This window comes from Gorilla gorilla, chromosome X (genome assembly GCF_029281585.2).
Source record: "Gorilla gorilla gorilla isolate KB3781 chromosome X, NHGRI_mGorGor1-v2.1_pri, whole genome shotgun sequence".
NCBI classification, from domain to species: domain Eukaryota; kingdom Metazoa; phylum Chordata; class Mammalia; order Primates; family Hominidae; genus Gorilla; species Gorilla gorilla.
Window position 1 is genome coordinate 63,901,223 of NC_073247.2, and position 72,089 is coordinate 63,973,311.

Below are 72,089 nucleotides of genomic sequence, written 5' to 3' on the forward strand. Positions count from 1 at the left end.
AGTGGAAGGCAAAATACAATGGGTTAAGAGGTGACAGACGAAAAAAGGATTAAAAAGAGAACAAGAGGTGAGGAATTAAGGACAATAGTGCAAACAACATTCTTTTTATTTTAATTTTTTTTTTTTATACAGAGTTTTGCTTTTGTTGCCCAGGCTGGAGTGCAGTGGTGCGATCTTGGCTCACTGCAACCTCTGCCTCCAGGTTCAAGTGATTCTCTTGCCTCAGCCTCCCAAGTTGCTGGGATTACAGGTATGCACCACCATGCCTGGCTAATTTTTTTGCATTTAGTAGAGAGGGGGTTTCACCATGTTGGTCAGGCTGGTCTTGAACTCCTTACCTCAGGTGATCCACCCACCTTGGCATCCCAAAGTGCTGGGATTACAGGTGTGAGCCACCACACCCAGCTGCAAACAATATTCTTAAGCTACAGACAGTTCCTGGCTTACCATGGTTTGACTTATGATTTTTTGACTAAGATGTGCAAAAGTGATATGCATTCAATAGAAGCTACACTTTGAATTTTATTTTTTCCTGGGCTAGTGATAGGTGGTACGATACTCCTATGTGAGATGTTTAACGCTTTACTATAAAATAGGCTTTGTGTTGGATGATTTTGCCTGACTGTATGCTAATATAAGTGTTCTGAACACATTTAAGGTATGCTAGGCTAAACTATGATGTTTGGTAGGTTTGATGCATTAAATGCATTTTTGACTTATGATATTTTCAACTTACAAATGGGTTTATTGGACGTGACTCCATCAAAGTCAAGGAACATCTGTATTTGCCCATGACAGGGAGGAGATAAATAGGGCAGAAGCTAAAGAATGATGAGGAATTGAGTCAGTGTTTTTATTTTTAAATATATTTATTGAGGTATAATTGCAATGCATAAAATTCACCTATTTTAAGTATACAATTAAATTAATTTTAGCAGGCTTACAAAGTCGTACGATCATCACTACAATCCACTTTTGGAACATCTCTACCACCCCCAAAACATCCCTTGTAGTCCCTCTCTATCACACCAGACAGCCATTAAACTACTTTCTGTCTATGGATTTGCCTTTTAGATAGGAGAATTTAATATAAATGACATCATACAATATGTGTTCTCTTATGATTTGTTTCTTTCACCAAGCATAATGTTTTTGAGTTTGAGGTTTATTTATGGTGTATCATATATCAGTACTTTATTGTTTTTAATTGCTGAATGGTATTTTATTTAATAAATATACCATATTTTGCTTAACTGCACTCACTGGTTGAATGACATTTGGGTTGTTTCCACCTTTTGGATATCATAAATAATGTTGTTATAACCACCCAAGTACAAGTCTTTGTGTGGACATGTATTTCCATTTCTCTTGCCGGGTCACGTGGTAAATTTAATTTTGACTTTTTAAGAAACAATAGCGAAGGATTTTTTTTTAAGTTTCAAGAGACTTAGGCTGGGTGCGGTGGCTCACTCCTGTAATCCCAGCACTTTGGGAGGCTGAGGTGGGTGGATCACGAGGTCAGGAATTCAAGACCAACCTGGCCAAGATGGTGAAACCCCATCTCTACTAAAAATACAAAAAAATTAGCCAGGCGTGGTGGTGGGCACCTGTAATCTCAGCTACTAGGGAGGCTGAGACAGAGAACTGCTTGAACCTGGGAGGCGGAGGTTGCAGTGAGCTGAGATCCCTCCACTGCACTCCAGCCTGGGCGACAGAGTGAGACTCCATCTACAAAAAAAAAAGATTCAAGAGACTTGAACATGTTTGAAGGCCACGTCAGAGAAAGGAAAAGGCTGAAAATACAGAAGGGAGGGAGAGAGGGAACTCAGAGATCAAGTTTCCTGAGAAAGTAGAAGGGAATGGGGCACAGAATTCAGGTGGAAGGATTAGTCAACAAGAAAAGGGGCACCTCTTCCCCTGGAATAGGAGGGAAAGAGCAAAGAGTAGTCAGATTGGGATGCTCAGGAGTTTGCATGTACTCCATGTCAAGGAGTAGAAGACATCGTTGTCGGAAGTCTTCTCTTTTCAATTCGGTAGGGGATGAGGTCATCTGCCGAGGGCAAAGGTAAAGTAGAATTGTGAAAACGCTGAGGAGGATGGGAGTTTGGCAGAGCGACCATGAAGATTTGGAGAACTGATCGGGAAACAAGATTGCCAGAGAGCATAGAGGGCCGGGTAGAAGTTGGGGAATGTGAGTTTTTAGTGGCTCCCGACAGAGCAATTTATGGCCCCAGGATTGACCTAGAGAAGATGGAAGGTATTTTCATCTGCAGTTGGGGCTGTGTTGGAAATCTTAGCTGTGTTATGTCATGTCATCCTTGGTTCCTGACCCTGCCTGGTTCTCCAGGCCTCTCATGGATCCCCTGGATTACCTGACACCCCTTTCTCTTAGTCAGGGTAGGTTGGCTTATGCTTTGAATAATAATATTTTATTTTATTTTACTTTTTTGAGACAGAGTGTCATGCTGTCTCCTAGGCTGGAGTGCAGTGGTGTGATCATGACTCACAGTAGCCTTGATCTCCCCAGGTTCAGGTGATGCTTCCACTTCAGCCTCCCAAGTAAGTAGCTGGGACCACAGGTGCACAACAACACACCCAGCTAATTTTTGTATTTTTTGTAGAGACAGGGTTTTGCCATGTTGCCCAGGCCAGTCTTGAGCTCCTGGGCCATCTGCCCATCTTGGCCTCCCAAAGTGCTGGGATTACAAACATAAGCCACTGTGTCTGGCCAATAACAGTTTAAAAGCCCAAATCTCAATGACTTGACACACACAAGTTTATTTCTTGCTTACGCAAAATGTACTGCAGGTCAGAACAGCTCCCTTCCAAGAGGTAACTAAGGTATCCAGGCTGATGGAAGCTCCATCATCTTGTGGCTATCTCATCTAGTACCCGAGGCCTTTATGGATGTCATAGCAGAGGAAGAGAGTGCAGGAGGGTTGAGCACCAGTTCTCTGGCTCATTGGTCAGAGCTAGTGACATGGCCTCCTCTTCCTCTAAGAGGACTGGGAAATTCAGCAAACAGTAATTGACTCTACCACATCTTTTAAGAATAGTGTTTTCTGCTACATTTAACCAGAGTTACTGCCATTGCTTTCATTCAAGAACTCTGACTAGTAAAGGATATGGGGGTGAGAATATTTAAAGATATATATCTTCAATTTTTTCTGCTTACAAAAGTGATACATACATGTTATAAAAATTTGAACGTGGCTGGGTGCAGTGGCTCATGCCTGTAATCCCAGCACTTTGGGAGGCCGGGGCGGGTGAAACACGAGGTCAGGAGTTCGAGACCAGCCTGGCCTACATAGCAAAACCCCGTATCTACTAAAAATACAAAAATTAGCCAGGCGTGGTGGTGAGCACCTGTAATGCCAGCTACTCGGGAGGCTGAGGCAGGAAAATCGCTTGAACCCATAAGGCAAAATTTGCAGTGAGCCAAGATCACACCACTGCATTCCAGCCTGGGCAACAGTGTGAGACTCTGTCTCAAAAAAAAAAAAAAAAAAAAAAAATTGAACGTTACATAAATATTCAGTGTAGAAAGTGAAAAATCCCTCATAATCCCACACTCCCAAGATAACTATATATTTGATATATATCTGGTATATATTTTTATATATAACTATATACTTACATAGTTATATGCATTACATATACTGTATATATAACTATATATTTGGTATATATTTTTCTTTATATCCTACTAATAGGAAATAGATTTTTATCAAAAATAGGATCACACTACAGCTATTGTTTTGCAATTTCCTTTTTAACTTAATACTATACTTTGCTATCTTTCAAAGATATGTAGATGTGTAATTTTCTTTTCTTTCTTTCTTTCTTTTTTTTTTTTTTTTGAGACGGAGTCTCGACTTGTTGCCCAGGCTGGAGTGCAATGGCACGATATTGGCTCACTGCAACCTCTGCCTCCCGGGTTCAAACGATTCTCCTGCCTCAGCCTCCCGAGTAGCTGGGATTACAGGCTCCTGCCACCACGCCCAGCTAATTTTTGCATTTTTAGTAGAGACAGGGTTTCACCATGTTGGCCAGTCTGGTCTCAAACTCCTGATCTCATGATCCGCCCACCTCACCCTCCCAAAGTGCTGAGATTACAGGCGTGAGCCACCGTGCTCGGCCTGTAGATGTGTAATTTTCTTATTCCTTTATCCTTATTTTTATTTTTAAATAATTTTTAATTATGCAAGTAATATAGAACTAGCCTCTCCTTAAATTCTTTTTTTTTTTTGAGATGGAGTCTTGCTCTGTCACCCAGGCTGGAGTGCAGTGGCGCAATCTCAGCTCACTGCAACCTCTGCCTCCCAGGTTCAAGCTATTCTCCTGCCTCAGCCTCCCAAGTAGCTGGAACTACAGGCGCATGCCACGCCCAGCTAATTTTTTGTATTTTTAGTAGAGATGAGATTTCGCTACATTGGCCAGGATGGTCTAGATCTCTCGACCTTGTGATCCTCCTGCCTTGGCCTCCCAAAGTGCTGGGATTACAGGCATGAGTCACCACACCTGGCCTTAATTTTTTTTTTTTTTGAGACGGAGTCTTGCTCTGTCGCCCAGGCTGGAGTGCAGTGGCGCGATCTTGGCTCATTGCAAGCTCTGCCTCCTGGGTTCCCACCATTCTCCTGCCTCAGCCTCCCGAGTAGCTGGGACTACAGGTGCCCGCCACCACACCTGGCTAATTTTTTGTATTTTTAGTAGAGATGGGGTTTCACTGTGTTAGCCAGGATGGTCTTGATCTCCTGACCTCGTGATCCGCCTGCCTTGGCCTCCCAAAGTGCTGGGATTACAGGCGTCAGCCACCACGCCGGGCTCCTTAAAATTTTTTAAAGCTTTAAGGTTAGGCTAAGGTTCTTTTTGACCATAACCCAATTCAAATTTTTTTGTCTGCCTTTAGCATGCATTTGAATGATTGCATAGTATTCCTCCATTATATGGATACAATCTACTTTATTTGCAGAATTCTCTATTTTTTAACATTTGTGAAAGTTTTAATAGTGACAACACAGGTTACAAAAATCATAATTTATATTTGTAAAATATATCTATAACTATATACAAAGATGATGTAATCATACAAAGATGCACATGGTGATTTCTTCTGGTGATATTTTTGGTACTTTATCTTCATTTTCTTCTATGTGCTTTTCTTTTTCTTTCCTCTTTCTATTTTTAATTTTTGTGGGATATAGTAGGTGTGTATATTTATGTATATGGTGTTTTGTTACAGGCATGCAATGAGAAATTAGCACATTATGGAGAATGGGGTATCCATCCCCTCAGGCATTCGTCCTTTGAGTCACAAACAATCCAGTTACACTCTTTTAGTTATTTTAAAATGTACAATTATTATTGACTATAGTCACCCTGTTGTGCTATCAAATAAGTAGGTCTTATTCATTCTTTCTATTTTTTTTGTACCCATTAATCTTCCCTGCATTTCCTCCCTTGTCACTACCCTTCCCAGCCTCTGGTAACCATCCTTCTACTCTCTATGCCCATGAGTTCAATTGTTTTGATTTTTAGATCCCACAAATAAGTGAGAACGTGCAATGTTTGTTTGTCTTTCTGTGCCTGGCTTATTTCACTTACCAATGATCTCTAGTTCCATCCATGTTGTTCAAATGATAGGATCTCTTTTTTTTTTTTTTAAGATTTTTTTTAAGACGGGATCTTGCTCTGTCACCAGGCTGGTGTGTGCAGTGGTGCCATCTTGGCTCACTGCAACCTCTGCCGCCCAGGTTCAAGCGATTCTCCTGCCTCAGCCTCCCAAGTAGCTGGAACTACAGGCACATGCCACCACACCTGGCTAATTTTTGTATTTTTAGTAGAGACGGGGTTTCACCATGTTGGCCAGGATGGTCTCGCACTCCTGACCTCGTGATCTGCCTGCCTCGGCCTCCCAAAGTGCTGGGATTACAGGTGTGAGCCACCACGCCCGGCCAATCTCATTCTTTTTTATGGCTGAATATTATTCCATTGTGTACATGTACCACATTGTCTTTATCCCCTCATCTGTTGATGGACATTTAGGTCACTTCCAAATCTTAGCTATTTTAAACAGCACTGCAACAAACACAGGAGTGCAGATATCTCTTTGATATGACGATTTCTTTTCTTTTGGATATATACCCACAGTAGGATTGCTGGATCATATGATAGCTCAATTTTTAGTTTTTTAAGGAACCTCTAAATTGTTCTTCATAGTGATTGTACTAATTTACATTCCTAATAACTGTGTATGAGGGTTCCCTTTTCTCCACATCCTCACTAGCATTTGTTGCTGCCTGTTTTTTGCCTGCCTTTTTAACTGGGGTGAAATGATATCTTATTGTAGTTTTGATTTGCATTTCTCTGATGATCACCTTTTCATATACCTGTTTGCCATTGGTATATCTTCTTTTGAGAAATGTCTATGCAAATCTTTTGCCCATTTTTTGAGCTCCTTATATATTCTGGTTTTTATTTTTTTTGAGACAGAGTTTCGCTCTTGTCACCTAGGCTGGAGTACAATGGTGCAATCTCAGCTCACCGCAACCTCCACCTCCCAGGTTCGAGCGATTCTTCTGAGTAGCTGGGATTACAAGCATGCACCACAACGCCCGGCTAATTTTGTATTTTTAGTAGAGACGGGGGTCTCACCATGTTGGCCAGGCTGGTCCTGAACTCCTGACCTCATGTGATCCACCTGCCTCAGCCTCCCAAAGTGCTGGGATTACAAGTGTGAGCCATCATGCCCAGCTGTATTCTGGCTATTAATCCCTTGTCAGACGGGTAGTTTGCAAATATTTTCTCTCATTCTGTGGATTGCCTCTTCACTTTGCTGATTGTATCCTTTGCTGTGCAGAAGCTTTTTATCTTGATGTGATCCTATTTGCCCATTTTTGCTTTAGTTGCCTGTGCTTGTGGGTTGTTGTGCTCAAGAATTTTTTGCCCAGCTCAGTGTCCTGGAGATCTTCCCCCAATGTTTTCTTGTAGTAGTTTCATAGTTTGAGGTCTTAGTTTTAAGTCTTTAATCCATTTTGATTTGATTTTTTATATGGCAAGAGATAGGGGTCTACTTTCATTATTTTGCATATGGATATCCAGTTTTCCCAGAACCATTTATCGAAGAGGCTGTCTTTTCCCCAGTATATGTTCTCAGCGCCTTTGTCAAAAGTGAGTTCACTGTAGATGTGTGGATTTGTTTCTGGGCTCTCTATTCTGTTCCACTGGTTTATGTGTCTGTTGCTATGCCAGTGTCATGCTGTTTTGGTTACTATAACTCTGTAGTATAAATTGAAGTCAGGTAATGTGATTCCTCCAGTTTTGTTATTTTTGCTTAGGATAGCTTTGGCTGTTCTGGGTCTTTTGTGGTCTGGGTCTTTTTTCTTTATATCTTTCTCTTATCTGATGGCTCTAGCTAGGACTTCCAGTACTATTAAATAACACTGGTGAAAGTGGGCATCTTTTTCATTTTCCAGATCTTGGGGGAAGAGCTTTCAGTTTTTCCCCATTCAGTATGATACTAGCTGTGGGTCTGTCATATATGGCTTTTATAATGTTGAGTTATATTCCTTCTATACCCAGTCTTTGAGGGTTTTTTTTTTATCATGAACGGATGTTGAATTTTATCAAATACTTTTTCAGCATCAATTTAAATGATCATATGGTTTTGATCCTTCATTCTGTTGACATTATGTATCACATTAATTGATTTGCATATGTTGAACCATCCTTGCATCCCAGGGATAAATCCCACTTGGTCATGATGAATGATGTTTCTAATGTATTGTTGAATTCAGTTTGCTAGTATTTTGTTGAGGATTTTTGCATCAATATTCATCAGAGATATTGGCCTGTAGTTTTCTTTTTTTGATGTGTCTTTGTCTGGTTTTGGTATCTGGGTAATACTGACCTTGTAGAATGAATTTGAAAGTATTCTTTCCTCGTCTTTTTTTTTTTTTTTTGAGTCAGAGTTTCACTCTTGTTGTGCAGGCTGGAGTGCAATGGTGCGCTCTCGGCTCACCGCAACCTCCGCCTCCCAGGTTCAAGTGATTCTCCTGCCTCATCCTCCCTAGTAGCTGGGATTACAGGCATGCACCACCACGCCCAGCTAATTTTTGTATTTTTAGTAAAGATGGGGTTTCTCCGTGTTGGTCAGGCTTGAACTTCCGACCTCAGGTGATCCACCCGCCTTGGCCTCCCAAAGTGCTGGGATTACAGGTGTGAGCCACCGCACCCAGCCTTTCCTCTTCTAATTTTTGGAATAGTTTGAGTAGGACTCGTATTACTTCTTCCTTAAATGTTTGCTAGAGTTCAGCAGGGAAGCCATCAGGTCCTTAGCTTGTCTTTACTGGGAGACTTTTTGTTATGGTTTCAATCTTGTTATTTGCTTTCGGTCTGTTCAGATTTTGGGTTTTTTCCTGGTTCAATCTTGACACGTTGTGTGTATCTAGGAATTTGTCCATATCGTCTAGATTTTCCAATTTATTGGCATAGAGTTGCTCATAGTAGTCACTGATGATCCTTTGAATTTCTGCAGTATCAGTTGAAATGTCTCCTTTTCATTTCTGATTTTATTAATTTGTATCTTCTCTCTTTTTTTTTAGTCTGGCTAAAGGTTTGGCAAGTGTGTTTAACTTTTCAAGAAATCAACATTTTTTCACTGATCTTTTGCATTGTTTTTTTCATTTCAATTTCATTTATTTCTCCTCTGATCTTTATTGTTTATTTTCTTCTACTAATTTGGGGTTTGATTTGCTCTTGCTTTTCTAGTTCTTTAAGATGCATCATTAGATTATTTGAAGTTTTTCCCTCTTTTTTTGATGTAGGCATTTATAGCTATAAACTTTCTTCTTAGTACTACTTTTGCTGTATCCCATAGGCTTTGGTGGTTTTTTGTATTTCCATTATCATTTGTTTCAATAATTTTTTTTCATTTCCTTCTTAATTTCTTCATTGACCCACTGGTCATTCAGGAGCATATAGTTTAATTTCTATATATTTTTATAGTTCCAAAATTCCTCTTGCTATTAATTTCTAGTTTTATTCCATTGTGGTCAGAGAAGATGCTTGATATTATTTCAATTTTTTTGAACATTTTAAGACTTGTTTTGTGACCTAACATATGATCTATCTTTGAGAATGATCCATGTGCTGAGGAAAAGAATGTGTATTCTGTAGCCATTGGATGAAATATTCTGTAAATATCTATTAGATTCATTTAGCCTATAGTAGATATTAAGTCTGATGTTTCTTTGTTGATTTTCTGTTTGGAAAATCTGTCCAATGCTGAAAATGGGGTGTTGATGTCTCCAGCTGTTATATCAGGGCCTATCTCTCTCTTAGGTCTAATAATCTTTGTTTTATATATCTGTGTGCTCCAGTTCTGGGTGCATATATACTTAAAATTGTCATATTCTCTCGCTGAATTGACCCCTTTATCATTATATAGTGACTTTTTTGTCTCTTCTTACAGTTTTTGCCTTGAAATCTATTTTGTCTAAGATAAGTATAGCTACTCCTGCTCTTTTTTAAAAATTCTATTCTCTACCAAAAAGAATCAGGACTCTTTGGAAAACTGGCTGATTCCAGGGATGTGGTAGTTAAAATACAAGATGGACCTAGATTTCTTGTGGTACCAGAAATCAAGGAGGTGCTCAAAGTAAGATGGAGACATGCCAAAGGACACAGGAGTTTGGAGGGCTTCCTACTGGTCAAATATAGAGTATTTGAACATCAGAATAAAGAACGATATTTATTAATGAGTTATAACCAATTGAGTAAAATAGACAACTGCTGTGGTTTGGATATGGTTTGTTTGTCCCCACCAAAACTCATGTTGAATTTTGATCCCCAGTGTGGCAGTGTTGGGAGTTGAGGCTTAGTGGGAGGTGTTTGTCAGTGGGAGCAGATTCCTCATGAATCGCTTCATGCTGTTTTGAAGGTAGCGAGTGAGTTCTCACTCTGGCAAGACTGGGTTAGTTCTCACAGGAATCGATTAATTACCCCAAGAGTGGGTTGTTATAAAGCCAGGGCACCCCTTCCGATTTTGTCTCTTTGCATATGTTCACCTCCTCTTCGACCTTCTCTGCCACATTATGACACAGCACAAAAGCCCTCATCAGAAGCCAGGGCTATGCCATGGAACTTCCAGCCTGCAGAATCAGGAGCTAAGTAAACCTCCTTTCTTTATAAATTACCCAGCCTCAGGGATTCTGTTATAGCAACACAAAATGAACTAAGTCAACAACCATGAGCTCGTGAGGATATAAATAAATAAATGTAGAAAGGAAAGTGCTCCCTTAGACTGGAAAGTTAACTAATACATGTCAAAAGAATGCATTTGAGGGAGCCAAGATGGCCGAATAGGAACAGCTGCAGTCTACAGCTCCCAGCGTGAGTGATGCAGAAGACGGGTGATTTCTGCATTTCCAACTGAGGTACTGGGTTCATCTCACTGGGGAGTGTCGGACAGTGAGTGCAGGACAGTGGGTGCAGTGCAACAAGCATGAGCCAAAGCAGGGCGAGGCATCGCCTCACCCGAGAAGCACAAGGGGTCAGGGAATTCCCTTTCCTAGTCAAAGAAAGGGGTGACAGCACCTGGAAAACGGGTCATTCCCACCCTAATACTGCACTTTTCCAATGGTCTTAGCAAACGGCACACCAGGAGATTATATCCTGCCCCTGGCTTAGAGGGTCCTACACCCACGGAGCCTCGCTCATTGCTAGCACAGCAGTCTGAGATCAAACTGCAAGGCGGCAGCGAGGCTGGGGGAGGGGTGCCCACCATTGCTGAGGCTTGAGTAGGTAAACAAAGTGGCCAGGAAGCTCGAACTGGGTGGAGCCCACCGCAGCTCAAGGAGGCCTGCCTGCATCTGTAGACTCCACCTCTGGGGGCACGGCATAGCCAAACAAAAGGCAGCAGAATCCTCTGCAGACTTAAATGTCCCTATCTGACAGCTTTGAAGAGAGTAGTGGTTCTCCCAGCATGCAGCTGGAGATCTGAGAACGGACAGACTGCCTCCTCAAGTGGGTCCCTGACCCCCGAGTAGCCTAACTGGGAGGCACCCCCCAGTAGGGGCAGTCTGACACCTCACACGGCCGGGTACTCCTCTGAGACAAAACTTCCAGAGGAACGATCAGGCAGCAACATTTGCTGTTCACCAATATCTGCTGTTCTGCAGCCTCCGCTGCTGATACCCAGGCAAACAGGGTCTGGAGTGGACCTCCAGCAAACTCCAACAGACCAGCAGCTGAGGGTCCTGATTGTTAGACGGAAAACTAACGAACAGAAAGGACATCCACACCAAAACCCCATCTGTATGTTACCATCATCAAAGACCAAAGGTAGATAAAACCACAAAGATGGGGAAAAAACAGAGCAGAAAAACTGGAAACTCTAAAAATCAGAGTGCCACTCCTCCTCCAAAGGAACGCAGCTCCTCACCAGCAACAGAACAAAGCTGGACAGAGAATGACTTTGATGAGTTGAGAGAAGAAGGCTTCAGATGATCAAACTACTCCGAGCTAAAGGAGGAATTTCGAATCAATGGCAAAGAAGTTAAAAACCTTGAAAAAAATTAGACAAACGGCTAACTAGAATAACTAATGCAGAGAAGTCCTTAAAGGACCTGATGGAGCTGAAAACCAAGGCACGAGAACTATGTGACGAATGCACAAGCCTCAGTAGCCGATTCGATCAACTGGAAGAAAGGGTATCAGTGATGGAAGATCAAATGAATGAAATGAAGTGAGAAGAGAAGTTTAGAGAAAAAAGAATAGAAAGAAACGAGCAAAGCCTCCATGAAATACGGGACTATGTGAAAAGACCAAATCTACGTCTCATAGGTGTACCTGAAAGTGACAGGGAGAATGGAACCAAGTTGGAAAACACTCTGCAGGATATTATCCAGGAGAATTTCCCCAATCTAGCAAGGCAGGCCAACATTCAAATTCAGGAAATACAGACAACACCACAAAGATACTCCTCGAGAAGAGCAACTCCAAGACACATAATTGTCAGATTCACCAAAGTTGAAATGAAGGAAAAAATATTAAGGGCAGCCAGAGAGAAAGGTCGGGTTACCCTCAAAGGGAAGCCCATCAGACTAACAGCTGATCTCTCGGCAGAAACTCTACAAGCCAGAAGAGAGTGGGGGCCAATATTCAACATTCTTAAAGAAAAGAATTTTCAACCCAGAATTTCATATCCAGCCAAACTAAGCTTCCTAAGTGAAGGAGAAATAAAATCCTCTGCAGACAAGCAAATGCTGAGAAATTTTGTTACCACCAGGCCTGCCCTAAAAGAGCTCCTGAAGGAAGCACTAAACATGGAAAGGAACAACCAGTACCAGCCACTGCAAAAACATGCCAAATTGTAAACACCATTGAGGCTAGGAAGAAACTGCATCAACTAACGAGCAAAATAACCAGCTAACATCATAATGACAGGCTCAAATTCACACATAACAATATTAACCTTAAATGTAAACGGGCTAAATGTTCCAATTAAAAGACACAGACTGGCAAATTGGATAGAGTCAAGACCCATCAGTGTGCTGTATTCAGGAAACCCATCTCACCTGCAGAGACACACATAGGCTCAAAATAAAGGGATGGAGGAAGATCTACCAAGCAAATGGAAAACAAAAAAGGCAGGGGTTGCAATCCTAGTCTCTGATAAAACAGACTTTAAACCAACAAAGATCAAAAGAGACAAAGAAGGCCGTTACATAATGGTAAAAGGATCAATTCAACAAGAAGAGCTAACTATCCTAAATATATATGCACCCAATACAGGAGCAGCCAGATTCATAAAGCAAGTCCTTAGAGACCTACAAAGAGACTTGGACTCCCACACAATAATAATGGGAGACTTTAACACCCCACTGTCAACATTAGACAGATCAACGAGACAGAAAGTTAACAAGGATATCCAGGAACTGAACTCACCTCTGCACCAAGTGGACTTAATAGATATCTACAGAACTCTGCACCCAAAATCAACAGAATATACATTCTTTTCAGCACCACACCACACCTATTCCAAAATTGACCACATACTTGGAAGTAAAGCACTCCTCAGCAAATGTAAAAGAACAGAAATTATAACAAACTGTCTCTCAGACCACAGTGCAATCAAACTAGAACTCAGGATTAAGAAACTCACTCAAAACCGCTCAACTACATGGAAACTGAACAACCGGCTCCTGAAAGACTACTGGGTACATAACGAAATGAAGGCAGAAATAAAGACGTTCTTTGAAACCAACAAGAACAAAGACACAACATACCAGAATCTGTGGGACACATTCAAAGCAGTGTGTAGAGGGAAATTGATAGCACTAAATGCCCACAAGAGAAAGCAGGAAAGATCTAAAATTGACACCCTAACATCACAATGAAAAGAACCAGAGAAGCAAGAGCAAACACATTCAAAAGCTAGCAGAAGGCAAGAAATAACTAAAATCAGAGCAGAACTGAAGGACATAGAGATACAAAAAAACCCTTCAAAAAATCAATGAATCCAGGAGCTGGTTTTTTGAAAAGATCAACAAAATTGATAGACCGCTACCAAGACTAATAAAGAAGAAAAGAGAGAAGAATCAAACAGATGCAATAAAAAATGACAAAGGGGATATCACCACCGAGCCCACAGAAATACAAACTACCATCAGAGAATACTACAAACACCTCTATGAAAATAAACTAGAAAATCTAGAAGAAATGGATAAATTCCTGGACACATACACCCTCCCAAGACTAAACCAGGAAGAAGTTGAATCTCTGAATAGACCAATAACAGGCTCTGAAATTGAGGCAATAATTAATAGCTTACCAACCAAAAAAAGTCCAGGACCAGGTGGATTCACAGCCGAATTCTACCAGAAGTACAAGGAGGAGCTGGTACCTTTCCTTCTGAAACCATTCCAATCAATAGGAAAAGAGGGAATCCTCCCTAACTCATTTTATGAGGCCAGCATCACCCTGATACCAAAGCCTGGCAGAGACACAACAAAAAAAGAGAATTTTAGACCAATATCCCTGATGAACATCGATGCAAAAATCCTCAATAAAATACTGGCAAACCAAATCCAGCAGCACATCCAAAAGCTTATCCACCATGATCAAGTGGGCTTCATCCCTGGGATGCAAGAAGGCTGGTTCAACACACACAAATCAATAAACGTAATCCAGCATATAAACAGATCCAATGACAAAAACCACATGATTATCTCGATAGATGCAGAAAAGGCTTTTGACAAAATTCAACAGCCCTTCATGCTAAAAACTCTCAATAAATTAGGTATTGATGGGACATACCTCAAAATAATAAGAGCTATTTATGACAAACCCACAGCCAATATCATACTGAATGGGCAAAAACTGAAAGCATTCCCTTTGAAAACTGGCACAAGACAGGGATGCCCTCTCTCACCACTCTTATTCAACGTAGTGTTGGAAGTTCTGGCCAGGGCAATCAGGCAGGAGAAGGAAATAAAGGGTATTCAATTAGGAAAAGAGGAAGTCAAATTGTCCCTGTTTGCAGATGACATGATTGTATATCTAGAAAACCCCATCGTCTCAGCTCAAAATCTTCTTAAGCTGATAAGCAACTTCAGCAAAGTCTCAGGATACAAAATCAATGTGCAAAAATCACAAGCATTCTTATACACCAATAACAGACAAACAGAGAGCCAAATCATGAGTGAACTCCCATTCACAATTGCTTCAAAGAGAATAAAATACCTAGGAATCCAACTTACAAGGGATGTGAAGGACCTCTTCAAGGAGAACTACAAACCACTGCTCAATGAAATAAAAGAGGATACAAACAAATGGAAGAACATTCTATGCTCATGGGTAGGAACAATCAATACCGTGAAAATGGCCATACTGCCCAAGGTAATTTATAGATTCAATGCCATCCCCATCAAGCTACCAATGACTTTCTTCACAGAATTGGAATAAACTACTTTAAAGTTCATATGGAACCAAAAAAGAGCCCGCATGGCCAAGTCAATCCTAAGCCAAAAGAACAAAGCTAGAGGCATCACGCTACCTGACTTCAAACTATACTACAAGGCTACAGTAACCAAAACAGCATGGTACTGGTACCAAAACAGCATGGTACTGGTACCAAAACAGAGATATAGATCAATGGAACAGAACAGAGCCCTCAGAAATAATGCCACATATCTACAACCATCTGATCTTTGACAAACCTGACAAAAACAAGAAATGGGGAAAGGATTCCCTATTTAATAAATGGTGCTGGGAAAACTGGCTAGCCATATGTAGAAAGCTGAAACTGGATCCCTTCCTTACACCTTATACAAAAATTAATTCAAGGTGGATGAAAGACTTAAATGTTAGACCTAAAACCATAAAAACCCTAGAAGAAAACCTAGGCAATACCATTCAGGACATAGGCATGGGCAAGGACTTCATGTCTAAAACACCAAAAGCAATGGCAACAAAAGCCAAAATTGACAAATGGGATCTAATTCAACTAAAGAGCTTCTGCACAGCAAAAGAAACTACCATCAGAGTGAACAGGCAACCTACAGAATGGGAGAAAATTTTTGCAATCTACTCATCTGACAAAGGGCTAATATCCAGAATCTGCAATGAACTCAAACAAATTTACAAGAAAAAAACAACCCCATCAAAAAGTGGGCAAAGGATATGAACAGACACTTCTCAAAAGAAGACATTTATGCAGCCAAAAGACACATGAAAAAATGCTCACCATCACTGGCCATCAGAGAAATGCAAATCAAAACCACAATGAGATACCATCTCACACCAGTTAGAATGGTGATCATTAAAAAGTCAGGAAACAACAGGTGCTGGAGAGGATGTGGAGAAATAGGAACACTTTTACACTGTTGGTGGGACTATAAGCTAGTTCAACCATTGTGGAAGTCAGTGTGGGGATTCCTCAGGGATCTAGAACTAGAAATACCATTTGACTCAGCCATCCCATTACTGGGTATATACCCAAAGGCTTATAAATCATGCTGCTATAAAGACACAAGCACACATATGTTTATTGCGGCAGTATTCACAATAGCAAAGACTTGGAACCAACCCAAATGTCCAACAATGATAGACTGGATTAAGATAATGTGGCACATATACACCATGGAATACTATGCAGCCATAAAAAAGGATGAGTCCATGTCCTTTGTAGGGAGATGGATGAAGCTGGAAACCATCATTCTCAGCAAACTATCACAAGGACAAAAAACCAAACACCGCATGTTCCCACTCATAGGTGGGAATTGAACAATGAGAACACATGGACACTGGAAGGGGAACATCACACACTGGGGCCTGTTGTGGGGTGGGGGGAGAGGGGAGGGATAGCATTTGGAGATATACCTAATGCTAAATGATGAGTTACTGGGTGTAGCACACCAACATGGCACATGTATACATATGTAACAAACCTGCACATTGTGCACATGTACCCTAAAACTTAAAGTATAATTAAAAAAAAAAGAATGCATTTGAAAATCTCTGGCTGGGCGCAGTGGCTCACTCCTGTAATCCCAGCACTTTGGGAGGCTGAGGTAGGCAGATCACAGGGTCAGGCGTTGGAGATCAGCCTGACAAACATGGTGAAACCCCGCCTCTACTAAAAATACAAAAATTAGCCTGGCGTGGTTGTGGGTGCCTGTAATCCCAGCTACTCAGGAGGCTGAGGCCGGAGAATCACTTGAACCTGGGAGGCAGAGGTTGCAGTGAGCCAATATCACCCCACTGCACTCCAGCCTGGGCAACAGAGCGAGACTCTGTCTCAAAAAAAAAAAAAAAATCCATAACCTGAATGTAATCATGAGGAAACATCAGACAAACTTACATTAAGGGACAGCCTACAAATAATTAGCCTGAACTCCAAAAATGACAATGTTATGAACCATAAAGAAAGACCGAGGCTGGGCACGGTGGCTCACACCTGTAATCCCAGTGTTTTGGGAGGCCAAGGTGAGTGGATTACGTGAGGTCAGGAGTTCAAGACCACCCTGACCAACGTGGTGAAACCCTGTCTTCACTAAAAATACAAAATTAGCTGGGCGTGGTGGTGCATGCCTGTGAAATCCCAGCTACTTGGGAGGCTGAAGCAGGAGAATCGCTTGAACCAGGGAAGCGGAGGTTGCAGTGAGCCGAGATCTTGCCATTAACACTCCAGACTGGGCAACAAGAGCAAAACTCCATCTAAAAAAAAAAGACCAAGGATCTCTTCCAGATTGTAGGAGACTAAAGAGATATGACAACTGAATGCACATGATTTGTTTTTTTCTTTTGCTATAAAGAATGTTGTTGAGGAAATTGGCTAGTTCTGAATAAGGTCTGTAGATTATGTATTTAATAGTATTACGTATTTTTTAGTTTTCTGATTTTGATAATTACTCTGTTTACATAAGATAATCCCTTGATTTAGAAAATACACCCAGAATTATTTAAGGGTAATGGAGTACTATGTCTGCAACTGATTCTCAACTTGTTGAGGGGAAAAAAGAAGTAAACATACAAACACAGACACATATATGAGAGACAGGGATAAATGGAGTAGGATAAAGCAAATGTGAGAAAATGTTAACATTTGGGGAATCTGAGTGAAGAGTACACAGGAGTTCCTTGTGCTTTTCTTAGAAACTTTGAGTAAGCCTGAAATTTTCAAAATACATATATAAAAGAAAACACACACACATACTTACATGGGCTTAGAGTAGCCACACAAAGACCATAAAAAGTGGTAACGGTGGTGATCCCCAGTGGAGAACTGGGACCTGAGGGTGAGCAGTGAAAAAGAAACTTAATTTTCACTGTATACTTTCCTGTGTTGTTTGAAGGGTTTATCCTATGCATGTATTACACACTCCAAAGTTCCCCTCAAATACTACCGTTTCCAAAAAGCCTACTTATTTTTCCTAACCTCTTTCAAACAACAATCCTTCTTTACATTACCTCCCAAAATAAGACACAGAAAATCAAACCTAAAACATGGTCAAACAAATTAAAAAAAAAAGAAAGAAAGAAAGAAAGAAATGCTGAAACCCACACAGGAAGGAATTCCGTAAGTAAATCTATTCAGTGACATATTTTTGGAGCCATTTAAATAATGTTTATAAAGAATTCTAATGGGAAAATATTTACATGCAAATTGCAGCATAAAATTGACAGTACAGCCTGATCCCAACTATGTTCTGTTTATTTGTTAAGGTCTAGAATATAGACTAAATACACCAAGGTGCTAACACTGGTTGTGTTTGGGTGGTAGATAGTATGTGGTTTTCCCCAAATTTTCTTTTTCTTTTTCTTTCTTTCGTTTTCGAGACAGAGTCTCATTCTATTGCCCAGGCTGGAGTGCAGTGGCGCAATTGCAGCTCACTGAATCCTCCACCTCCCGGGTTCAAGCAATTCTCCTGCCTCAGCCTCCCAAGTAGCTGGGATTACAGGCATGCACCACCATGCCCGGCTAATTTTGTATTTTTAGTAGAGACGGGGTTTCTCCATGTTGGTCAGGCTGGTCTTGAACTCCTGACCTCAAGTGACCTGCCTGCCTTGGCCTCCCAAATTGCTGGGATTACAGGAGTGAGCCACTGCACCTGGCCCCAAATTTTCTTTTTCTTAAAATTTTAAGTCAATTCATTCATTCATCCATTTATTAATTTTTATTATATATATAAAGATGCACAATGTGATGTTTTGATTAACATATACAAAGTGAAATGATTATCATGATCAAGCTAATAATATATCTATGACCTCACATAGTTATTTTTTGTGGTAAAAATACTTAATATTTACTCTCCTAGAAAATTTCAAGTATATGATGCATCATTATTAACTGTAGTCATCAGGCTGTGTGCATTAGGTCCCCAGAACTTATTCATCTTTAACTGAAAGTTTATATCCTTTCACCAACATCTCCCTGGTTCCCTTAGCTCTTGGTCCCTGGTACTATACTTCTACACTCTTTTTCTACAAGTTCATCTTTTTTAGATTACACATATATATGAGACCATGCAGTATTTGTCTTTTTTTTTCTTTTTCTTTTGAAGGAGTCTTGCTCTGTCACCAGGCTGGAGTGCAGTGGTGCGATCTCGGCTCACTGCAACCTCTGCCTCCTGGGTTCAAGTGATTCTCCTGCCTCAGCCTCCAGAGTAGCTGGGACTACAGGCGCCTGCCACCATGCTCAGCTAATTTTTGTATTTTTAGTAGAGATGGGATTTCACCATGTTGGCCAGGATGTTCTCGATTTCTTGATCTTGTGATCCACCCACCTCAGCCTCCCAAAGTGTTGGGATTACAGGCGTGAGCCACCGCACCTGGCCAGTATTTGTCTTTCTGTGTCAGGTTCATTTCACTTAGCATGAAGTTTTCAAGGTTCATCCATATTAATCTTTTATCAGATATACGGTTTACAAATACTTCCACCTATTCTATAGGTTACCTTTTCATTCTGTTGATTATTCCCTTTGCTGTGCAGAAACTTTTTAGCTTGATGTAGTCTCATTTATTTTTGCTTTTGTTAGCTGTGCTCTCGGTGTCACATCAAAAAATCATTGAGAAAAACAATGTCATGGGGCTTTTCACCTGTTTTTTTCTAGGAGTTTTATGGTTTCAGATCTTACATCTCAGTTTTTAATCCATTTTGAACTGATTTTTGTGTGTGATGCATGATAAAGATTGCATGGATAAATACCACTGGATTGTGGTGAATGATCCTTTTAATATACTGTTAAATTTAGTTTGCTAGGATTTTGTTGAGGAATTTTGTCTCTATGTTCATCAGGGATATTGGCCTGCAGTTTTCTTTTCTTTTTCTTTTTTTGAGACGGAGTCTTGTTCTTGTTGCCCAGGCTGGAGAGCAATGGCGCGATCTCGGCTCACTGCAACCTCCGCCTCCTGGGTTCAAGTGATTCTTCTGCCTCAGTCTCCCTAGTAGCCACCACCCCTGGCTAATTTTTGTATTTTTAGTAGAGACGCGGTTTCACCATGTTGGCCAGGCTGGTCTTGAACTCCTGACTTCTGGTGATCCACCCGCCTCGGCCTCCCAAAGTGCTGAGATTACAGGTGTGAGCCACCGGGCCCAGTCAGTTTTCTTTTCTTAAGGTGTCTTTGTCTGGTTTTGGTACCAGGATAATGCTGGTCTTGTTAAAGGGTTAGGAAGTGTTTCCTCCTCCTCCATTTTTTGGAAAAATTTGAGAAGAATTGGTATTAATTATTCTTTAAATGTTTGGTAGAATTCACCAGTGAAGCAATCAGATCCTGGGTTTTTCTTCACTGGGAGATTTTTGATTACTGATTCAATTGCCTTACTTGTTATTGGTCTGTTCAGATTTTCTACTTTTTCGCAATCCAGTTTCAATAGGTTGTATGTTTGTAGAAATTTATCAGTTTCTTCTAGGTTATCCAAATTGTTGGCATACAATTGTGCACAGAAGTCTCTTATGATCCATTATATTTCTTTGGTATCAGTTGTAAAGTCTCCTCTTTCATTTCTGATTTTATATGTATATCCTTTCTTTTTTCTTTTTCTTTCTTTCTTTTTTTTTTTTTTTTGAGACAGAGTTTCACTCTTATTTCTCAGGATGGAGTGCAATGGCGCAACCTCAGCTCACCACAACCTCCGCCTCCCTGGTTAAAGTGATTCTTCTGCCTCAGCCTCCCGAGTAGCTGGGATTACAAGCATGCACCACCATGCCCAGCGAATTTTGTATTTTTAGTAGAGATGGGGTTTCACCATGTTGGTTAGGCTGGTCTCGAACTCCTGACCTCAGGTGATCTGCCCGCCTCTGCCTTCCAAATTGCTGGGATTACAGGCGTGATCCACCACGCCCAGCCTCCTTTGTTTTTTCTTCGTCTAGCTAAGTATTTGATTTTATTTGTATTTTCAAAAAACTAACTCTTAGTTGTATTGATTTTTTTTCTATTGCTTTTCTAGGCTCTATTTCCTTTATCCTCTGATCTTTGTTATTTCGTTCCTTATGCTAACCTTGGAATTAGTTTGCTCTTCTAGTTCCTTGTGGTGTAAGGTTAGGTTATTTATTTGAGATGTTTCTTTTTTCTTCATGTATATGTTCACTGTTACAAACTTTCCTCTTAGAACTGTCTCCCTGGGCCTTAGTTTCCTTACCTATAAGGGCGAGGGGAAATAATAGCACCTACTTCATAAGCCCTCTCAATTTCCATCCTGCATGCCTTTTCTTCCACCACACCTCATTGCTCAAGGTCTAACTAGATCTAATTTGGACTGTTGGGTCACATTACCCTGAATTAACTGACCCAAACCCCCTCCTAGAGAATTCACATCCTGGAGCAGAAGGAAAACTGGCAGGCAACAAGTGATGTCACGTAGGCTCTCTTAAGCAACAATGCACAATCACAGAGCTGAATCCAAATTTCATTCATCATCCAACCATTTATGCACCTGAATTCATGCAGTGCATGGCCACTCTGGAAGCAGGGGGCTAGGGAGTAGACTTGAGGTTGTTCATTTGAGGGGTTTTGAGACTGAAACAGGACAGTGGCAGAGGATGAGGAAAGAAGGTGGATATGAAAGGCAGAAAGGAGAAAGTCAACTAGACTTGGTGGATCAGCTATGAGGAAACAGGAGGATTTTAGGCTGCACATAAGGCAGAGAACGCAGAGGAAATTGCACAAGTTTAAGGGGGTGATTAAGACAAAGATAAGTGCCAGAGGAACTCTGAGGGCTGAGAAATCAGTGTGGGATAGAATGGGCAGAAACATGTAAAATGAGGAGGATCATTATGAGGAGGAGGGATTTGGGCTAAGACTCACTGTGTGACTTTGGGCCAGTCACTATCTTTCTCTGGTCCTTTAGGTTTCCACCTGCTAAACTGGGAGATGGAGAATGATAATTGGGAGGAATGAATTACATAAGAGAATGTTCAAGAAATGCCTAGCCCTGTAGGCAATATGGATGGGAAGCATGTGGCAGGTGTGCTTGGTCCAGGGTTGGGTGGGGCTGGGCTGCCATTTGGGCAACAGCGATGCCACAGGCAGGAGGACACATATACATGCAGACAAAGGAGGGCATGGGGGAGGGGAAATGTGACCTGGACCCATGCATGTTGGATTTGAGGAGCTCAAAGGCCAAGGCAGTCAAATCAATGTTACCCTGGGAGGCCCTGTCTTGGCAGTTAGCAGAGAGGGGCTTCTCTGGACTGTGACTCCTAGACTGCCACTTCCTCAGGAAGTACCCAGGTCTGCGAGGCCCGAGTCCTCTGGGTTTTGTTCCCAAGTCACCACCAGAATTGCTGTGTGAAGCTGAGTCTGTTCTGAACCACTCTGGGTCCAGGTTCCTCATATGAACAACACAAAAAGGCATGTGTGTGTTGGTGGGGAGGTGGCAAAACATTTCCAAAGGTCCCCTCCCGGTTTATTTTGCTTCAGTTCCACGGCCCTAAGTCCTTTTTTAAAAGTCTAGTCCTGTCTCCATTCCTACTTTGTTGTGTCCTTGAGTCAGCTGCTGGACCTCTCAGAGCTTATTTTCACATCAGAAATATCTCTAATCTCCTGATTGCACAGGAGAGTCTCTAACACCCAATGACATACCCTGAAGGACTCTCACCCTCATCTTAACCTGGAAGCTTCAGATAAGTCAGGAAAGTGAGATGCTAGTTACAGATAACTCCAGTTCTGAATCTTCCATCTTTTTTCACTGCCCTCCGCTCCAGACTGTCAGGAGCTTGCAGCACTGGCTCAATTGCCAAACTCGTTGCTATGACAACAGTTACAAATAACTCAGATGCAGATGAAGATTTTAACCCAAGAGCTGCTGGGCCAAGAGCTTCTTGCTTCCTCCTTAGACCAGATGAGGGAAAATCCTAAAAATTATTTGGGATCAAGTCATTCTCTTGCTCAGAAGCCTGCCAAGGCTCCTCAATGTCAAGAATAGTAAATCCTGGCATCCAAGCCCCCCACCCCTCACAAAACTTGATTTAAATCTTTCCAATCATTTGCTTCCATTAAAAAATGATCACTCCTGTTTTTTTGAAACCTACACCTACCGTGTCCTTTGTTGAATGCTTTATATACATACAATATCTGCAGAAATCTTCCCAGAACTCCAACAAGTAGACATTATTATTAGACATTATTATTCTCACTTTACAAAGGAGAAAATTAAGGTCCATGGATACAAGTGAGTTGAGTAAAGAGGTCAGAGAGTAAGAATTCAAACTCAAATCCATAAGATTCCCAAACACACGCTGTTTCCATTGTCAATGGTTCACAGATGTTGCTCTACAGACCTGACATATCCAAAGAGTCTGTGGCAGATTTGGGTTTCCATTCAAGAAGACTGAATGCATTTGTCTCCTCTAGCTCTTGAGATCCTAAAAAATAAGAGTAAAGGAATCAAATGTATAAACTCACAACTCCAAAGAAAGCTGGAGGAGTTCCCATCAGTGGTGAAGAGATTTCAATAACTTTCTGGCAAGCAGAAAGGGGCGGGAGGGGTGGTAACTGAGAAAGCAGGGCAGGGGAAGGAATGAGCAGAGTCCACATGTGGGAAGGGATCCACTGGGAGAGAGCTCATCTACCCTGCCAAATCCTGGAGAGGTGCAGTAAAGGTATCCTGATGGTGGGAGCAAGACATAAAGCCTCAAACAGGGGATAATTAAAAGTGTGTATTAGAACAGTTGATCTCCCTCCACCTTCCCCTTACTTCATGGGTAGAAATCACAAGAGCCAAGTATCTACACTCCAGCAAAATATCAGAGTTCACCAAAGAAATCAAACAGTCCCAGAGCAATGGTCTCCACATTCTGTAATTAGAGGTCCTCTGGCAGATTGTGCAAGTCTCCATCCAGTCACCTTAAAGGAAAGCCCAATAGTAGACTTGACAAGCCCCTTCCCCTTACACAGAGCTCCGAGTCAGCATTTTATTGTGTTCTTAAATCAATGGGCTGATAAGCTTGCACATTTATGAAAAAATATGCTAATAGGTTTATAAATGAACTGATGAAGCAAATGCGAAAAACAAAGGCTAGGCACATTCAAGTGGAAAAAAATCAAGCAATTATTAAAACCAGAAACATTTAAAAAAATTTTAAGGTAATTATAGTACATGTCTTGACTTTGTAGTGACTACTGATTTACTAGGAATTGGGATATAAACCTATGAAAAGAGTAAATGGAGGGAAAATAGGGGATGGAAAAGAGATAAATCCTCTTCTACCATAAGGAGATGTCAAAAGATAATGTCTCTAATTGCTAAGTTAGAAAAATACTAATATAAGTATATTATGAAGAATATTATGAAGAATCATGGTGGTCCGTCACTTAAAACTCCTTTCAGCCATAAGTAAAAACAAACAAACAAACAAACAAAAAAACACCCAACTGACAGTGTCTTAAACACATATGGCTTTATTTATTTTTCAGTTAACAGGAAGTGCGGCATGGGTTCAACTGCTCAATGATGTTATCAAGAAATCAGGTTCTTTCTGACTTTCTTCCTTAACATGTTGTCTTCATCCTCATGCTAATCCCTACATAGTCACAAGATGGTTGTTACAGCTCCAGACAGCACGACTATATTCAAAGCAGAAATAAGGAAGGAGATGGCATTAGCTGTGTAAGTGTCTTTGTTCAGGAAGTAAAAGGCCCCCAGCAAACATCTCATTGGCTATAGCTGGATAATATAGCCATCCTTAGCTACAAAGGAAGCTAAGAAAGCAAACAGCTGGTTGTTTAGCCTCTGAATTGGAGGTGGCAAAGGAGAAGGGATTTGGGAATGGTAAATTCGGAAGAAACAGCTAAAAGTGATGAAAGCAGTTTCTTGCAGGACACGCAGTGGGAAGAAGTGCTACAGGATATTGCCAGGTTTTGTTATGAGCCCTTTAGCAGCATTTTATTTCTTTTAATGATGTGCATATATTACTTTGATAAAAACTAAAATTTAAGTGTTGGATGGGCAGGGTGCCTCACGCCTGTAATCCCAGCACTTTGGGAGTCCGAGGGCGGTGGATCACGAGGTCAGGAGATCGAGACCAGCCTGACCAACATGGTGAAACCCCGTCTCTACTAAAAATACAAAAATTAGCCGGGCATGGTCGCACGCACCTGTACTCCAAGTTACCCAGGAGGCTGAGGCAGGAGAATCGCTTGAACCTGGGAGGCGGAGATTGCAGTGAGCCGAGATTGCACCACTGCACTCCAGCCTGGATGACAGAACGAGACTCTGTCTCAAAAACAAAAAAAAAATTTAAGTGTTATGGTTTTATGAAAAAAAAATTTTTTTAATAAAAGCTGGTAGAAGTTTTCTGTCTCCAGAGGAAACAACGTCAATTCACCGTGGAAGCAAACTTACCAGAATAGTCTTTTTACTTAAACTAAGGTCTCCCCACTGATCTTAGAGAAAGTTGTGCTATCACTATTAATCTAAATGTGACTGGTGGAAACCAGGACAGCTCTGTGATGTAGTTATGTGGGTTGACTGTGGTTAGACAGCCCTGGTGCCATTTCCTGTTCCATTTATTAGCTTTGTGACCCTGAGTGAATGACACCTGGAAGCCTTACTTTCCTTTTTTATGAAATGAAGATAATTCTAGTGCCTGATACAGAGTAAGCACTCAGAAAATATTAACTACTATGATTAAAATGTTAAATGTTCTGGACAGAGTGTAGTGGCTTACGCCTGTAATCCCAGCACTTTGGGAGGCCAAGGAAGGCGAATCACCTGAGGTCGGGAGTTCAAGACCAGCCTGACCAACATGGAGAAATCCCGTCTCTACTAAAAATACAAAATTAGCCAGGTGTGGTGGTGCATGCTTGTAATCCCAGCTACTCGGGAGGCTGAGGCAGGAGAATCACTTGAACCTGGGAGGTGCAGGTTGCAGTGAGCTGAGATCATGCCATTGCACTCCAGCCTGGGCAACAGGAACGAAACTCCGTTCTCAAAAAAAAAAAAAAAAAAAAGTTAAATGCTCTGTGTAGTGACAAAATCTGGGTGTACTTTAACAATATTATGCTTCCACTGAGTTAATTTTTTATCCCAAACATAGTTTTAGACTGGACTGTCACTGAAAATTATTATGTGTTCTTGAGAGACGTGTGTGCATACAAATGGTCAACAGATATGTGAAAAAATGCACAAAATCATTAATCATTATGTAAATGTTAGTTAAAGACAGAATGAGGTATCACCTCACACCCGTCAGGAAGGCTAGTATCGAAAAGACAAAAAATAACAAGTGTTGACAAGGATGCAGAGAAGGGGCAACCCTTGTATGCTGTTGGTGGGAGTGTAAATTAGTAGAGTCATCATGGAAAATTGTGTAGACGTTCTACAAACTAAAAATATAACTACCATATGATCTAGAAATCCCGCTACTGGGTATATAGCCAAAGGATTTGAAATCAGTATGTCAAAGAGATATCTGCACTTCCATATTTATTGCAACATTATTCACAATAGCCAAGATATGGAATCAACCTAAATGTCCATCAACAAATGAATGGATTAAGAAAATGTATACATTCACAATGAAATACTATTTAGTATTTCAAAAGAAGGAAATCCTGCCATTTGCAACAAAAAAGATGAACCTGGAGGATACATAAAATATGCTAGGTACATAAAATATGCTAGGTACAGAAAGTCAAGTACTGTATGATCTCACATATATGTGGAATCTAAAACTTAATATACCTGTTAATCAAACTTAATATACCTGTTAATCAAACTTAATCAAACTTATAGAAGCAGAGAACAGAATAGTGGTTACCAGGGGCCAGGGGTTAAGGGGAATTGAGAGATGTTGGTCAACAGATACAAAATTTCAGTTAGACAGGAGGAATAAATTATTTTGAGCTCTATTGCACAGCATGGTGAGTATAGTTAATAATAATAATGTATTGCATATTTCAAAATTGCTAAGAGAGCAAATTTCAAATTTTCTCACTACAAAAATTGATAAGTGTTTGAGGTGATGGATATGTCAATTCACTTGATCTAATTACTTCACACTGTATACATATATCATAACGTACCCCATAAATATATACAATTCTAATTTTTCAATTAACAGTTAAAAAGTTTAAATAAAAAGGAAATTATGTAGCCCAGAAAGGAATGAGATAATATACACAAAGTGTTGAAAAAAAACCAAAAATCCTTCCAACCAAGAATACTATATCTTGCAATATAGTCCTTCAAAAACGAAGGAGAAATAAAGACTTTCTCACACAAATAAAAGCTGAGAAATTTCATCAGTACCAGATCTTCCTTACAAGAATGCTAAAGAGAGTTATTCAAGTTGAAACAAAAGGATGCTAAACATAAACATGATAGCATAAGAAAGTATGAAACTCATTGATAAAGGTAAATATATAGAGAAATATAGAAAATTATACTACTGTAATGATGGTGGGTTAACCACTTTTAATTCCAGTATGAGTTGAAAGATTAAAATATTAAAAATAATGATAACTAAAATATATTTAAATGTACACAATGTGAATAGGTGAAAATCTTGACAATAAGACAATAAAATATATGGAGTGGAAAAGTTACGATGTAGCATATATGTATGCAGTTGAAGTTGTTATCAGCTTAAAATAGGCTGTTATAAAATTTTTTATATAAATTCCAAGGTAATGACAACCACAAAAATACCTGTACAGGAAACACAAAAGAAAAAGAGAAAGGAATCAAATCATAGCAATACAAAATATAAAACAAACAAAAAGGAGCACAACAAGAGAAGAAAAGACAGACAAAAGAACTACAGGACTAACACAAAACAATTAACAAAGTGGCAATTGTAAATTCTTCTTTATCAATAATTACCTTAAATGCAAATGAACTAAACTCCCCAATGAAAAGACATACAGTAACTGAACATATTAAAAAAGAAAACAGCAAACTACATGCTGTCTAAAAGAAACTCGCTTTAGATTTAAAGACACAAGAGGCTGAAAGTAATGGCATGGAAAAAAATCTCATGCAAATGGTAAACAAAAGAGAGAAGGGGTGGCAATTCTCATATCAGACAAATAATAATTTAAGTCAAAAATTGTCACAAGTGACAAAGAAGAGCATTATATAATGATAAAAAGACTAATCCGCCAGAAAGATATAATTGTTACAAATATATATGCACCCAACATCAGTTCACTTAATTTCATAAAGCAAACATTGACAGGCTGAAGGAAGAAATAGACAGCAATACAACAATAGTAGGAAACTTCAATATCCCACTTTCATTAATGGGTAAAACACTCAGATAGAAGATCAATAGGGAAAGAAAGGACTTAAATAACACCATAGACCAAATGGACCTAAGAGACATATATGGAATATTCCACCCAACAATAGTAGAATACACATTTTTTTAAGTGCATATGGAAGAATATCGAAGATAGACTACATGTTAGGTCAAAAACATTTCTTAGCAAATTTAAGATTGAAATCATACCAGATAAGTTTTCTGATGATAGTGAAATAAAACTAGAAATCAATAGCAGAAGGAAAACTGAAAATTTTCAAATAAGTGGAAATTAAACAATACTCTTTTGGAACAGCCATTGGGTCAAAGAAATCAAAAAGGAAATGAGAAGATATCACAAGTCAAATGAAAAGGAGAACAAAACATATCCAAACTAATGGAATGCAGCAAAAGCAGTACTGAGAGAGCAGTTTATAGGAAGAAATGCTTACATTAGAAAAGAAAAAATATCTCAAGTAAACAACCTGTCTTTCAACTCAAAGAGCTAGAAAAAAAAAGAACAAACTATGCCCAAAGTTAGGAGAAGGAAAGAAATAACAATAATTGGAGCAGAAATAAACAAACTGGAAAATAGAAAAAATCAACAAAACTAAAATTTTTTTAAAGATAAGTAAAATTGACTAAAAAGTATTGAAGACTCAAATAAATAAAATCATAAATGAATGAAGAGACATTACAACAGATATAAAATAAACACAACAGAAATAAAAAGGATCATAAGAGACTACTGTGAACAATTATATACCAGCAAACTGGATAAACTAGAAGAGTTTATTTAATGGATAAATTTAATGAATAAATTCCTACAAATGTACAACCTACTAAGACTAAAGCATGAAGAAATAGAAAATCTGAGCAGAACTATAGTTAGTAAGGACTTTGAGTCAGTAATAAAATAACCTCCCAACAAAGAAAAGCCCAGAACTAGATGGCTTCACTGGTGAATCCTAACAACAATTAAAGAAGAATTAATGCCAATTCTTCGCAAACTCTTCCAAAAAATGAAGAAGAGGGAATGCCTAAAACCCATTTTATGGGGCCAGCATTGCCCTGATACAAAGCCAGACATTACCATAAAAGAAAACAACAGGCCAATATCTCTGATGAATATAGATGCAAAAATCCTCAATAAAATACTACAAAACTGAACCAGACAGCACATTAAAAGGATTATACACCATGTCCAAGTGGGATTTATCCCTGGGATGCAAGGATTTCTAAATTTTACTTCCCACACAACACCAATGTAGCAAAGATGTTTTAACTGATGAAAATCATTTAATGTGATACGCCCCATTAGCAGAATAAAAGCTAAAAAATCACATAATTATCTCAATAGATGTACAAAAAGCATTTAAGAAAATTGCAAATTAAAACCGCACTGAGATACCATCTTACAAAAGCCAGAATGACTTTTATTAAAAAGTTAAAAACCAACACATGTTGGCATGGATGTAGAGAAAAAGGAACACTCATACACTGCTGGTGGGAATGTAAATTAGTTCAACTTCGATAGAAAACAGTGTGGAGATATCTCAAAGAACTGAAAATAGAACTATCATTTGACCCAGCAATCCCACTTACTGGGTATCCACCCAAAGGAAAATAATTCATTATATTAGAAAGACAACCAGAACTTATATGTTTATTGCAGCACTATTTACAATAGTAAAGTCATGAAACCAACCTAAGCCTGCACCAACAATGGAGTGGATCAAGAAAATGTGGCATATTCTGGACATAGAAATGGGCAAAGATTTCATGACAAAGATACCAAAAGTAAATGCAAAAAAGCAAAAATTTACAAATGGGAGCTAATTAAACTAAAGAGCTTCTGCACAGCAAAGGAAACTATCAACAGGGTAAACAGACAACCTAACACAATGGGAGAAGATGTTTCCAAATTATGCATCTATAAGGAATTTAAACAAATTTACAAGAAAAAGAACAACCCCATTAAAACATGGGCAAAGGACATGAACAGACACTTCTCAAAAGAAGACATACATGTGGCCAACAAGCATATGAAAAAAAAGTTTAGCATCATTGATCGTTAGAGAAATGCAAATCAAAACCACAATGAGATAACATCTCACACCGGTCAGAATGGCTATTATTAAAAAGTCAAAAAATAACAGGTGCTGGCAAGGTTGTAGAGAAAAAGGAATGCTTATATACTGTTGGTGGGAGTATAAAGTAGTTCAACCATTGTGGAAAGCAGTGGGGCAATTCCTCAAAGAGCTAAAAACAGAACTACTAGCTGGACGCGGTGGCTCACGCCTGTAATCCCAGCACTTTGGGAGGCCAAGGTGGGCGGATCACAAGGTCAGGGGTTCAAGACCAGCCTGGCCAACGTGGTGAAACCCTGTCTCTACTAAAAATACAAAAATTAGCTGGGCATGGTGGCGCATAGTCCCAGTTACTCGGGAGGCTGAGGCAGGAGAATTGCTTGAACCCAGGAGGCAGCGGTTGCAGTGAGCTGAGATCACGCCACTGTACTCCAGCCTGGGTGACAGAGCAAGAGTGTCTCAAAAACAAACAAAACAAACAAACAAACAAAAAACAAAAACAAAACCAAACCCAGAAATCCCATTACTGGGTATATTTCCAAAAGAATGTAAATCATTCTATCATAAAGACACATGCACGTGTATGTTCATTGCAGCACTATTCACAACAGCAGAGACATGGAATCAACTTAAATGCCCATCAATGACGGTAGACTGGATAAAGAAAACGTGGTACATACACACCATATGAATACTATGCAGCCATAACAAAGAACAAGATCATGTTCCTTGCAGGAACATGGATAGAGTTGGAGGCCATTATCCTTAGCAAACTAACACAGGAACAAAAAACCAAATACTGCATGTTCTCACTTATAAGTTGGAGTTAAATGAGGACACATGAACACATAGAGGGGAACAACAGACACTGGGGCCTATTGGAGGGTGGAGAATGGGAGGAGGGAGAGGATCAGGAAAAATAATTAATGGGTACTAGGCTTAATACCTGGGTGATGAAGTAATCTGTACAACAAACACCTGTAACACAAGTTTACCTATGTAACAAGCCTGCACACGTACCCCTGAACTTAAAAGTTAAGGGCTGGGAGCGGTGGCTCATGCCTATAATCCCAGCACTTTGGGAGGCCGAGGCAGGTGGATCACCTGAGGTCAGGAGTTCAAGACCAGCCTGGCCAACATGGTGAAACCCTGTCTCTACTAAAAAATACAAAAAATAGCCGGGCGTAGTGGCGAGCACCTATAATTCCAGCTACTTGGGAGGCTGAGGCAGGAGAACCACTTGAACCCGGGAGGCAGAGATTGCAGTGAGCCAAGATCACACCACTGCATTCCAGCCTGGGCAACGAGCAAAACTCTGTCTCAATAAATAAATAAATAAATAAATAAATGTTAAAAAAAGAGAAAATGTGATATAGATACACCATGGAATACTATGCAATCATAAAAAACAATGAAATAATTTCCTTTGCAGCAACATGGATGCAGTGGAGGCGATTATCCTAAGTGAACTAACACAGAAACAGAAAATCAAATATTGCATATCTCATTTATTAAATGGGAGCTAAACAAAGGGTACACATGGACATAAAGATGGAGAAAATAGACTCCGGGGACTTCAAAAAGGGGGAGGCTGAAAGGGGAGTGAGGGTTGAAAAATTACCTGTTAGATATAAGGTCCAATATTTGGGTGATGTGTACACTAGAAGCCCAATCCCCACTATTATTCATGTAATACCCATGTAACAAACAAGTGCATGTATCCTCTGGATCTAAAATAAAATTTAAAAAAATTAAAAAGAAAATTTAACACATTTTCATGATGAAATCTTTCAGCAAACTAGGAATAGAAGAAAAATACCTCAACGTAATAAAGGTCATAATGAAAAGCCCACAACAAACATACTCATGGTGAAAATAGAACTACCATATAATCCAACAATTCCATCTCTGGCTATTTATTCCAAAGAATTGAAATCAGGAACTTGGAGAGATATTTGCACTCCTATGTTCATCACATCATTATTCACAACCAAGATACGGAAACAACCTAAATGTCCATCAACTGATGAATGAATAAACTGCGGTATGCACATATGATGGAATATTATTCAGTGTTAAAAATGGAGGAAATCTTGCCACATATGACAACATGAATGAACTTTGAGGACATTATGCTAAGTAAAATAAGCCAGTGATAGAACAAATACTGTGTGATTCTACTTAGAGGACGTATTTAAGATAATCAAAATCATAAAACCAGATAATAGAATGGTGGTGACCAGGGATTGGGAAAAAGGGGAAATGAGGAGTTGCTATTCAATGGGTATCAAGTGTCAGTTATGCAAGATGAATAAGTTGTAGAGATATGCTATATAACGTCATGCCTATAGTTAACAATACTGTAAATTTTGTAAACTTAAAATTTGTTGAAAGTAGATCTCATGTTCTGTTCTTACTATAATGAATTTTTTTAGAAAGATATTTCATGCAAAGACTAACCAAAGGAGAGCAGAGAGAGATGGCTATACAAATATAAGGCAAAATAGACATTAAGGCAATAACTGTTACAAGAGACAAAGAAGGACATTAAATAATGATGAAATGGTCAATGCACCAAGAAGTAGAACAATTGTCAACATATTCATTAAATATCAGATCTCCTAAATACATAAAATAAACATTGATAGAATTGAACGGAGAAGGCTGGGCGTGGCAGCTCATGCCTGTAATCCCAGCACTTTGGGAGGCCAAGGAGGTGGATCACCTGAGGTCAGGAGTTCAAGACCAGCCTGGCCAACATGGTGAAACCCTATCTCTCCTGAAAACACAAAAGATTAGCCAGGCGTGGTGGTGTGCACCTGAAATCCTAGCTACTTGGGAGGCTGAGGCAGGAGAATTGCTTGAACCCAGGAGGCAGAGGTTGCAGTGAGCTGAGATCGTGCCATTGCACTCCAGCTTGGACGACAGAGCGAGACTCTGTCTCAAAGAAAAAAACAAAGAAAGTAAAAAGAAAAGAAGAAAGAAAAAAGAATTGAACAGAGAAATAAACAGAACTACAATAATAGTAGGGGGCTCCAAGACTACATATTCATATGGAAAATACAACCATATAGAAGATCAATAAAAAAATAGAGGACTTGTACACACCATAGGCCAATTAGATATAACAGACATAAAACAGAACACTTACCCACCAATAGCAGAATACACATATTTCTCAAGTACACATGGAACATTCTCCAGGATAGACCATATGTTAAGCCACAAAACAAGTCTCAATAAATCTAAAAATATTGAAAACATACAAAGTATCTTTTCTTTTTCTTTTTCTTTTTTTTTTTTTTTTTTTGAGACAGGGTCTCGCTCTGTACCCCAGGCTGGAGTGCAGTGGCACGATCTTGGCTCACTGCAACCTCCACCTCCCGGGTTCAAGCTATTCTCTTGTCTCAGCCTCCTGAGTAGCTAGGATTACAGGCACGCACCACCATGCCCGGCTAGTTTTTATATTTTTAGGAGAGGTGGAGTTTCACCATGTTGGCTAGGCTGGTCTCAAACTCCTGAGCTCAAGTGATCTACCCACTTCAGCCACTCAAAGTGCTGGGATTACAGACATGAGCCTCCACGCCCGGCATCTTTTCTAATCTCAATGGAATGAAACCAGAAATCAGCAGCAGAAGGAAAACTGGAAAATTACCAAACGTGGAAATTGAACAACTCACTTGTAAACAACCAATGGATCAAAGAAGAAATCACCAGGGAAATTAGGAAATATCTTGAGATGAATGAAAATGAAAATACAGGCCGGGTGCGGTGGCTCACGCCTTTAATCCCAGCACTTTAGGAGGCTGGGGTGGGTGGATCACCTGAAGTCAGGAGTTCAAGGGCAGCCTGGCCAACATGGCGAAACCCCGTCTCTACTAAGAATACAAAAATTAGCCGGGCTTGGTGGCACACGCCTGTAATCCCAGCTACTTGGGAGGCTGAGGCAGGAGAATCGCTTGAACCTGGGAGACGGAGGTGGCAGTGAGGTGAGATCATGCCACTGCACTCCAGGCTGGGCGACAGAGCAAGACTCCGTCTCAAAAAAAGAGAAAGAAAAAGAAAACGAAAGTACAACTTACCAAAACTTGTAGGATGTGGCAAAAGCACTGGAAAGAGGGATATTTATGGCTGTAATCACTTATACTAAAAAAAAAGAAAGATCTCAAATCAACAATCTAACTTTATAATGTAAGGCTCTAAAAAAATAAAAAGAAAATAACCCAAAGCTAGAAGAAGGAAGGAAATAATGGAGCAGAGAAAAATGAAATAGTAAATAGAAAAATAATCGAGAAAATCAAGAGTTGCTTCTTTGAGAAGATTAACAAAATTGACAAATTGTTAGCCAGATTAACTAAGAAAAAAACAGAGAAGACCCAAATAACTAAAATCAGAAATAAAGAGTGGACGTTAAAACCAATTTTACGGTTCCACCATGGCCTGCGGCCCAGGGACTGCTTCGAAACTACTGGGAGCGACTACTGCGGAAGCTTCCACAGAGCCGGCCGGGCTTTCCTAGTTCTCCGTGGGGACCAGCATTAGCAGTACAGGGCCCAGCTATATTTACAGAGGCAGCAAATGATACCAGTGGAAGTAAAGAGAATTCCAGCCTTTTGTATAGTATCTTTTGGATTGCAGCTCCCAGAAACAGACGCACCATTGAAGTTAACCTGTGTAGGAGAAGAAACCCTCAGAAGCTTATTAAAGTTAAGAACAGTATAGGCGAGCACCGTGGCTCACGCCTGTAATCCCAGCACTTTGGGAGGCCGAGGTGGGCGGATCACGAGGTCAGGAGATAGAGACCAGCCTAGCCAACACAGTGAAACCCCGTCTCTACTAAAAATACAAAAAATTAGCCGGGTGTGGTGGCGGGCGCCGTAGTCCCAGCTACTCGGGAGGCTGAGGCAGAAGAATCACTTGAACCCGGGAGGCGGAGGTTGCAGTGAGCCGAGGTCGCGCCACTGCACTCCAGCTTGGGCGACAGAGCGAGATTTCGTCTCAAAAAGAAAATGAAAAAAAGAACAATATAGATGTTTGGTCCTGAATGTGGTCACCTGAAACAGAAATATGTCCTTTGTGGCTACTGCTATGAGAAAGTGCGCAAGGAGACTGCAGAAATCAGACGACAGACAGGGAAACAAGAAGGGAGGCGTTTTAAGGCTCCCACCATAGAGACTATGGTGCTGTACACGGGAGAGACGCCGTCTGAACAAGATCAGGGCAAGAGGATGATTGAACGAGACAGAAAGCGACCATCTTGGTTCACCCAGAATTGACACCAAAGATGTTAAAAGGATAACTTCACAGTAAATCATTTATCCTGAAATAGAGGAAGATTCTTTATGTTGTTGTGCTTGTTTTTTAATCATCAATATAGTTTAACACATTCTTTCTAAGCAGTTTTGTGCGGGATAATTTGAAGAATATATTATGAGTAAACGCTGAAAATTTTGTGTATCCAAAGGCTCAATGGATTATGTTTCTATTACATATAAGGTTTAAGTAAACATAAAATTTCCAGAACAAAAATAAAAAATTTAAAATTCATAGCAAGAAAAAACAATTTTACAGAAATACAAAGGATCTCAAGAGACTACTGTGAATAATTATAGGTCAACAAATTGGATAACCTAGATGAAAGGGACAAATTCCTAGAAAACAAACCTACGAAGACTGAATCATGCAGAAATAGAAAATCTGAACAAATATGTAATTAGCAAGGACACTGAATCAGCTATCAAAAACCTCTCAAAAGAAAACCTCAGGACCCTATGGGCTCACTCATGGATTCTACAAAACATTTAAAGAAGAACACAAATACTCCTGAAACTCTTCCAAAAGAAAAAAAAATGAAGAGCAGGGAAAACTTCCAAATTCATTTAATGAGACCAGCATTATCTTGATACCAAAGCCAGACAAAGGCACTACAAGAAAACTATAGACCGATATCTCTGATAAATAGTGATTCAAAAATATTCAACAAAATACTAGCAAACAGAGTTCAACAGCACATTAAGAGAATTATACATCATGACAAGTGGATTTATTACTGAAATGCAAGATTGGTTCAACGTATGAAAATCAATCAATGTAGTAAACCACATTAACAGAATAATGGAAAAAGCCCACATTACCACTTCAACTAATGCAGAAAAACATTTGACAAAATTTAACAGTCACTTATGATAAAAACACTTTATAAACTAGGAATGAATAGCAGGAAAATACCTCAAGATAATAAAGGCCATATATGAAAAACCCACAGCTAACATCATACTTAACAGTGGAAGAATTAAAACATTTCCTGTAAGATGAGAAACAAACAAGGATATCCACTATCATCACTTCTATTCAACATTGTATTGGAAGTTCTAGCCAGAGTAATTAGAAAAGAAAAAGAAAAAGAGGCATCTAAATTAGAAAGGAAGAAATAGTTATGTCTGTTCACAAATGATATGATCTTATATGTGGACAACCATAAAGATTACACACACAGACACACACAGATAGACACACACACACCTGTTAGAACTAAAAAATAAATTTAGTGAAGTTGCAGAATACAAAATCAACACACAAAAATCAGTTTCATTTCTCTACACTATGAACATCTCTACAAATGAACAATTTGAAAAGGAAATTAATTTTAAAATTCTATTTAGAATAGCATCAAAAGGCCGGGTGCAGTGGCTCACACCTGTAATCCCAGCACTTTGGAAGGCTGAGGCGGGCAGATCACTTGAGGTCAGGAATTTGAGACTAGCCTGGCCAACATGGCGAAACCCTGTCTGTCCTAAAAATACAAAGATTAGCCAGGCGTGGAGGGGCATACCTGTTATCCCAGCTACTCGGGAGTCCGAGGCAGGAACCCGGGAGGCAGAGGTTGCAGTGAACCAAGATTGTGCCACTGCACTACAGCCTGGGCAACAGAATGAGACTCTGTCTCAAAAACAAAACAAAACAAAACAAAAACTACAAAGTGTTGCTGAAGAAAACTGAACTGAACTGTGTTCATGGATTGGAAAATAATATTGTTAAAATGTCAGTAGTACACAAAGTGATCTACAGATTTATTGCAATTAGTATCAAAGTCACAATAGTATTTTTTGCAGAAATAGAAAAATGTATCCTGAAATTAATATTTCAAGGGGCCCCAAATACCCAAAACAATCTTTTAAAAAAGAACAAAGTTGTATTTTTCCCACTTCCTGATTTCAAAGCAAAGCATATTACATAGCGGCCAGGCGTGGTGGCTCACGCCTGTAATCCCAGCACTTTGGGAGGCTGAGGCGGGCGGATCACCAGGTCAGGAGATTGAGACCATCCTGGCTAACACGGTGAAACCCCGTCTCTACTAAAAATACAAAAAAATTAGCTGGGCTTGGTGGCGGGCACCTGTAGTCCCAGCTACTCAGGAGGCTGAGGCAGGAGAATGGCGTGAACCCAGGAGGCGGAGATTGCAGTGAGCTGAGATCATGCCACTGCACTCCAGCCTGGGTGACAGAGCCAGACTCCATCTCAAAATAAAAAATAAAAAAATTACATAGCTACAGTAATGAAAACAGTGTGGTACTGACATAAAGACAGACATATAGACCAATGCTAATACATGTGTAGTGGTTTCTGATTGTTATTTTAATTTGCAATTACCACTACATACCTATTATAAGGGCTAAAATCCAAAACACTGACAACACCAATTGCTGCTGGGGATGTGAAGCAACAGGAACTCTCATTCATTGCTGGTGGGAATGCAAAATGTTACAACCACTTTGGAATACACTTTGGCAGTTTCTTATGAAACTAAACATAGTCTTATCATATGATGCTATAATCACACCCTTTGGTATTTACCCTAATGAGTTCTAAACTTCCATCCATACAAAAACCTTCACATGAGATTTTTTTATAGCAGCTTTATTCATAATTGCCAAAACTTGGATACAAGCAAGATGTCCTTCAATAGTGATAAACAAGCTGTTGGTACATCCATACAATGGAATACTATTCAATACTAAAAAGAAATGAGCTATCACGTCATAAAAAAGTAGGATGAATCTTAAGTTCAGATTGCTAAATGAAGGAAGCCAATCTGAGAAGGCCACATACTGGGATTCCAACTATATGACATTCTAGAAAGGGCAAAACTATGAAGACAGTAACAAGGTTAGAGGTTCAGAGAGATTCAGAAGTGGTAGTAGGGAGACAGTAGGTGAAACACAGGTGATTTTTAGGGTTTGATACTGTAATGGTGGACACATTCATTACACATTACATTTGTCATAACCCATAGAAGGTACAACACAGAATCAACCCTAATGTAAATTATATATTTTAATTAATAATAATATATCCATATTGATTCGTCAATTCTAACAAATATACCACACTAATTCAAGATGTTAATAATACAAAAAATAAGCAGAGTGAGGTGGTATATGGGAACTCTCTATACTTTCCACTCAATTTTTCTTTTGTTTTTATTTCCAACTTTTATTTTAAGTTCAGGGGTACATGTGTACATGTGCAGGATGTGCAGGTTTGTTACATAGGTAAACGTGTGTCATGGTGGTTTGCTGCACAGATCATCCCATCACCTAAGTATTAAGCCCAGCATCCATTAGCTATTCTTCCTTATGCTCTCCTTCCTCTCACTTCCCACCCTCTGACAGCCCCCAGTGTGTTTTGCTCCCCACCATGTATCCATGTGATTTCATCATTCAGCTCCCACTTGTTTGTGTCCTTTCTGATTTCCTTAAGCAGTGGTATGTAGTTCTCCTTGTAGAGGTCCTTCATTTCCCTTGTTAGCTGTATTCCTAGGTATTTTATTCTTTTTGTAGCAATTGTGAATGGGAGTTCATTCATGATTTGGCTCTCTGCTTGCCTGTTGTTGGTGTATAGAAATGCTAGCAATTTTTGCACATTGATTTTTGTATCCTGAGACTTTGCCAAAGTTGCTTATCAACTTAAGAAACTTTGGGGCTGAGACAATGGGGTTTTCTAGATATGGGATCATGTTACTTGCAAACACAGATAGTTTGACTTCCTCTCTTCCTATTTGAATACCTTTATTTCTTTCTCTTGCCTCATTGCCCTGGCCAGAACTTCCAATACTGTTTTGAATAGGAGCCCAGTTCTGAGCCCTTGCTGGAGAGGTGTTTCAGTCATTTGGAGGAAAAAGGGCACTCTGGCCTTTTGAGTTTTCAGCGTTTTTGCATTGATTCTTTCTCATCTTTGTGGGCTTATCTACCTTCAGTCTTTGAGGTTGCTGACCTTTGGATGGGGTTTTTGTGTTTGTTGTTGTTCTTTTCTGTTTGTTTTTCTTTTTAGAGTCTTCCCACTCTTCCACAGGGCTGCTGTGGTTTGCTGGGGCTACACTCCGGACCCTAGTTGCCTTGGTTTTTCCTGTACCTGGAGGTATCACTGGTGAAACAGCAAAGATGGCACCCTGCCCCTTCCTCTGAAAGCTCTGTCCCAGGAGTGTACTGGCCTATTGCCAGCCCGAACACACCTGTAGGAGGTGGCAGGAGACCCCAGTTGGGAGGTCTCATCCAGTCAGGAGGAACAGGATCAGGGGCTTGCTTGAAGAAGCAGTCTGGCTGGCCAGGCGCGGTGGCTCACGCCTGTAATCCTAGCACTTCGGGAGGCCGAGGCGGGCGGATCACAAGGTCAGGTGATCGAGACCATCCTGGCTAACACGGTGAAACCCCGTCTCTACCAAAAATACAAAAAAGAAATTAGCCGGGCGTGGTGGCAGGTGCCTGTAGTCCCAGCTTCTCGGGAGGCTGAGGCAGGAGAATGGCGTGAACCCGGGAGGTGGAGCTTGCAGTGAGCCGAGATCACGCCACTGCATTCCAGCGTGGGTGACAGAGCGAGACTCCGTCTCAAAAAAAAAAAAAAAAGGAAGCAGTCTGGCTGCTTTTTGGTAAGGCACCTGTGCTGTGTTGGGGATCCCTTCAGTCCCCAAATGGTTTGGGCTCTCGAAGGCCCACAAACTGGACCGGCTGAGAAGCCCAGACGGCCAAGGTGGTGGCCTGCCCTGCCCCTCAGGCACTCCATCCCAGGGAGAAATTAGAGCTCTGTCGGCCCTGTAGAACGTGAGTGGGGGTGGCCAGAGGCCCCAGCTGGGAGGACCCGGCTGGGAGGAGCTGCCCTGCGAGGAGGTGTGGATCAGGGTCCCACTTAAAGAAGCAGCCTGGCCACGCCTTGACAAAACAGCTGTGTTGTGGTGGGGAACTGCCTCTGCCCCTGTCGCCTTAGACTCTCCAAAGCGCGCAGGCTGGACAGCTAAGTCCTGGTCCAACCAACCCAGGTGGCAGCCCTCCCCTCCCCCAGGCACTCCGTCCCAGGGAGAAATCAGAGCTCTGTGCCTAATACCTGAGGACGGGTGTGGCTGGAGTGCCTGGCTGGGAGGTCCCACTCAGTGAGGAGGAATGGATGGGGCCCTGCTTAAAGAGGAAGCCTGGGCACAATCTGGCAAGGCTGCTGTGCCGCGCTGCTGGGGGTATTCCTCCTCTGGACCATTTGGACTCTCCAAAGCCTGCAGGCTGGATGGCTGAGTCATTCAACCAACACAGGTGGCGGCCTTCCCCTCCCTCAGGCACTCTGTCCCAGGGAGAGATCAGAGTTCTGTCCCTAATATGTGCGGGGGATGTGGCTGGAGGGCCTGGCTGGGAGGTCCCACCCAGTGAAGAAGAATGGATCCTGTGCCACATTAAGAAGCAGTCTGGCCACGATCTGGCAAAGCTGCTGTGGTGCTCTGTTTTGGGGACTCTTCCTTGTCTGGGCCGTTTGGACTTTCCAAAGCCCACAGGCTGGAACAGCTGAGTCGACCAAACAACAGAGATGATGCCTGCCCATCCTCAAGGTGGCTCAGTCTGGTCTCAGGTAGGCTTCAACCTGTTGCCAGTAGCTGGCTGGAATTCCAAGCCAGTGAGTCTTATCTTGTGAGGTGCAGTGGAAATGGGGCCTCCAGAAAGACGCCACTCAGGCTGGGTGCGGTGGCTCACCCCTATAATCCTAGCACTTTGGGAGGCGGAGGCGGGTGGATCACTTGAGGTCAGGAATTCGAGACCATCCTGGCCAACATGGCGAAACCCTGTCCCTACTAAAAATACAAAAATGAGCCCGGCGTGGTGGCGGGAGCCTGTAATCCCAGCTGCTCGGAAGGCTGAGGCCGGAGAATCGCTCGAACCCGGGAGGCAGAGGTTGCAGTGAGCGGAGATGCCGCCACTGCACTCCAGCCTGGACAACAGAGTGAGACTGTCTCAAAAATAAAAAATAAAAAAAAGAGAGAGAGACGCCACTCAGCTCCCGGGATTCCGCCCCCTTCCTAGGGGTATGTGGGGGACCTCCTGCCTTGTCTCCTGCCTCCTGTCTGAGTTGCAGACATATTTGTTGGGGATTCTGGGCCGGAGTATGTAAAGCTCCTGGGTCTGTGCGTGCCTGAGCAGCTGCTCGGCCCAGACTCGGCACAGCTGTGTGTGTCAGACCCAAGGCCCTGGAAGCGTGGGCTCACAAGGGGATCTTCTGATCCACAAGTTGCAAATATCCATGGAAGAAGCATGGTTTCCAGGGTCGCACAATCACTCACCGCTTTCCTTGGCCTGGTGTGGGGGTGTTGCTCCCGGGTGGGCTGTCGCCCCACCCTGCTTTTTTTCGTTCTCCGTGGGTCCAGTTATTTCCCTAATCAGTCCCAATGGGAGAACCTGGGTATTTCAGTTGAAGGTGCTGTATTCACTCGCCCCTTTTGTTCCTCCCACTTAATTTTTCTGTAAACATAAAACTGTTCAAAAAGTAAAGCCTATTAATTTAAAAACTATTCTAGTAGTGATATCATATTAAGGTTTTGCAAAATGTTATTGAGAAAACTGGGTACAGTATATTATTTCTTACAACTGGCTATGAATGTGAATCTACAATTATCTCAATAAATTTTTTAAAAACCTCCACAAAGACATGGAAAATATGAGAAAAAAGAGAGGAAAAACACAATTATACAGTTTAATTATACATAAATGTATATAATTAAACATTAATTATATACACTAAATGTACATAATTATACATTAATGGAGTTCTAGAAAAGAGAACAGGGTAAATAAAAGGAAAGAAATTATCAAACAAATAAAACAGTGATTTCAGAGTAGAGACATGAATTTCAGATAAAAAGAGTCCACCCACCAAGTGCTCAGCAAAACAGATAATGGAAAAAACATCCAAGTTCTGGGTAGGTCACTGTGACATTTCAAAACATTAGGTATCAAGAAAAATTTTAAGCTTTCAGAAGTGGGGAAAACAAGTTGCCAAGAAAGGAATGACAATAACAATAATATTAACATCTGAGTTCTAATCAACTATGATGACAATGCACACTGAAAGCATTATCTTCAAAATTCAGATGAAAGAATATTTTAAACATAGAATTCTAAAGCTAAACTGTCCTTATGAAGGTAAAATAACTACATTTTCAGACATGCAAAGAACCCCAAATTTACCTTTCTGTAAGCTTAGTGTTCCATTTTTGGAACACTAAGCATGTAAGAATTATTTATATCGTACTGCTCAAGCTCATTGCCAAGGTCTGATGGCAAAAATTCAAAAAAATGCAACCTCAGACATAAATGGGCTAAGAAGTTACTTTATCACAGGTATGTATGTACACGAAAAAGAAGAGAAGTTACTTAAGGATGTTCTCCAACAAAGTGCATGATGTATCAGTCACGGTTCTTGGATTCAAGTAACCGAAGCAGACTCTAGTTAACTTACGCAGAAAAGGGATTTATTATGAAGTTATCAGTTAGCTCACAGAAGTCTGGAGAATAAGGCTGAAAACACAGAGTGGGAGCCAGGAAGGTAGGCAGGAGGAACCACAGCTAAGGGCCTACCATGGAAACAGCCTGGTTTAGAAGGCTACTGCTGGTACTAGTACCCCTACTGCTCCTACCAGTGAACCTTAGCCTACCAGCACATGGCACTGCAAAGGAGCGCTAATTGTCCTGACATCTGGTGTTTTGGTTTATTTGTTGTGGACTTCAGAGTTGAGTTAATCATAATCTGCAGGCCGGGTGCGGTGGCTCACGCCTGTAATCCCAGGACTTTGGGAGGCCAAGGTGGGTGGATCACGAGGTCAGGAGATCGAGACCATCCTGGCTAACACAGTGAAACCCCGTCTCTACTAAAAATACAAAAAATTAGCTGGGCGTGGTGGCGGGCGCCTGTAGTCCCAGCTGCTCGGGAGGCTGAGGCAGGAGAATGGCATGAACCCGGGAGGTGGAGGTTGCAGTGAGCCGAGATCGTGCCACTGCACTCCAGCCTGGGCGACAGAGCAAGACTCCGTCTCAAAAAAAAAAAAAAATCATAATCTGCAATTCGCGGCACATTATCACCAGTTCACTGAAGGCTGCTCTTTTACCTTATTTGTTTTATTATTCTTCTTCCCCATCAGTCCGTATCCTCACTCTCATTCTCCTGCCCAACTTAATTACACTTAGCCTCTTAGTGTAATTAATATATGTATACTTTCAACCCACCTTTCATATGTTTATTTGTGTGTATATCCATGAAAATACACAGTGTTGTTTTACATTTTCATAAAGAGAATTATGCTATAAGTCTCTGTTTCTTACTTTTTTCACTCAGCACTGAGTTTTGGAGACCTATCCATGTGGCTCTATGTAAATCTAGCTTATTACTTTTAATTGTTGTGTAATTTTCCGTTCTATGAATATACAACAGTTTGCTTACCCCATCCCATGGTGATGAACACCTGGATTGCTTCCAATTCCTCACTACCACAAACAGTGCTGCAATGAACAACCTCAACTATATTTCCTTAGGACTTGTGTGAGAATTTCTGTGGAATATATGCCCAGAAGCAGGATTGCTGGGTTATAGGGTATACACATACTTAATTTCATGGTTTGGTACGGCCAAACTCTCTCTGGAATACCCGTACCAGTTGACATTCCAACTCATGTTTGTCCTTTTCCTCACATCCTCATCAGCCCTTGATAATATCTGACTTTCTATCTGTTACCATTGCTGTAGTGACTTCTCACCGTTATTTTAATTTTCATTTCTCAAATCATTAGTAGGGATAAAAATCTCTTAATATATTCAAATTTCCCCTTGTGTAAACTCAAGTTTCCCCTTCTGTAACTTATTCTTCATATCCTATGCCCATTTTCCTATTGCATTTACTATCTTCTTTTTCTATTTATTGTTCTTTTGTCAGGTTTGCCTATCACAAACATATTCTCCTAATCTATCATCCTTGTGTTAGTTTTGTAATATTTCTGGCTTATTTGTGTTGCTGGCTCCAGATTCAAAGCCGTGAAAAGATTAGTCAGTCCTTGTTGCCTCGTGGTCAGGGAAAGGAAGTATCTGACCACCAGCAGTTTCCATAGTAGGAAGTGGGATCCCACCTCTCACCAAAACTCTAGAGGGAAATTCCCCAAAACAGGATGAAATGTTGTTCGGGAGCACTAGAGTTCATTCCTTTGGTTGTCTAATATCCACATATACTCTTCCTCCCATACTTACACTTTGAAAAAAATGTTTCCACTGAATACAGTGTAAATATACCTCATATAAACCAAACATGCACCCATCCCCTTTCCAGAGTGAGAAAACCAAAAACATAAATTAGAATGCTTTCAGGGGCAAGCAATAGAAAACCCAACTCAAACTGTCTTGAATAGTAAATGCAATTCATTGGCTCACTTAACTGAAGAGTCCACAGGCAGGGAGACTTCAGGCATGGCATGATCCGGAATATGGTTCCATTTCTGTGATTCTCTTGGCTCTGCCTCCTCCATTTTTCAGCTCCATCCTCAGGTAGGCCTTCCACATGTTCACAAGATGGCTAACAGCAGGAACCAGGCTACATGCTTCTTTGTTCTTATCCAAGGGAAGATAGGTCATCTCCTCCCTCAAAAGCTGAATAAAAGTCCTAAGCCTCATTGTGATTGGGTCATCCCTGAACCAGTCGTCACTGTGGCTAGGAGGGTGAAATTACTCAGATCAGTTTATACCAATAAAGGCCTACACCTAGAGCTGGTGGTGGGGTCAATCCCACTCACATCCCATAGTGCGGGAGGAGTGGAATGGATGCTGCAGAAAAACTACAATGTCCACAAGGGAGTAAACTAAGAAAGAGGAAGATATGGGGTCCAAGAAAGATTGAGTTTGTATTAGGCCATTCTTGCATTGCTACCAAGAACTACCTGTGACTAGGTAATTCATACAGAAAAGAGGTTTAGTTGGCTCATGGTTCTGCAGGTTTTACAGAAAGCATGGTGCTGGCATCTGGTTGGCTTTTAGAGAGGCCTAAGGTAGCTTACAATTATGGCAGAAGGCAAAGGGGAAGCAGGCATGTCACATGGTGAAAGCAGGAGCAAAAGAGAGTTGGGGGGTGGGGTGCCACATACTTTTAATGGACCGGATTTCCCAGTAACTCACTCACTACTGCAAAGACAGTACTGAACCATGAGAGATCGGCCTCCATGACTGAAACATCTCCCACCAGGCCCCACCTCCAGCATTCAACATGACATTTGGGTGAAGACAAATATCCAAACTATATCAGAGTCCAACCTAGAAGAATAATGAAGAGACGTCCCAGGATGACAGCTGCACCGCAGGCCTACAGAGCAATCAGTCCAAATTGGAACAGGAAGATGGAGGACTCCAGGAAGAAGGTATATGGGAAAAAGGGGGATTCAAATTATTTTATACTTTCCTTGAGAATTTGGAATAACTTTAGGTGACAAAGTCAGACAATGCAAGGAAGAAAAGAAAGACAATTAGAAACTCCAGGGGAAAAAAACTATACAAGAAAAGAAATATAGGCCAGGCAAGGTGGCCCACATCTGTAATTCCAGCATTTTGGTAAGCCGAGGCAGGTAGATAACTTGAGCCCAGAAGTTTGAGACCAACCTGGGCAATATGGAGAAACTCTGTCTCTACAAAACTACAAAAAAAATTAGCTGGGCATGGTGACACACCCTGGTAGTCCCAGCTACTCGGGAGGCTGAGGAAGGAGGATCTCACCTGAGCCCCAGGGATCGAGGTTGCAGTGAGCTGTGATCGTGCAGCCGACTGCACGCCAGCCTGGGGGACAGAGCAAGACCTTGTCACAAAAAAAAAAAAAAAAGGAAAAAAATAAATAATCATGCTATGCTAATTGGATCTTTCTGGAACAGTATTTATATCATCACAATAGTGTAAACACTTATCAACCCCAGATTATGCAGCTATTTTAAAGTTTCATTTTTGCTATTCATGTGAAACCGCTGCCTGGAATTTTCTATTCTCCTGTAACCATCCTATATTATTCCTGTCTCAGGATGACATAATTATGGTTATAAACAGGATATAATTTATTAACCTTCGGGCCGGGTGCGGTGGCTCAAGCCTGTAATCCCAGCACTTTGGGAGGCTGAGGCGGGTGGATCAGCTGAGGTCAGAAATTCGAGACCAGCCTGGCCAGCATGGTGAAACCCCATCTCTACTAAAAATACAAAAAAATTAGCTGAGCGTGCTGGCAGGCGCCTATAATCCCAGCTACTTGGGAGGCTGAGGAAGGAAAATCACTTGAACCCAGGAGGGGAAGGTTGCAGTGAGCCGAGATCATACCATTGCACTCCAGCCTGGGTAACAAGAGCAAAACTCAGGCTCAAAAAAAAAAAAAAAGTATTAACCTTGTTAATATAAAAGTAAAAGTACAGATGGCAGAAGTTAAGATATAGAAAGGAGAATATAAGTCTATTAGTTAAAGGCACAAAGGTAAGGATTAGAGAATATGTAATTAGTGACATGGCTATATTGGGGAAATGAGAAGAGGGCATTTGGGTGGTATAAATAACAGGAAGTCAGTAGATAATGACTAAAATTGATAAATAAGTTAATAAATAGAAAAATCTGTATATATTTGAGATATTAAGATAATTACCATAAAAAAACAATAAAACAAACAGTTAAAGACTAGTAGATTTCCAGGTCAAGAAGACAGATTTACCACGTGTTTATCTCCACTTTCTCCTGAGACCCTGCTAAAAATGATCATAAATAAATTTTATGTTTATTTACTTATTTTTTATATTTTTGAGACGGAGTCTTGTTCTGTCTCCCAGACTGGAGTGCGGTGGCGCGATCTCAGCTTGCTGTAACCTCTGCTTCCCGGTTCAAGTGATTCTCCTGCCCCAGCCTCCCGAGTAGCTGGGATTACAGGTGTGAGCCTCCACACCCGGCTAATTTTTGTATTTTTAGTAGAGATGGGGTTTCACCATGTTGGCCAGGCTGGTCTCGAACTCCTGACCTCAGGTGATCTGCCTACCTCGGCCTCCCAAAGTGCTGGGATTACAGGCATAAGCCACCGCACCCAGCCATAAATAAATTTTTAAAAAGGTAAAAAAACACAATGATGAATACAATGGGAGCAGGTTCATCAGCAGAAGAGAGATTTCATCTAATTTGTGGATGATAGGATGTAAATGGAGGAATGGTGACTGACGGAGCATGGTGGAGGAAGCCACAGCCTGGGGTACGCATGGAGGTGATGCTTCAGAGGAAGGAGTTGCTCTTTCTCTGCAGGAGCCTGGAGCGTCTTGGTCTTGACAATGCCAGGTATGATGAAGAGTGGGAGTGAGATGTGGGGCTGAATACAGGGATTTTAATTGAAAGGCTATATATAAAACTGTCAACTCATCCGTTTGTGTACAATTTACAGCAGTCAGGTGTCTACCTATTAGGCAAAAAATGTAGAGTTCTTCTCTAATGAAACTGAACAACCTTAGAGAAAAGACCATGGCATTTGGCATTCAGAGAGTCTGCAGTATAATAGTCAGATCCTTAATTATATTTAAAAAAAAGACACCGGTTGCCTAGCCCTGTCCCCATGCACAGAGCTTCCAATGAGATTTTTATTGCTGCATTCTTAAATATCAGCCAACAACCACTGATCAGCAAGCATTTGAGAAAAGACTGCAACATCAAAGACAGAGACCAAAATAAGCAAATAAGCAAACAGGAAAGAATAATCCCAAAAGGTTTCAACTACATGACATTCTGGAAAAGGTAAAACTATGGAGACAGTAAAAAGATCTGCTCCCCAGGCCCTTGCAGTCTGGGCTTATGATGGGAGAGGCCGCCTCAAGGAGCCCTGAAATGCCTTTAGGGTCATTATTCCATTGTGTTGATGAATAACACCTGATTTCCATTGTGATGGGGCCAGCCATACTCATTTCCTTATCTAACAGTAAACCGGGGGCTGGGTGAAGTGGCTCATGCCTGTAAACCCAGCACTTTGAGAGGCCGAGGTGGGTGGATCACTTGAGGTCAGATGTTCGAGACCAGTCTGGCCAACATGGTGAAACCGTGTCTCTATTAAAAATACAAAAATTACCCTGATGTGTTGGTGCGTGCTGTCATCCCAGGTACTTGGGAGGCTGAGCCAGCAGAATCACTTGAACCTGGGAGGCGGAGATTGCAGTGAGCCGAGATAGCACTGCTGCACTCCGGCCTGGGCAACAGAGCAAGACTCCATCTCAAAAAAAAAAAAAAAAAAAAAAAAAAAAGCAATAGTAATCTGGCCATACCCTTATTATCTCCAATCAGGCTTTCTCATTTCTTTTCAATATGGATAGGCTGAAAAGTTTCCAAATTTTTAAGTTCTGCTTCCATTTTGATTAACAATTCCATTCTTAAATCATTTCTCTCTTCTCTCATTTGACTATAACCAGGCAAAAGGAACAGGTTGCTCCTTCAACACTCTGCTTAGAATTAGCTTCAGCTAGTCATGGAAGAGTGAGTAGAATGGTGATTGGGCATTGGGAGATATTGATCAAAGAATAAAAATTTTCATTTAAACAGGAGGAATAAGTTCAAAAGATCTGTGGTACAACATAATGACTATGGTTAACAGCAATGTATTGTATACCTGGAAATCACTAAAGGAGTAGATTTTAAGTGTTCTCACCACACACAAAAATGTTAAGTATGTGAGGTAATGCATATATTCATTAGCTAGGTGTAGCCATTTCAAAATGTATACATATTTTGAAACATCAGGATGTACTCCATAAATATTTCTATTTTTATTTGTCAATTTCAAAAAAAAAAAAAAAGAAATGGGCTGGGCGTGGTGGCTCACACCTGTAATCCCAGCACTTTGGGAGGCTGAGGCAGGTGGATCACGAGGTCAGGTGTTCGAGACCACTGGCCAACATAGTGAAACCCCGTCTCTACTAAAAGTACAAAAAATTAGCCAGGTGTGGTGGCGGGCACCTGTAATCCCAGCTACTCGGGAGGCTGAGGCAGGAGAATCTCTTGAACCTGGGAGGCGGAAGTTGCTGTGAGCCGAGATCGCGTCACTGCACTCCAGCCTGGGCGACACTGTGAGACTCTGTCTCAAAAAAAATAAAAAATAAAGAAATAAAAGAAATGGCATCAGTTAAATATCCAATTTCATTGCTCACAAGTTCTAACTTCCATGGAACACTAGGACATGGACATTGTGGAATGATTATATCAAGCTAATTAACATATCCATCACCTAGCACATTTATCGTTTTTGTAGTGAAAACATTTAAAATCTATTTTTTAAGCAATTTTGGAATATACAATACATTATTATTAACTATAGTCACTATGCTTTGCAATAGATACTGAAAACTTATTACTTCTAACTGAGACCTTATACTCTTTGATCAACATCTCCCCATTCCCCACCTTCACTCATCCACTCCCTGATAACCACCATTCTACTCTCTACTTCTGTAAGTTGGAGTTTTTGGTTCCACATATAAGGAAGATCATGTAATATTTATCTTTCCATGGCTGGTTTATTTTACTTAGCATAAATGAAGGTATGTTCCATCTATGCATAATTAGCTCAGAATTTTTATCATTAAGGGATGTTGAATTTTATTAAATGCTTTTCTGCATCTATTAAGATGACCATATTTTTTTCCATCATTCTATTGGTGTTATGTATCACATTTATTGATTTGCATATGTTGAGCTATCCTTGCATCCCTGGAATAAATCCCATTTCATTATGGTGTATTCTTTTTTTGATGTGTTATTGGATTTGATTTGCTTGTATTTTATTGAGCATTTTTGCTTATATGTTCATCATGGATATTGGCCCGTAGCTTTCTTTTTTGTTGTGTTTATGCCTGATTTTTGAATTAGAGTAATGCTAGTCTCATAGAATAAATTCTGCTTAACATTTTAAGAATCATTTGAGAAGAATTGGTATTACTTCTTTATATGTTTGGTAGAATGTGGCAGTGAAGCTATTCAGACCTAGGATTTTCTTTCTTAGAAGACTTTTTATTACTGGTGTAATCTCATTGCTCATTATTGATATGTTCAGGTTTTTTTCTTCTTGATTCAATCTTGGTAGGTCATTTGTGTCCAAATATTTATCCATTTCTTCTAGGATTTTCAGTTTGTTAGCATGTGGTTGTTCATAATAGACTCTATGATCTTTTGTATTTCTGTAGTATCCATTGTAATAAATCCTCTTTGTTTCTGATTTTGTTTATTTGGGTCTTTTTTTTTTTTGGTTAGTCTAGCTGGCAGTTTATCAATTTTGTTTATCTTCTCAAAAAACCTTTTCGAATTAGGAGGGCAGAGGAAGATGGTGGAATAGAAGCCTACACCATTCTTCCCCTGACCCCAACTGGAACACCAAATTTTAACAATTATCTGCATACAGAAAAGCACCATCACAAGAACAAAAAATCAGGTGAGCAATCACAGTACCTGGATTTAGCTTCATATCTCTGAAAGAGGCATTGAGGAGGGCAGGAGAGACAGTCTTGAATTGCCGACACCACACCTCGCCCATCCTCTGGCAGTGTCTGTGTGGTGCAGAGAGATAATCTGTGTACTTTGGAGAGGGAGAGTGCAGCAGACTGGGGCGACTTCACATTGAACTCAGTGCTGCCCTGTTGTAGCAGAGAATAAAGCTGTACTAGGCTCAGCCAGCACCTGCACATGGAGGAAGCATTTGGACCAGAGGGAAGTCAGCCATCTGAGTGGTCAGAACTTGAGTTTCTCAGCAAGCCTCACCACCATGGGCTGAAGTGCTCTGGGGTCCTAGGTAAACTTGAAATGCGGTCTAGGACATGGGAACTGCCATTCCTAGGGAAATCCTAGTGTCCGGCTGGGCTTAGAGCCAGGGAGACACCAGCTGGGGTAGCTAAGGGAGTGCTTGTGCCATTCCTCCCCCAACCCTAGGCAGTGCAGCTCAAGGCAATGAAAGTGACTCCCTCCTTCTGTTTAAGGAGAGGAGACTGAAGAGTAAGCAGGACTTTGTCTTGCATCTTGGATACCAGCTCAGCTGGTATCCAAGCTGTCAGGGCATTGGACAGAGTTGTGAGGCCCCCATTCTGGGCCCTAACTCCTGAATGACATTTCTAGATACATACTGGGCCAAAAGGGAACCCAGTGCCTTGAAGGGAAGGACCCAGTCCTGCAGGATTCATCATGTGCTGACTAAAGAGCCCTTAGGCCCTGAATAACCAGCAGTAATATGCAAGGAGTATGCTGTGGGCCTCGAGCTCTGAGATGTACTGGCTTCAGGTGTGACCCAGCACATTCCCAGCTGTGACGGCTAAGGTGAAAGACTCCTTCTGTTTGAGAAAAGCAGAGGGAAAAGTAAAGGAGACTTTGCCTTGAACTTTAGGTACCAGCTCAGCTACAATGAGGTAGAACAACATGCAGGCTCTTGGGTTCCCTGAGTCCAGTCCTAGGCTCTTGGACAGCATTTCTGGACCTGCCCTGGGCCAGAGGGGAGCCCAATGCTTGAAGGGTGAGTCCCAGGCCAGGCAGCATTCACCAAAAGCTGACAGAAGAGCCCTTGGGCTTTACTTGAACACCACTCAGAATGGCTATTATTAAAAAGTCAAAGGCTGGGCATGGTGGCTCACGCCTGTAATCCCAGCACTTTGAGAGGCCGAGGCAGGCGGATCACCTGAGGTCGGTAGTTCCAAACCAGCCTGACCAACATGGAGAAACCCTGTCTCTATTAAATTACGAAATTAGCTGGACGTGGTGGCACATGCCTGCAATCCCAGATACTCGGGAGGCTGAGGCAGGAGAATCACTTGAACTTGGGAGGCGGAGGTTGCAGTGAGCCAAGATCGCACATTGCACTCCAGCCTGGGCAACAAGAGCGAAACTCCATCTCAAAAAAAAAAAAAAAAGCTTCTGCACAGCAAAGGAAACAATCAACAAAGTGAAGAGACAATACACAGAATGGGAAAAAATACATTTGCTAACTACCCATCTGACAAGGGAATTGATTAATAACCAGAATAAACAAGGAGCTCAAACAACTGTATTGGAAAAAAATCTAATACTCCAATCAAAAAATGGGCAAAAGATTTGAATAGGCATTTCTCAAAAGAAGACATACAAATGACAAACAGGCATATGAAAAGGTGCTCAATATCACTGACCATCAGAGAAATGCAAATCAAAACTATAGTGAGATATTATCTCACTTCAGTTAAAATGACTTTTACCCAGGCAGAACCAAGACTGCTATGGTTGCTGTTTGCGGTGGTCTAGGGAGGAAGAAGTTGACACACCTGGTAACGGCTGCTGTCAGCCTTACACATCCTGGGACTCCCATGGTGCTTTCCAGAAGGGGTTATTCACAATATAAACAGGTATCCAGCATTGAGGACCTGCCCAGTCCAATGGAAAACCCTTATAAAGAATCTCTTAAGAAATGTGTCTTGTGTGGAAAGCATGTAAATTAGAAGAATGCACAGCTTTTGTCCCAGTTTGTTTCTCCATTTACTGGATGCATTTATGGAAGGCACGTTACAGGTCTTTGTGGGAAGAAACAGAAAGAAATCACAAAAGCAATTAAGAGAGCTCAAATAATGGGGTTTATGCCAGTTACATACAAAGATCCTGCATATCTCAAGGACCCTAAAGTTTGTAACATCAGATATCAGGAATAAATTCTATCACATTACCACCAATAAACTTATTTTACAGTAAAAAAAAAAAAAAAAAAAGGCTTTTACCCAAAAGTCAGGCAATAACAAATGCTGGTAAGGTTGTGGAGAAAAGGGAACACTAATACACTGTTGGTGGGAATGTAAATTAGTACAACTACTAAGGAGAACAGTTTGGAGGTTTCTCAATAAAACTAAAAATAGAGCTGCCATGATCCAGCAATCTTACTGCTGGGTCTATACCCAAAAGAAAGGAAATCAGTATATTAAAGAGTTATGTGCACTCTCATGCTTGTTGCAGCACTGTTTACAATAGCTAAGATTTGGAAACAACCTAAGTATCCATCAACAGATGAATGGATAAAGAGAATGTGAGCTGGGCGCTGTGGCTCATGCCTGTAATCTCAGCACTTTGGGAGGCTAAGGCGAGCGGATCACCCGAGGTCAGGGATTTGGGACCAGCCTGGCCAACATGGTGAAACCCAGTCTCTACTGAAAATATAAAAATGGGCCAGACGTGGTGGCGGGCACCTGTAATCCCAGCTACTCAGGAGGCTGAGGCAGGAGAATTGCTTGAACCCGGGAGGCAGAGGTTGCAGTGAGCAGAGAGCGAGCCACTGCACTCCAGCCTGGGCAACAGGGTGAGACTCTGGCTCAAAAGAAAAAAAAGAAAATATGGTACTTATACACAATGGAGTACTATTCAGCCATAAAAAGAATGAATTCCTTGAGACATAACTTTAGGTTATTTGTGATCATTCTTCTTTTTGTTTTTTTGTTTGTTTGTTTGTTTTGTTTTTCTGAGATGGAGTTTTGCTCTTGTTGCCCAGGCTGGAGTGCAATGGCGTCATCTCAGCTCACTGCAGCCTCCACCTCCCAGGTTCAAGCAATTCTCCTGCCTCAGCCTCCAGAGTAGCTGGGATTACAGGCATGTGCCACCACGCCCAGCTAATTTTGTATTTTTAGTAGAGATGGCGTTTCTCCATGTTGATCAGGCTGGTCTCGAACTCCCGACCTCAGGTGATCTGCCCACCTCGGCCTCCCAAAGTGCTGGGATTACAGGCGTGAGACACCGCACCTGGCTAATCATTCTTCTTTTTGAATGTAGGTGTTTATTGCTATAAAATTTCCTCTTTGCTGAATCCCATAAGTTTTGGTATGTTTTGTTTCCATTTTTGTTTGTCTCAAGATATTTTTAAATTTTGTCTTTATTTATTGACCAATTGGTTGTTTAGGAACATGTTGTTTAATTTTCATTTATTTGTGAATTTCCCAAAATTCTTTTTGTTATTTATTTCTAGTTTCCTACCTTTCTGGTTGAAAAAGACACTTGATAGTATTTCAATCTAATTAAATTTGTTAAGACTTGTTTTGGCCAGATGCGGTGGCTCACGCCTGTAATCCCAGCACTTTGGGAGGCCGAGGCGGGTGGATCACCTGAGGTCAGGAGTTCAAGACCAGCCTGACCAACATGGAGAAACCTCATCTCTACTAAAAATACAAAAATCAGCCGGGCCTAGTGGCGCATGCCTGTAATCCTAGCTACTTGTGAGTCTAGTGCAGGAGAATTGCTTGAACCCAGGAGGCGGAGGTTGCAGTGAGCCAAGATCATGCCATCGCACTCCAGCCTGGGCAACAAGAGCGAAACTCCATCTCAAAAAAAAAAAAAAAGACTTGTTTTGTGACCTAACGTATGCTGTACCCTGGAGAATGTTTTGTGTGCTCTTGAGAAGAATGTGTATTCTGTTGCTATTGAATGGAATGTTTTTTATATGTCTGCTATGTCCATTTGGTCTAAAGTGTATTTCAAGTCTAACATTCCCTTATTAATTTCCTGACTTGATGATCTGTCCATTGTTGAAAGTAGGATATTGAAGTTTCCTAATATTATTATATTATAGTCTATCTCTGTCTTTGGATCTATTAACATTAGCTTTATATATGTAGGTGCTCCAATGTTGTATGCATATATATTTAAAATTGTTATATCTTCTTGATAAATTGTTTCCTTTATCATTATATAACGACACTCTTAGTCTCTGTATTAGTCCATTCTCATATTGCTATACAGAAATACCTGAGACTGGGTAATCTATAAAGAAAAGAGGTTTAATTGGCTCACAGTTCTGCAGGCTGTACAGGATGCATGCTGCTGGCATCTGCTTGGCTTCTGGGGAGACCTCAGGAAACTTACAATCATGGCAGAAGGCTAAGGCAGAGCAGTCATGTCACCAGAGCAAGAGCAAGAGCAAGAGAGAGAGGGCCAGAGGTGCCACACACTTTTAAACAACCAGATCTCACAAGAACCCACTCACTATCACAATGACAGTATCAAGGGGGATGGTGCAAAACCATTCATGAGAAATCCTCTGCCATGATCCAAAAACCTCCCATTAGGCCACACCTCCAACATTAGGGATTACAATTCAACATGAGATTTGGTGGGGACACAGATCCAAACAATATCAGTCTTGTTTTAGTTTTTGACCTAAAGTTTATTTTTTCTGAAATAAGTATCACTACCCCTGTTCTCTTTTGGTTTTCATTTGCATAGAATGTCTTTTTCCATCCTTTCACTTTCAATCCATGTGTGACCCTAAAAGTTAAGTGAGTCTCTTCTAGGGAACACATAGTTGGGTCTTGTTTTTTATTCATTCAGTCACTCTATGCCTTTTGATTGGAGAATTTAATCAAGATAATTATTGATAGATAAGAACTTCTACTGCTATTTTGTTGTTTTTCTGTTTTTTGTTTTTGTTTTTGTTTTTTTCTGAGACAGAATTTTGCTCTTGTTGCTCAGGCTGGAGTGCAATGGCACTATATCAGCTCACTGCAACCTCCGCCTCCCAGGTTCAAGCGATTCTCCTGCCTCAGCCTCCCTAGTAGCTGGGATTGCAGGCACCCACCACCACGCCTGGCTAACTTTTGTATTTTTAGTAGAGAATGGATTTTGCCATGTTGGCCAGGCTGGTCTCAAACTCCTGACCTCAGGTGATCCGCCTGCCTTGGCCTCCCAAAATGCTGGGATTACAGGCATGAGCCACCGTGCCTGGCCTTTCTGGTTATTTTATAGAGCCTTTGTTCTTTTCTTTCTCTTGCTGTCTTCCTTTATGATTAGATTATTTTCTCTAGTAGTATACTTTGATTACTTACTTTTTATCATTGTATATCTACTATAGGTTTGTGTTTTGTGGTTACCATGAGGCTTACATAAAACATCTTACAGATAGAACAAGCTAGTTTGAGCTGATAACAACTTAACTTTGATCACATTAAACAATTGTAAACTTTAACTCCACCCTGCACACATTTTATGTGTACAATGATACAATTTACATCTTTTATATTGTATATCCCTTAACAAATTATTGTAGCTATTATGTTTTTAAGCTTTAAAAACACTGATCATATTTCAGATTATTGCACACTGAGATGGTCTTTCTGCCAGCACTTCATGGTTACACCGTATCATTTGCAACTGTGCTTTTGTATGGCTTTTTAAAAAAGTTTTATTTTATTTTTAATTTCCAATAATAATTGTATGTACTTATGGGGTACAGTGTAATGTTTTGATACTTGTATACATGTGGAATAATCAAATCAGGCTAATTAGTATATACATCACATCAAATATTTATTATTTCTTTGTGGGAAGAAGATTGATTGATTGATTGATAGAGACAGGGTCTTACTATGTTGCCCAGGCTGGTCTCAAAGTCCTCAACTCAAGTGATCCTCCCACCTCAGCTTCTCAAAGCACTGGGATTACAGGCCTGAGCCACCATGCTTGGCTGAAAGAACATTTTAAAATCTTCTCTTTTAGCTATTCTAAAATATACATTAGTATTAACTATAGTCCCCGTGCTGTGCAATGGTATGCCAGAACTTATTAGTCTAACTGTAACATTGTAACCATTGACCAACATCTCCCCTTTGCCTGTCCATTCCCACCCCTTTCCCCCCAGCATCTGGTAACCACCATTCTACTCTCTACTTCTAGGAGTTAAACTCTTTTAGAGTCCAGATAAAAGTGAGATCATATGGTTTCTGTCTCTCTGTGCCTGGCTTATTTCACTTAACGTAATGTTCTCTAGGTTTATTCATTCATTCAAGTTGTTACAAATAGAATTTCCTGTTCTTTTAAGGGTGAGTAGTATTCAATTGTGTGTGTGTGTGTGTGTGTGTGTGTGTGTGTGTATATATATATATATATATGACATCGTTAAAATTTATTCATCCTTTTATGGTCACTTAGGTTTTTTCCATATCTTGGCTATTGTGAATAATGCTGCAATGAACATCAGAGTGCAGACATCTTTTTGGCATACTGATTTCAATTCCTTTGGGCATACACCCAGTAGTGGGATTGGTGTATCATATAGTAATTCTATTTTTAGTTTTACTTTTTTTAGGGGGCGGCCTTAAGTCATGTGTTTATTTTTTTCATTTTATTTTTAGTTGACACATAATAATTATACATATTTATGTGGCACAGTGTAGTACTTTGATACATGAATACAACGTGTAATGATTAAACCGGGTTCATTAGGATAGCCATCACCTCAATCGTTTATCATTTCTTTGTGTTGGGAACATTAAAAATTCTCTTTTCTAGCTTTTAAACATATACAATAAATTATTGCAAACTATATTCACCCTATAGTACTATAGAACACTAGAACTTATTCCTCCCATCTAGCTATAATTTTGTATCTGTTAACTAGCTTTTCCCTACCTTACCTTCCTCCCCCCCCTTTCCAGCTTTTAATGACCATGATTCTACCTTCTACTTTTATAAGCTGAATTTTTTTAGCTCCCACATATGAGTGAGAATTTCTGGCATTTATCTTTCTGTACCTGACTTATTTCACTTAACATTATATCCTATCCTCCAGGTTCATCCAGGTTGCCATGAATGACAGAATTTCATTCATTTTCATAGTTGAATAGTATTCCACTGTGTATATGTACCACATTTTCTTTATCCACTCATCTGCTGATGGACATTTAGGGTGATTACAAATTGTGGCTATTGTGAACAGTGCTGCAATAAACATGAGGTTGCAGAGATCTCTTTGATATATTGATTTACTTTCTTTTGGATAAATACCCAGCAGTGGGATTTACGGATTATATGGTAGTTCTATTTTTAGTTTTTTGGGAAACTTCCACACTTTTTTTCCATAATGGCTGCACTACTTTACATTCCCAACAACAATGTATAAGAGTTCCCTTTTCTCCACATCCTTATCCACATTTGTTATTTTTTGTCTTTTTGTTTTTGTTTTTTTTTTTTTTGCCTTCCACATATTCTAATTTGTCTTTTTGATAATAGCCATTTTAACTGGGGTGAGATGAAGTTTTATTGTGGTTTTGATCTGCATTTCTCTGATTAGTGACGTTGGGCATTTTTTCATATACCTTTTGGCCATTTGCATGTCTTCTTTTGAGAAATGTCAATTCAGATCATTTGCCCATATTTTAATTGTATTATTATTGGGTTTTTTGCTGTCGTTATTTGAGTTCCTTATATATTCTGGTTACTAATCCCTTGAGAGCCTCTCAAACCTTTACTGTGGATGTGCATGCTCACAGTTATACACATTCTCCCAATCTCATAGAGTCCTGTTGGCAACAGTAAGCTACCTTCTTTTTCCTAGGGCAGTACACTGAAAGGCTGTAACATTGGATGCATGCTCCACTCCTCTCCCTCCCTCCTGAGGAAGAAGTCTCGGGGTCCTGTTCCTTCTCCTGATCCTACAGAACTGTACTGGCTGCAGTATGCTGTCCACCTTTTATCTTTTTTCTTGGCTGCCCCCAGGTGTTCAAACTATGCCAGTTCCCTCAGAAATCTCATACTGGAGATTGGTTGAGATAGGACAGAAACAGGTCCCTCAGGTAGTGCCTCAAAATACTAAGGATGTGCTTAGTATTTTGCTCCACTACATCTTCCTCCTGAAGAAGAAGTCGTGGGCTGAGACCATCTCTCTCAGCACTGAGCTGGCCCAGTGTAAGGGGGTGACTTACGCAGGTAAAGTGAAATTTCTTTTCTTACCTGTTTCAATGTGGCTGTTACTGATTTTGTGCTTTTTTGAAGAACGACAATTTCTTAACTGGATTCTGAATTACTAATAAAGGTATTTTGGTCTCTGTATTGTTAAATTGGTGTTTCTGTGGTGGGATCAGGGCTAGGACTTCCTATTCTGCCACTTTGCTGACATCACTCCTAGATCTTACTTATCTAATAGAAACACTTACAAGCATATATTTCCATCTAAAGCACTATTTTTACTAAATCCCATAAAACTTAAGTTGTTGTGTGTTTCATTTTCATTTTGTTCAAAACAGTTTTCTAATTTCCTTTATGATTTATTTCTTTACCCATGGATTATTTGGAGTGTGTTGTTTAATTTCCAAATTTTTATTGATACATAATATTTGTACATATTTATGAGGTACATGTGATATTTTGTTACCTGCATGTATGTGTAATGATCAAGTTGGAGTATTTAGGGTATGCATCACCTCAAGTATTTATCATTTCTATGTGTTGGGGACATTACAAGTCCTCTCTTCTAGATATTTTGAAATATACAATACATTGTTGTTAACTGTAGTTATCCTACTCTGTTATTGAACATTGGAACTTATTCCTTCTGTATAACTGTATGTTTGTACCCATTAACCAACCTCTCGGTTCATCTCCCTAACACATATCCTTCTCAACCTCTAATATATATCATTTTACTTTCTACCTCCAGATCGACTTTTTTAGCTCCCACATATGGGTGAGAACATGTGATATTTGTATTTTGGTGGTTGGTTTATTTCACTAAGCATAATGACCTCCAATACCATCCATGTTGCTATAAATGACATGATTTCATTTTTTATGGCCAAATAATATTATACTGTGTATACATACCACATTTTCTTTATCCATTCATCTGTCGATGGACACTTACCTTGAGTCTATATCTTTGCTATTGTAAGCAGTCCTGCAATAAACATGGGGGGTGCAGGTATTCTTTAATATGCTAATTTAATTTCCTTTGGATAAATACCCAGTAGTGGGATTGCTGGATCATATCTTAGTTCTATTTTTAGTTTTTTGAGAGATCTCCATACTGTTTTTCACAGTGGCTGTATTAATTTACATTTCCACCAACAATGTATAAAAATTTCCAAGCCAGGCACCATGGCTCACGCCTGTAATCCCAGCACTTTGGGAGGCCGAGGCGGGTGGATCACCTGAGGTCAAGAGTTCAAGACCAGCCTGGCCAACATGGTGAAACCCTGTCTCTACTAAAAATACAAAAAAATTAGCCAGGTGTAGTGGCGGGCGCCTATAATCCCAGCTACTTGGGAGGGAGGCTGAGGCAGGAGAATTGCTTGAACCCGGGAGGCGGAGGTTGCAGTGAGCTGAGACTGTGCCACTGCACTCCAGCCTGGGCAACAGAGTGAGACTCCGTCTCAAAAAAAAAAAAATTTCCTGTTCTTCACATCTTTGCTACCATTTGTTGTTTTTTGCCATTCTAACTGGGGTAAGATTAATTTGCATTTCCCTGATGATTAGCGATGTTAAGCATTTTTTACATATAAAATTAGCAATGTTGAGCATTTTTTACATATAATTATTGGCCATTTGTATGTCTTCTTTTAAAAAATGCCTATGCATGTCTTTTGCCCACTCTTTAATGGGATTATTTTTTGTTATTTTAAAATGGTTTGTGTTTCTTGTATATTCTTGATATTAGTCCTTGTCAGATAAATAATTTGCAAATATTTTCTGCCATTTAACAGTTTGTCTCTTCACTCTGTTGATTGTTTCCTTTGCTATGTAGAAGCTTTTTTTTTTTTTTTTTTTTTTTTTGAAACAGTCTCACTCTGTCACCCAGGCTGGAGTGCAGTGGTGCAATCTCGGCTCACTGCAACCTCCGCCTCCTGGATTCAAGCTATTCTTCTGCTACAGCCTCCTGAGTAGCTGGGACTACAGGTGCCTGCCACCATGCCAGGCTAATTTTTGCATTTTTAGTAGAGACGGGGTTTCACCATATTGGCCAGGCTGGTCTTAAACTCATGACCTCGTGAGCCCCCGCCTCGGCCTCCCAAAGTGCTGGGATTACAGGCGTGAGCCACCACACCTGGCCTGCAGAAGCTTTTTAGTTTAATATAGTCCCGTTTGTCTATTTTTGTTTTTGTTTCCCAGGCTTTTGAGGTCCTGGCCATAACATCTTTGTCTAGACCAATGTCCTGAAGTTTTCCTCCTATGGTTGCTTCTAGTGGTTATAGAGTTTCAGGTCTTATGTTTAAGTATTTAATCCGTCTTAAGTTAATTTTTTAATGTGGTGAAAGATAGGGGTGCAGTTTCATCTTTCTGCATATGGATATGCAATTTCCCCGGCATCTTTATTGAAGAGAAAAGTGTTCTTTCCCCAACGTATGTTCTTGGCACCTTTGTTGAAAATCAGTTGGCTGTAAATACGTGGATTTATTTCTGTGTCTCTATTCTGCTCCATTAGTCTGTGTGTCTGTTTTTATGCCAATACCATGCTGTTTGGGGTAATATAGCCTCCTAATATATGTTGAGGTCAAGTAGCGTAATGCCTTCAGCTTTGTTCTTTTTTGTTGGGATTTCCTTGGCTATTTGGGGTCTTTTGTGATTCCATACAAGTTTTAGAAATGTTTTTTCTATTTCTATGAAAAAAATGACTTTAGTATTTTGATAAAGATTGCATTAAATCTGTAGATTGCTTTGGATAGTATGGTCATTTTAATGATATTAATTCTTCCGATCCAAGAGCATGGGATACCTTTCCATTTATTTGTGTCCTCTTCTATTTCTTTTATCACTGTTTTGCAGTTTTCCTTGTGGAGATCTTTCACCTCCTTGGATAAACTTATTCCTAGGTATTTTTGTACCTATTTTAAATGAGATTGCCTTCTTGATTTCTTCCTCAGCTGGTTTCATTGGTGTATGGAAATGCTACTGATTTTTGTTAGTTAATTTTGTGTCTGTGACTTTCCTTAGGTTTTTCTATGTATAAGATTATGTCACATGCAAAGAAGGACAATTTGACCTCCTCTTTTCCAATTTGGATGCTTTTTACTTCTTTCCCTTCTGTTATTATGCTGGCTAGGACTTCCAGTACTATGTGAAGTGGTGGAGTGGTGAAAGTGGGCATCCTTGTCTTGTTCCATTTCTTAGAGAAAAGGATTTCAGCTTTTCTCCATTCAGTGTGATGTTATCTGTTGGTTTGTCATACATGGCCTTTATTATGTTGAGATATGTTCCTTCTATGCCTAGTTTCTTGAGAGTTATTTATCATGAAATAACAACGAATTGTATCAAATGCTTTTTCTATTGAGATGATCTTATAGTTTTGGTGCTTCATTCTGTTGATGTGATATGCATCTGTTAAATCACCCTTGCATCCCTGGGATAAATCTCAATTGATCATGGTGCACTATATTTTTAATGTTCTGTTGGATTCAGTTTGATAGTATTTTCTTGAGCATTTTTGCTTCTATGTTCATCAGGGATATTGGCCTCTAGTTTTTTATTTGTTGTTGTTGCATCCTTGTCTAGTTTTGGTAACAGGGTAATGCTGGCCTTGTAGAATGAGATGGAAAATCCTCTTGTCTTCCGTCTTTTGGAATAGTGTGAGGAGCTTTGGTGTTAGTTCTTCTCTGTATATTAGGTAAAATTTGGCAGTGAAGACATCTGGTCTAGTCTTTTTTGTTGTTGTTTTGCGGAGACTTTTTTTATTACTAGCTTAATCTCATTAATTGTTATTGGTTTGTTTCAGTTTCCTATTTCTTTCTGATTCAATCTTAGTAGGTTTATTGATTTTTTTCTTTTTCTTTTTTCTTTTCTTTTTCTTTTTTTTTTTTTTTTTGAGATGGAGTTTCACTCTTGTCGCCCACGCTGGAGTGCAATGGCGTGTTCTCGGCTCACTGCAACCTCCGCCTCTCGGGTTCAAGCGATTCTCCTGCCTCAGCCTCCCGAGTAGCTAGGATTACAGGCACCCGCCACCATGCCTGTCTAATTTTTTTGTATTTTTAGTACGGGGGGGGTGGTTTCACCATGTTGGCCAGGCTGGTCTCGAACACCTGAACTCAGGTGATCCACCCGCCTCAGCCTCCCAAACTGCTGGGATTACAGGCATGAGCCAACGTGCCTGGTCCAATTTTGGCAGGTTTTATTCGTCCAGGAATTTATCCATTTCCTCTAGGTTTTCCAGTTTGTTAGTGTATCACTTTATAATAGTCTCTGATGCTCTGTTATATTTTTGTGTTATAAGTGAAGGTGTCTTCTTTTTATTTTCGATTTTAATTGTATCTTTTTTTTTTTTTGAGACGGAATCTTGCTCTGTCGCCCAAACTGGAGTGCAGTGACGCGATCTCAGCTCACTGCAACCTCCACCTCCCGGGTTCAAGTGATTCTCCTGCCTCAGCCTTCCGAGTAGCTGAGATTATAGGCGTGCACCACCATGCCTACCTAATTTTTGTATTTTTAGTAGAGACGGGGTTTCATCATGTTGGCCAGGCTGGTCTTGAACTCCTCACCTCAGGTAATCCACCCACCTCGGCCTCCCAAAGTGCTGGGATTACAGGCGTGAGCCACCGCGCCCGGCCTGTATCTTCTGTCTTTTTATCTTGGTTAGTCTAGCTACAATGTAACGATTTTGTTTATCTTTTCCAAAAACCAACTCTTTGTTTTGTTGATCCTTTGTAGTGTGTGTGTGTGTGTGTGTGTGTGTGTGTGTGTGTGTGTCTAATTTTTTTTTTTTTTTTTTTTTGAGACGGAGTCTCGCTCTTTCACCCAGGCCGGAGTGCAGTGGCGCGATCTCGGCTCACTGCAAGCTCCGCCTCCCGGGTTCACGCCATTCTCCTGCCTCAGCCCCCCAAGTAGCTGGGACTACAGGCGCCCACCACCGCGCCCGGCTAATTTTTTGTATTTTTAGTAGAGACGGGGTTTCACCGTGTTAGCCAGGATGGTCTCGATCTCCTGACCTCGTGATCTGCCCACCTCGGCCTCCCAAAGTGCTGGGATTACAGGCGTGAGCCACCGCGCCCCGCCATGTGTGTCTAATTTTTTAAGTTTTGCTATGCTCTTTATTATTTCTTTTCTTCTAATTTTGGATTTGGTTCTTTCCTGCTTTTCTGTTTCTTTGAAGTGCATCATTAGATTGTTTATTTAAAATCTTTTTGCTTTTCTAATGAAGGTGCTTATTGCTATAAACTTCCCTCTTAGTGCTGCTTTTGCCATACCCCATAGGTTTTGATATGTTGAGTTTTAATTCTCACTTGCTTTTTTCTTAATTTTTAGTTTCTGTGGGTATGTGGTAGGTATATATTTTGGGGGCACATAAGATATTTTGATGCAGGCATCTAGTATGTAATATTCACATCAGGGTAAATGGTGTATCCCAATTTTCATTTATTTTAATAAATTTTTGATTGCCTCCTTAATTTCTCAAATATTATTCAGGAGTATGTTGTTTAATTTCCATGTATTTATACAGTTGCCAAATTTGCTCTTGTTATTGATTTCTAGTTTTATTCCATTGAGGTCTGAGAAGATACCTGATATAATTTCAAATTTTTAAAAATTATTGAGACTTGTTTTGTGGCCTACAATATGGTCTATCCTGGAGAATACTTCATGTGCTGAGAAGAATGTGTATTTTATAGCTATTGGATGATATGCTCTGTAAATATCTGTTCGGTCCATTTGGTCTATAGTGCCAATTAAGTTCAATGTTTCATTGTTGATTTTCTGAATAGAAGATCTGTGTAATGTTGACACAGCGGTGTTGAAGTCCTAACTATTATTGTATTGGAATCTATCTCTCCCTTTAGATCTAATATTTTCTTTATATATCTGTTCCAGCATTAGGTGCATATATGTTTAGAATTATTACATCGTCTTGCAGAATTGATCCCTTTATCATTATATAATGACCTTCTTTGTCCCTGTTTACTGTTTTTGGCCTAATGTCTGTTTTATCTGATGTAAGTATAGCTACTCTGCTTGCTTTTGGTTTCTGCTTACATGGAATATCTTTTTCCATCCCTTATTTTCAGTCTATATGTGTCTTTATAGGTCAGATGAGTCTCTTATAGGTAACATATAGTTGAGTCATGTTTTGCTATCCATTCAGCCATAACTTTTAAGTGAAAATTTTCATTTATTTACATTCAAGATTATTATCAACATGCAAAGGATTATTCCTGTCATTCTATTAATTGATTTCTGGTTGTTTTGTGTATTCTTTGTTCCTTTCTTTCTCTCATTGTTTATCTTTGTGGTTTGGTGGTATTCTGTAGTGGTAATGTTTGAGTTTTTTCTCTTCCTTTTTTTTGTTTGCTTTACCGGTAGCTTTTATACTTTTGTGCGTTTCATGATGATAATTATTGTTCTTTTGCTTCTGGGTGTCGTATTTCCTTAAGCAGCATTTCTTTTTTCTTTTTTTTTTTTTTTTTTTTTTTTTGAGATGAGTCTCTCTGTAGCCCAGGCTGGAGTGCAGTGGCGCGATCTTGGCTCACTGCAACCTCTGCTTCCCGGGTTCAAGCAATTCTCCTGCCCAGCCTCCTGAGTAGCTGGAATTATAGGTGCGTGCCACCATGCCCAGCTAAATTTTTTTGTAGTTTTAGTAGAGACGGGGTTTCACCATGTTGGCCAGGCTGGTCTTGAACTCCTGACCTCATGATCCGCCCGCCTCAACCTTCCAAAGTGCTGGGATTACAGGTGTGAGCCACCACACCTGGCCCATGAGCATTTCTTAAAAGGCCAGTCTAGTGGTGATTAATCCCTCAGCTTCTCTAGGAAAGACTTTTTTTCTCCTTCATTTATGAAGGATAGCTTGACTGGGTGTAATATTTGTCTGACAGTTTTGTTCTTTCATCATTCAAATATATCATCCTGTTCTCTTCTGGCCTGTAAGGTTTCTGCTGAGAAATCTGCTGTTGTTCTGATGGGGGTTCCCTTATAAGTGACTAGCTACTTTATTCTTGCTGTTTTTAGAATTTTCTCTTTGTCTTTTGGCAGTTTGATGTGCCATGGAGACCTTTTAAATTGTATCTGTTTGGGGATCTTTGAGCCTCATGTGTCCAGATGTCTAAAACTCTTGCTAGGCTTGGGAAGTTTCCATCTGTTATTTCATTACATAGATTTTCTAACCCTTTCATTTTCTCTTCACCTTCTGGGACACAGAAAATTCGAATATTTGGTTGCTTCATGGTGTCCCATGTATCATATGGCTTTGTGCCTCTTCTTCCTCCTTTGCCTCCTTCTCCTCCTTCTTCATCTTCTACGGTGTCTTGCTCTTTTGCCCAGGCTAAAGTGCAATGGCACAATCATAGCTTACTGAAGTCTCAGACTCCTGGGCTCAAGCAATCCTCCTACCTCAGCCTCCTGAGTAGCTAGGACTACAGATATGTGTGACCACACCTGGCTAATTTTTTTTTTTTTTTTAGAGATGGGCTCTCGCTATGTTGCCCAGCCTGGTCTTGAACTCCTGGCTTCAAATGATCCTCCTGCCTTGGCCTGCCAAAGTGCTGGGATTACAGGCATGAGCCACTGCACCTGGTCTGCATATTGTTTTTATTCTTTTATCTTTATTTTTTCTGACTATTTCAAAAGACCTGTCTTTGAGTTCTGAGATTTTTTTCTTCTGCTTGATCTAATCTATTGTTGAAGCCTTCAAATATATTTTGCTATCGGTGGCTCACGCCTGTAATCCCAGCACTTTGGGAGGCCAAGGCAGGCGGATCACTTGAGGTCAAGAGTTCAAGGCCAGCCTGGCCAATATGGTGAAACCCCGTCTCTACTAAAAATACAAAAATTAGCTAGGCATGATGGTGGGTGCCTGTAATCCCAGCTACTCGGGAGGCTGAGGTGGGATAATTGCTTGAACCCGGGAGGCGGAGGTTGCAGTGAGCCAAGATAGCGCCATTGCACTCTAGCCTGGGCAACAGAGCGAGACTCCGTCTCAAAAAAAAATTTTTTTTCATTTATATCCAGAGCTGTTTTTCTGATTTCTTTGTCTTATTTTTCAGTATTCTCTTATGTCTCACAGTGCTTCTTTAGAATTGACATTTTGAATTATTTTTCCAGGTTTTGTACATTTCTTTTTGATTGAGATCTCTTGCTAGAGAATTATTATCTTCCTTTGGAGGTGTCATATTTATTTCCTTTTTCATGTTTCCTGTGTCCTTACATTGACATCTGTACATCTGGAGTAACAGGCGCTTCTTCCATTTATTTGAATTTGCTTTCATAGGGGAGGACTTTTTGCTGAAGATGTATCTATGATGTCCCTACAATAAGAAAAAGGCTAAACAGGAGCAAAGGCAGAGGGAAGAACAATTAGGATGCTACTGAAATTATTTAAGTAAGAGATGAATTAGATCAGCATGATAACAGTGAAAGTGTTAAGAAGTCAGAATGTAGATATATTTTAAACTAAGAATCAAATATACACAATGGAGTTTTTAGCAATAAAAAAGAATGAGATACTGTCATTTGCAACAATATGCATAGAACTGGAGATCATTATGTTAAGTGAAATAAGCCAGGCACAGAGACAAACGTCACATGTTCTCACCTATTTGTGGGATCAAAAAATCAAAACAATTGAACTCATGGACATAGAGAGTAGAAGGAAGGTTACCAGAGGATGGGAACGGTAGTAGAGGAGGTGAAGGGGGAGTGGGGAGGGTTAACATGTACAAAAAGCATAGTTAGAAAGAATAAATAAGACCTAGTATTTGATAGCACAGCAGGGTGACTAGTCAAAAATAATGTAATCGTACATTTAAAAGTAACTAAAAGAGTATAATTGAATTGTTTATAACACAAAGGATAAATGCATGAGGTGATGGATACCCCATTTACCCTGATGTGATGATCATGCATCACATCACATCAAAATATCTTATGTAGGCCAGGCACGGTGGCTCACGCCTGTAATCTCAGCACTGTGGGAGGCTGAGGCCGGTGGATCATTTGAGATCAGGAGTTCAAGACCAGCCTGGCCAACAGGGTGAAAGCCCATTTCTACTAAAAGTATAAAAATTAGCTGGCGGTAGTGGGGCGCACCTGTAATCCCAGCTACTCAGGAGACTGAGGCAGGAGAATCACTTGAACCCAGGAGGTGGAGGTTGCAGTGAGCCGAGATCGTGCCACTGCACTCCAGTCTGGGCGACAGAGTGAGACCCTGTCTCAAAAAGAAAACAAAAAAAATCTTATGTACCTCATAAATATATACATCTACTAGGTACCCACAAAAATAAAAAATAAAATAAAATAAAGATTTTTATATACCACAAAACTGACTTTCAAGTATAAACAACACAGAAAAGCTCTTATGCAAAAACTCAGGGAATATTTTTCCCATGAAACCTTCCTGAAGAATCTACCAAAAAACCAGGCCCAGATAACCAGATCCAGATAACCAGATATATGTTTATAACCAAGCATAGGACTGGTTGTAAGCATGAAATGTATAATTATTATAGAACTAAGAATAAACATGTGTTAAGAGAGAGAGAATATATTATGTAGGCTATGTGCTCTGACAATATAGATATTGTATGACTATTTTTAAAAATTGGTAGTAGAGAATGGAGAGATCATATGCCCAAAATGTTTTAATATCTCCAGTATTTATATTGGTAGTATTATTAGTATAAATTTAAATGGTAAAAAATTAAAAAGATGATGAAGGAAAGGTACATGGATTTGTGGACAATAACAACTATAGTGCCTAAGGAATTGACATTGGGATGATAAAACTACAACAAACTTACAAGAAATTAATTGGTATAAAAACCAGGATAGTAGTTACTTATGGATAGTGGGGACTATGATTGGGATGTGGCACATAGAAGGGGCTTCCTGGGTGACTGGCAAAGTTCTATTTCATATCTGGGTGCTTTTCTCCTTTTAGTAATTCATTAAGCCATATATTTGATCCATGTGGTTTTCTGTTTCTATGTTTTGTTTTATAATACAAAGATTATTTTTAAAAAGAGTCTCAGAAACAGATGAAGCAGTTATCTCCTTTTTTCTGTAGCTATAAATAGTCACTATTGTTTATCCCAGACAATTTAAAATAATCTGACTTGTTAAAATGTTAGGTTTAAAACTCTCACAGAAATATATATTTTTTCCCTCTGTGCAAAATAGAGGCTTCTGTGTTTTCAGTAGTTGTTATCAATTGATACATTATTTCTTCATACAAATCTAGCCTTGGAAGTATCATTTGCACAACAGGATCTTGCAAGATGCCAAAAAAAAAACTTTACAAATTGTTGCCATGTCCTGTGAAAATAGCCTTCAAAAGAAACCTATAATTCTGATTGGCGGTCTTGTTTGATAATTTTTTGACCTTGTAATAATGTTGCAATTGACATCTTTGTGTGACTAAAGAATTTAAATAATTACTTGTAATGTTGCTTTATCAAATCAGAAGTCAGTCACTGGCACTTCCTCTCCCATCTAAATGACTTTTTAAAGCCCCATTACTTTGAAGAATGTCTCCTTTTAACAACAACAAAAAAGTGTATTGCAAGATGGAAAACTCTATAACAATGACAATAAATGAACTACTGTAGACACAATTAGGATGCATCTCACAAACATAAATTTCAAAAACAGGTAAAATTTATTTAAAATATTAATAGTCTAGGGTACTGGCTAACATTTGGGGAGACAGTGACCAGGAGGGGGTCCTGAGCGATGGCTTTAAAAGGAGAAATAACTACAGGATACTTTGGGGTAGGAATGAGATCCTATCATTACAGGAGTAGATGCTCTCAAGTCGGCAGGTATTTGGAAGTGCATCTTATTTTTCATTTGTCATTTCCCCTGGACATATCTCTCCATTTAGAATTTTATAGAGAGTGATGACAGTGGTCTGGGGAAGGATGCTAATCTCCTTGGGTCTTCTGATAATCATACCATCTTAATACCATACAAATTATACCAAAATAAACTAAATTCCTGGGAGATAAACTCAGAAGATTGACCCATTAAAATGGTGGAAGAAAAACAGTGCAACCCCAACAAAACTCCAATTTTAAAAAAGAAAGAAGAAAGTAAAAGGGTTGGGGGGAGGAGGAGGAGAGACAAACAGAGAGAGACCTTAGTTCAGCATCACCTGGTCAGTGCATTTATTACATCCTGCGGGACACATAAGTGACAGGACAGTGAATCCCATGGTCATCAATTGTTGGATTACATCCTTAGAAGAGAAACAAGTCTTTTGTCAGCAAATCTGGATTCCCTAGGTTCTTCCTCCTGGCAGATTTTCCTTGTCCTGTCCTTCAGGGACAGTCCCAGGAGAAACACTGGAGATGATTGATCCCAGGGGATTATATGGCTGTAACAGCCCACCTCTGGCGGGGGCTGGCATCTTTCTCCTGAACACTGGGATTTCCAGAGGAGCAAGGACTCCCTGCCATGCTGGGTCAAGGCTTGGCGGCTTTCCTTGTTGGTGGCCTGTCAATTTTTATTTTGAAGGACTCTGCTGTCCATATGCCAATGTTAGACATTGTTTCACTATCTTCCAGCATTCAGATTTGGGAATGAAACCACTGAAGGCAGTTTGATATTTTTTCTTTTGTGGCATTCCTTTCTGTCTGAAAAGTCAGCATAATGATTCAGAACTACATAGCTCTGATTCTTTTAACCTTTAAAAAACCTTTTTATTTTGAAATAATTACAGATTCATAAGCGCAGATCGGATTTTGAGTCTCAGCTCTGCCACTTGCCAGCTGTGTCCTTGGTAAATCCTTTAAACTCCCTGAACCTAGAGTTATTTCTTTAAACATTTCCATCACCAACCCTGCACCTAACTCCCAGAGCCATGCACTTGTCAACAATGATCTCCATCCACAGCCCTACTACTCTCCACCAATTAGATACCTACCTGACTGTACAGCATCCTCTCCACTCCCACAGACCCCGTGATTTCTGAGCACTTAGGCAACACCACTGCATCTACCTTTACAGTGTGAAGGGCCTTAAAGTTTCTGGAGCCAGAAATATATGGTCTATTGTGCCGACTTGGGAGTCTATCCACCAGTCTGCAACAGAATTCTGAGTGTTAATGTCCATTATCCCATGGTCAGGACTTACGACCTTGACAACCTGGTGACCCAGTCAGTTCTATCCTGCCTCCAATCCCTATTTTCCCTAGTCCCTGCCCAGATCAATGCATTTTGTTGTTTTTCCTCTCTCCCTAATGCTTTGGCTTCCTCTCCCTTCATGTACTACACTCCAGACCTTCTCCTTGCTCTCTCAGATCCTTACAACAAATTCCCTGAAACTCCTGCTCGGTGGCGCACAACTCCTTTACATTCTCAATTTCGATGGAAGTTACTTGTTCTTTCTACCTTAACTCAACCCTGATAATCCCCAGTCACCCTACTTCTACTGCAGCTCTCTACAGTGACGCTGCTCATTCTATTTTTTTTTTTTTTTTTTGAGATGGAGCCTCACTCTGTTGCCCAGGCTGGAGTGCAGTGGCGAGATCTTGGCTCACTGCAGCCTCCACTTCCCAGGTTCAAGCAATTCTCCTGCCTCAGCTTCCCAAGTAGCTGGGACTGCAGGCGCCCACCACCATGCCCGGCCAATATTTGTATTTTTAGTAGAGACAGGGTTTCACCATGTTGGCCAGGCTGATCATCTCAAACTCCCGACCTCAGGTGATCTGCCCGCCTTGGCCTCCCAAAGTGCTGGGATTACAGGCATGAGC

The 72,089-nt window shown here is 40.4% G+C and overlaps 2 protein-coding genes across 2 annotated transcripts; both read left to right on the forward strand.

The window, feature by feature from the left end:
• The first annotated feature begins 2,118 nt into the window (after positions 1-2,118).
• On the forward strand, positions 2,119-35,616 carry LOC101135450 (large ribosomal subunit protein bL32m-like). The gene is made up of 5 exons (XM_055375809.2): positions 2,119-2,257; positions 9,555-9,658; positions 21,314-21,366; positions 34,743-35,065; positions 35,375-35,616. Exons 1-5 carry the CDS (start codon positions 2,119-2,121, stop codon positions 35,614-35,616), a joined length of 861 nt encoding a protein of 286 aa, XP_055231784.1.
• A 17,283-nt stretch (positions 35,617-52,899) lies between these two features.
• On the forward strand, positions 52,900-53,334 carry LOC101132823 (small ribosomal subunit protein bS18m-like). Its single transcript, XM_063702994.1, has 2 exons — positions 52,900-53,050; positions 53,178-53,334. Exons 1-2 carry the CDS (start codon positions 52,900-52,902, stop codon positions 53,243-53,245), a joined length of 219 nt encoding a protein of 72 aa, XP_063559064.1. The 3' UTR covers positions 53,246-53,334.
• The last annotated feature ends 18,755 nt before the right edge of the window (positions 53,335-72,089 follow it).

Bases quoted from the DNA above. Each gene is read 5' to 3' on its own strand.
- LOC101135450 (XM_055375809.2), top strand. From the start codon at position 2,119: ATGAAGATTTGGAGAACTGATCGGGAAACAAGATTGCCAGAGAGCATA. The intron at 2,258-9,554 runs GTATTTTCATCT...TCTACCAAAAAG, and splicing joins TGACCTAGAGAAGATGGAAG to AATCAGGACTCTTTGGAAAA. The intron at 35,066-35,374 runs AGCACCGTGGCT...CAATATAGATGT, and splicing joins AGTTAAGAACAGTATAGGCG to TTGGTCCTGAATGTGGTCAC.
- LOC101132823 (XM_063702994.1), top strand. From the start codon at position 52,900: ATGGTTGCTGTTTGCGGTGGTCTAGGGAGGAAGAAGTTGACACACCTG. The intron at 53,051-53,177 runs GTCCAATGGAAA...CATTTATGGAAG, and splicing joins CAGCATTGAGGACCTGCCCA to GCACGTTACAGGTCTTTGTG.